At 33.1% G+C, this 72,089-nt stretch overlaps 4 protein-coding genes, 1 long non-coding RNA gene and 1 pseudogene across 7 annotated transcripts; 3 read left to right on the forward strand and 3 right to left on the reverse strand.

Annotated features, from left to right (window-relative positions):
* The first annotated feature begins 8,412 nt into the window (after positions 1-8,412).
* On the forward strand, positions 8,413-29,204 carry LOC150036744 (uncharacterized). 2 transcript variants are annotated; one of them, XR_016529138.1, is made up of 6 exons: positions 8,413-8,841; positions 13,952-14,107; positions 27,442-27,639; positions 28,090-28,159; positions 28,788-28,864; positions 28,957-29,204. It is a non-coding gene; the product is annotated as an uncharacterized LOC150036744 (long non-coding RNA). The 2 variants fall into 2 exon arrangements; XR_016529139.1 differs by lacking the exon at positions 13,952-14,107.
* On the reverse strand, positions 9,087-10,467 carry LOC150036745 (DEAD-box ATP-dependent RNA helicase 35 pseudogene; annotated as a pseudogene). The gene has a single exon (XR_016529137.1). The product of XR_016529137.1 is annotated as a DEAD-box ATP-dependent RNA helicase 35 pseudogene (transcript).
* A 9,918-nt stretch (positions 29,205-39,122) lies between the features above and the next one.
* On the forward strand, positions 39,123-42,042 carry MFL1 (Mitochondrial substrate carrier family protein). The gene is made up of 2 exons (XM_039029467.2): positions 39,123-40,516; positions 41,655-42,042. Exon 1 carries the CDS (start codon positions 39,315-39,317, stop codon positions 40,497-40,499), a length of 1,185 nt encoding a protein of 394 aa, XP_038885395.1. The 5' UTR covers positions 39,123-39,314; the 3' UTR covers positions 40,500-40,516; positions 41,655-42,042.
* Positions 42,043-43,264: 1,222 nt separating this feature from the next.
* Positions 43,265-45,860, forward strand: LOC120075792 (Concanavalin A-like lectin protein kinase family protein). The gene has a single exon (XM_039029466.2). The coding sequence runs from the start codon at positions 43,456-43,458 to the stop codon at positions 45,538-45,540; it is 2,085 nt and encodes a 694-aa protein (XP_038885394.1). The 5' UTR covers positions 43,265-43,455; the 3' UTR covers positions 45,541-45,860.
* Positions 45,861-56,204: 10,344 nt separating this feature from the next.
* LOC120076216 (uncharacterized) lies at positions 56,205-57,795 on the reverse strand. The gene has a single exon (XM_039029981.2). It carries the CDS (start codon positions 56,948-56,950, stop codon positions 56,297-56,299), a length of 654 nt encoding a protein of 217 aa, XP_038885909.1. The 5' UTR covers positions 56,951-57,795; the 3' UTR covers positions 56,205-56,296.
* Positions 57,796-58,883: 1,088 nt separating this feature from the next.
* On the reverse strand, positions 58,884-59,833 carry LOC120076217 (protein MKS1-like). Its single transcript, XM_039029982.2, has one exon. The coding sequence runs from the start codon at positions 59,752-59,754 to the stop codon at positions 59,248-59,250; it is 507 nt and encodes a 168-aa protein (XP_038885910.1). The 5' UTR covers positions 59,755-59,833; the 3' UTR covers positions 58,884-59,247.
* Between the last annotated feature and the right edge of the window lie 12,256 nt (positions 59,834-72,089).

The raw sequence follows: 72,089 nt of genomic DNA on the forward strand, positions 1-72,089 counted from the left end.
AAGGTTGAATGAATTCGCAACGGGGACTATAACCCAAGAGACTGGTGCATTTCTCAAGAGAGAGATTCATAAGAAAATGAAGGATCCTAGAAGCTTCACAATCCCTCGTTATATAGGAAGAATTGATCTGGGTCATGCTCTATGTGACCTAGGAGCCAGTATCAAACTGATGCCACTCTCAATCTTCAAGAAATTGGGGATTAGGGTAGCTAGACCTACCACTGTGATGCTCTAAATCACTGACAGATCCATTGTATATCTAGAGGGGAAAATCGAGGATATTCTCGTAAAAGTGGATAAGTTTATTTTCCCAGCCGATTTCATAATTTTAAACTAAGAGGCGGACAATGATGTACCTATCATTCTAGGTAGGACATTTCTACCAACAGGGAAAGCCCTTATAGATGTTCATCAATGACAACTAACTATGAGGATGAACGACCAAGAAGTAAAGTTCAATGTATTCGACGCATTGAAATACTCTGATGAAATGGGAAGTTGTCAACTTATTGACGTGTTAGAGTGGGAATTGGAAGAAGATAGAATTGAAACTAAGTTGTTTTGTGAGGAAGAATGCAAAGAAGAATTCCAAGAGGAATATGAAGAAGAAGTCATCAATGCAATGACGCAAATGAAAATGAAGATTGAATCCCTAGACCTAAGCGATAGGGATCTAAAAAGGACAAAACCATCGCTTGAAGAACCACCTATTTTGTAGAAAACTTTGCCTGCAAATTTGAAATATACATACATGGGAGAAGATAACACATTTCTAGTTATAATTTCTTTCCAACTAAATGCCTCTGATGAAGAATCCTTAATGGACATGCTCAAACGCCACAATAAGGCCATTGGATGGACCTTAGCTGACATCAGAGGCATAAGTCCATCATATTATATGCATAAGATTAGATTGGAAGAGGGACGTACAGGGACAATCCAATGTCAACACAGGTTAAACCCAGCGATGAAGGAAGTTGTGAGAAAGAAGATCATTAAGTGGCTTGATGTTGAAGTCATTTATCCTATTTCAGACAGCCAGTGGGTTGGTCTAGTTCAGTGTGTGCTCAAGTAAAGGGGTATGGCGATTGTCACTAATAGTGAAAATGAATTAATACTTACTAGAATAGTGACAGGGCCGCGAATATGCATGGACTATCGAAAACTCAATGCGGCCACCAAGAAAGATCATTTCCCCTTACCTTTCATAGATCAGATGTTAGACAGATTGACAAACAACGATTTTGTTTGCTTCTTGGATGGTTACTCAGGCCATAATCAGATCATGATAGCACCTGAGGATTAGGAGAAGATCACATTCACTTGCCCTTATGGAACGTTTGCATTTTGTCGCATGCTGTTTAGCTTGTGCAACACACTTGATACGTTCTAGAGGTGTATGATAACAATCTTTTCAAACTTCCTTGAACAATTTGTTGAGATTCTTATGGACAAATTCTCTGTATTCAGGCATTCTTTTGACGAGTGTTTAATCAACTTGGAAATTAAAGAGATGCGAGGGGACTAACCTCATGTTGAACTGGGAAAAATGTCACTTTATGGTGATAGAAGGAATTGTGCTTGGGCACAAGGTCTCCTAGAACGATTTGGAAGTGGACCGTGCCAAGGTTGATGTAGTGGCAAAACTACCACTGTCTTATGATATTAAGACATTATGAAGCTTTCTGGGACACACTGGTTTCTATCAATGCTTTATCAAAGGTTTTTCCTAGATTGCTAAGCCTTTTAGTAACTTACTCGGACTCAATTAACCCTACAACTTTACTAATTCATGTAACCACACATTTCAGACTCTCAAGTTAGCTTTGACTTCAACACCTATTCTCATAACACAAGATTGGTCGCGTCCATTCGAATTAATGTGCGATGCAAGCGATGTGGCAGTAGGCGCCATGCTAGGTCAAAGGAAAGAAAAGATGATTCATTCAATTTACTACGCGAGCAAAACTTTGAACGAAACATAAGATAACTATACAACCACAGAAAATGAGTTTTTATAGTACTATTCACTATAGAGAAGTTCCGTGTGTATCTTGTTAGATCAAAATTGATCGTTCACACTCATCACTCGACGATCAAGTATCTAATGGCAAAAAAGGATGCTAAACTGCGATCGATCAGATGGATTTTATTGTTCTAAGAATTTGACTTGGAGATTGTAGATCGCAAGGGCACAAAAAATCAGGTTGCCGAACATTTTTCAAGGCTCGAGAATGAACCTTTTCAGCAAACTAACAAGAGATCAGGGACTATTTTCTTGATGAACAATTACTGAGTTGAGAGTAGAAGAAAATGAGTTATGGTCCGCAAATATTGTGATTTGCTTAGTCTGTAGGATGTGGCCAGATGATTTTAACCACCACCAGCACAAAAAGCTATTCCATGAATGTAAATTCTACAAATGGGATAAGCCCTTCCTATACAAGTTAGGGCTTGATCACATTTTGAGGAGATGCGTTCCAGAATTTGAAGTGCAAAAGATTCTGTCAAAATGCCATGAGGCCACTTAGGGCAGGCACTTTGGAGGACAAAGAACAACAACAAAGGTGTTGCAAAGTGGTTATTACTGATTCACGTTGTTCAAGGATGCTCGCGCCTATGTGGTCAATTGTGACCGCTGTCAAAGAAGGGAAACATATCTCAGAAGAGTGAGATGCCACTCACATCGATCTTGGAGGTTGAATTATTCGATGTATAAGGCATTGACTTCATGAGACCGTTTCCATCATCAGGCGACTACCAGTACATCCTCCTGGCTATGGACTATGTATCAAAATGGGGTGAAGCTATCGCCTGTACAAAGAACGATGTGGCAACCGTATGTAAATTCTTGAAGAAGAATATCTTCATCCACTTTGGTACGCCTTATGCTCTCATAAGCGACGAAGGTATGCACTTCATAAATCACATTATTTCTAAACTACTAACCAAATTCAATGTTAATCACAGAGTAGCCACCGCCTACCACCCATAAACAAACGGTTAGGCAGAAGTATCCAACAGAGATATCAAATCTATTTTTGAAAAAGTAGTGAGCACTTCAAGGAAAGACTGGGCAGAACACTTGGATGAGGCCCTGTGACTATCGTATCGCGTATAAAACTCCCATTGGGATGTCCCCTTACGTGTTAGTGTTCGCCAAGGCATTCCACTTACCCTTAGAGTTGGAGCACAAGGCACTCTGGGTGCGGAAAAAGATTACAAGGAGAAAACGAAGGTGTGGCATGACTTTTATGTTGGACAAGAGGTTTTACTTTTTAATTCTCGTTTACGTCTTTTCCCAGAGAAATTAAAGTCAAGATGGTCTGACCCATTTGTCATCAAAGAAATTTTCCCACATGGTGCCGTAGAATTGACGTGAGACGATGGGACAAACACATTCAAGGTTAATGGCCAACGCGTTAAAGCATACTATGGAGGTGACATCGATAGAGACAAGTCCTCTATAGACCTGGCTGGCCTTGAGTAATGGTGAACGCATGGATGGTCCCTACGATGGACTCGACCACACTACTTCAGGGACGCATCCAATATTTTTGTCTTAATATTTTGGCTTAGTTGCTCTACTTTATTTTAATTTTTCATTCAAAATTTAGTGAATTGTTGTCTGCAATAGATATGATTGTTTGGAATGCAGTTTGTGAAGTTGTGTTTTTAAGTGAAGCGAAAAATGAAAGTGGATGAGGCGATGAGTCATTGTGGCGGCGAATAATTGTATTGTTCCCACCCAATTCAGATCATCGCCTGGAGAGGAATTCCAAGGGTTTTCTATTCGTTAGGAGTGGAAGTGTGCCACGTCAGTGTCAAATAAGCATTTAATGCGTAATGATTATACTGTGACATCAGTCCCATATGCATGATATCTCATTTTAAAACCCTAACGTGTTTCTTCTTCCCCTTCGCTTTCCGATTTCCCGAATCCTCAAGCTTCCAAATTCTCTCAACTTTCTAGTGATCTTTCAACCTTCCAACGATCATTCCGAACTCAAAACTCCTTTTTCCTCCCATATTCCTTATGCTACACCTATGGCCGATCAAAAGAACAACACTTTTTCACCCTCAAGAGTCGACATTGGCCCTAAAACCAAAAACCCTTCACCTTCTATCCCTCAGCCGTGCCAAAATCGTCCTATGACTTCGATCGCTCATTTTCGAGCCTCCCTAAGCACTCGACGAATTTACTCTGCTATTAAAACCAGACATCAGAGTTCCTCTTTCCAAGCTGTTCCGAATTCCCAATTGCTCCTTCATCTGCCTGAAACCCTAATCAAACTTTGAACCTTGAACCCTTGGCAGATATTTACCCGCTTAGACCTGCCCTTTCACGCTTCTCTTCACCGCATAAGAGCAAAAGCAAAGCCAAATCTCCAACTACCAAGCAAGGCGAGGAGAGGGTTCGCCTCGATGGTCCTGACTCGGGGATCGCCCAACGACCACTTCCATTAGCTGTTAATGAAATGGTGGGAATAAGTAATAACTAGTAGAAATACAAGTTATTAAAGCTCAAATTATTAAAACAATGGGAGAAAGCGATGGTAAAATAGGTAATACTATGATTGAATATGCCAAACTAAAAGAAAATTGCGATCGTTAACGCTCATTGCATAAAAGTAGTTAAATTGCGTTATTCTGTGCAGGTACAATGCGATGGTGCATTTGAGTTTGCGATCCAAGGGCATAATGCGATGGCTCGTTTGAGCTTGCGATCTAAGGGTACCTCAAAGATGATCGCATGATGACTTTACATAAAGGCGGTAGCCTAATGTAATGAAAACATGATAGCACGTAAAGCTGATAATGGTCAAATCGGAAATGCAATTGACGGTCGTTGAAGACCATACTGTTGCAAATAAATTGAACTTCCGGTGATTATCAGACGGCACAACAGGGTATGGAAATTAATACTGCCCATCCATGCAATCATTAGTGAGAAGAACTACTTCGCCTAGAAGTATATAAATACCCAATGTTACCAAATGTGCGCGAGGAAGCGAGCCAAAGCCGAGGGAAGGGAATTCTTGAGAAGAAATTAATTTTCGGAGAGGTCGAGAGACTGCCAGAAACAGCACGAAGGAGAGACACCCAACCCTTGCGAGAGCAAGATTCTACAATTCGAGAAAGAGTTGAAGTGATAAGAGCAGTGTAAAAAGCTAGAGGAAGCAAGACATTGTTTACATGGTTTGATACTTCTTACACCATTTATTGTTTTGTACTCAAACACGTATTTGCAAAAATGGAAACTTTATTTCAATTTATGTTCAGTCTCTCCACACCATGCATGAGTAACAAAATCTGTGAATGGGTTGAGAAGTCCTTAGTTGACATGACTTAATTTATGCACTTTATGCGATCATCTTATCTTAGTATGCTTCATTCATCATTTGGAGTACTTGTAAGAGTAGTCTGAAGATAGAATTTAGACTTGAGAGAGTCAGATTAGATCGCATAAGCAAGAGTAGAGACTTAGAAATAAATTCAATCTGCTACATTTCATACACATTGCATGCATCCTAGAAATAGGAAATGTGGCATTATGCATTGAGAAATGTAGTGCTTAATATTTGTGTATTGCATGATCGCATGACTTGTACAAAATCTTAAGAAATGCTAACTAAATCTCTTCTCAATCCCTTCATCACATACTTGTTATAACACCACCCTTTCATCGTTGCGCATTCAATTCCATCGCTTTAGAAAATCTATATTAATTTACCATCTACTTCTTAATCACCATCGCAATAGGATCAGGGAGTCCGTCGCATATCTATTTAATAATCCCTGCGTTTGACCTTGGACTTACTAGGACCCCAAGAAGGCTTATACTTGGGCTTTGTTAGGAAAACTTGCATGATCATCACATCCACACATCCTTTCATCGTATGATAAATCAATGCATCAATAATCGAAGCAAGGTGGCGGGATGAAAAACATGTCTTTGGAGACATTCCGAAGTATTGAGAGAAATAAGAGAGGCGATGAAGAAGAGGAGGTGAACCAGACACAAAGAGAAGAGGTTGGGAAGAAGAATGCTGAGAAAAGAAGAGTGGAAGTCTTGCCGCATGGGTTACTCCCTGCAATATGTAGCCCTGAAGAGCTCGCAGCCAATCGTCCAAGTCCACTCAGCTCTAATGATGGGCCCTCGAAAAGGTTATTTGTCGGCTTCGAAAAGAAGAAAGTAGAGGAGGAAAAGAATAACACCGAGCCAAAAGGTGAAAGCTCAGTAGCTAAGTTGCTGAAGAAGAGAATCGCTGAAGAGAAAGTTGGGGAGGCGGCAACTAATTCTGAGGTCAACATTTTTTTGTTTGTTGAAAAAGAGGAAGGGTGGTGCCACTTCAGAAGAAAACAAAGTGCACCCGGAAAGATGATAAGGTCGAAGAGATTATTCTCCTCACGTCGTTTTTTGGGGAAGTGGCTAAAAAGTTTGCTGAAAAAAATGGAGAAATTCAAACAAGGGCTTAAGAAGGCACAAGAGGAAGTCCAAATCCTCGACGCTACAATCGATCTCTAAAAGGAATTGCAGATGAGACTTTGGAGGAAGTTAGTTTTGCGGCCAGAATTAGGCGTTATGTTCCCAATGATAGTGTAAAGACGCATAAAGCGGAAGCTAAAGAACCATTAAGCACTCTAATTATACTTAATTTGAGAACAAAACATGTTGAAAAATAAATTTTAACAAAAAGAGGGTTTCATCATGTATACCTTTAAAGATTCACCTAATCCTTGCTATATCCATGAAATTGGATCTCCAAATCTCTACTAGATCACCAAGAGGATTTTCTCTACTATTCTCAGCCTTGAATTGAGTGGTGGAAACTCAAAATTGAGAGGGTTTAAGAAGGATTGAGAGGGTTTGAGAGAGCTTGAGAGCAAAATCTGTTTCTGCTGAAAAATTCTCAAAATTCAGAATGCATAAGCCTTCAATATCAGATAATTGAAGCTTTTATTAAGCTCTAGCATGCAAGCACTCAACATTTAGCAATTTGACACTTCAAATTACACTTAGTGAGTGGTCTAGGTGTTGAATTATGGAGAACTCCACTAAGAAATTGAAATCTTGGACAATTCCACCAAATTCAATTTTCAAATTTAATTTAATTCAAATTTTCAACTTAATTAAATTAAATTTCACAAATTTAAAATTGATTTAATTTAAATAATTAAATAAATAAATTTAATTAATTAATTAATAATTTAATATCAAATATTAAATTAATAAAACATCTAATTTAAACATGAATCCTATTCATGTAATCAATATTTAAATATTTTAAACTCTTCAATTACGTTTAATTTTGATAAATGTAAATGTTAATTATATCAAATATAATTATCCAAACCATTCAAACCCTAAATTGAAATTTGAACACTTCAATTTCACTCAATTTTCTAATCCAAGGTTTAATCTTTTACGATCTAATAGAGGGACTTTATGGACCTACAGATCATGAGCTCCAACGATTTGAGATTAATCAGTTAAACTCTTTATCCCAAATTAATCAATATTCATTAACCATCGAGACATACCACTATAGCTTGATGGTTGCGTAGATATATTTATGTCCGCTTGAGTTAACCATGGTCTGTAAGTCGATTTTTCACAGGTTGTTCGTATTTACAGCTAGGTCAAAATTACCATTTTATTCCTATAAATACATCTTGCTCCTTAAGTCACCACTGAGCCTCTATTGAACAATTGGTTTATAGTCCAACTAATAAACCATGTCCCTCTCGGCCATGAGAGGGTGAGATTCCTTTGTTCAAGACTAGGAATTAGTACTTAAGAGAACAACTAATCTGCCTAAATGGGTAGGAGTAAATGGACTATGTCCCCAACTATCTATCCAGTCTTATCCCAAAATGGGAGGCTTGTTGAGCAATTTTGTTAAATTTTCCTCACCTATGCAAATCAAAGGATAATCCCGAATAAACATGAGTTTATAGTTGACTCAGGATTAAGATTGAGTTACCCTAGGTCACTGAAGTGAAATAGTTAGTTTTAATAGTAAATGATCGTTATAAAGAAAAGTGATTATTTCGTGGTCCGGTCTTATGCAAACGTCTTTTGCATAGGATGCCTCCACTCTCATGTCTCCACATGAACGATTTCGGGATCACATCGTTTGTATTAATATACAAAGTAGACCACATCCATAGTGTCTCTAGAATGAGGTACTCAATCTCATCCATATATTTATAGACCCTTTTGGTTATATACTATAACTTGATCTTCTTTTAAATCTCTACATAAAGTTTAAGTATTCATACTATAGCCACAGATTCGTTTATTGGATTTTGTAATGCAATTTCAATAATACTTTTATTGAATAAATTCTTCAACAATACTTTTATTGATAAATAAAATATATTTCCAAAATTATGAACCGTGAGTATTAGGACATTCCCAACACCCAAACTGCGAAAAAAAGGGGGATACAAGGGTGGTGATAGTTGAAGGAGAAGATGAAGAAACAAGGCTGGCGATGGAGTTAACAAATGAACTCAAAGCTGAAAGTGATGCGCAGAAAAGCGGGCCATCTAAGGCTGAATGCATCAAGAAAAAACTAAAATTGATCAAAGAGGAGAAGAAGAGAGATGACAGTTGAAGAGAAAAAGAAGAAAGAAAAGCTGCCTGCAAAGGAGAAGAACTGAATCTTTTGCTTTGTTCTCATATTATTATTTTCACCTTCATAAACGAACTACCCTATTCGATTGGTCAGGAGTATAATAGTTTCTCTTTTCCCTTGCAACAAGTCGTGTGCCAATTATTACAAGAAGTAGGCTATACGAGAAACTTAGTTGACACTCGATGACTTCATTAAGGTACTTGATAAACTCTTTTGCATAAATGAAAGTTCTTAATTTATCTAGTTTAATGTTCTTCATTTTTTGTAATTCTTTTGCATGTTCTTGGTAATTTAGGCATAAAAATGGATGTAGAAATTTCAGTCGATTGATTAGTTGTTGATTTATTAATTCACTTTCAGGAAAAAAGTTAAAACACAAGTTGTCAAAACTATAATGAAGTTTGTGATGTTCCATTTAGAACTTAGACCAGAGTGTACACATCTGCTTCAGTTCATCTCTATTACAAAAAGTTGTAATGGAAGACAACTTGTAACTGAGATCAAATCAATGTCAACGCAGACAAAACAAAAAACTACATGATTTCATTGGAATATCTAACCACACTAATTTATCAGTTTATACAATTACAACCTGCGGAGAGGGAAGGGGAAATCAAACAAAAATATCCTTACTATGTTCTGGGCTTTCTCAAATTTCTCCTCTATAACCGCCTGATCCAAAATAATCTCTTCTTGAACTTGCAATTGCCATGCTTTTCTGGTGCTCTAACTTGGGGCAGTCACGGATACGGTGACCAAGTCCACCACAATAAGCACAACCTTTGACACCACTTGCATTGGTGATCGCTTCCACGTCCTCCATAGGGTCATTCAGCTCGGCCAACACCGGTGGAATTCTCTGTTTTGCTTCTTGCAGAAGGTGTTTTAAATCAAGGAGAGTTGTTTCACTTTGATTCTTGTTTATGAATGTTGTTGCAATTCCTGTCTTACCACATCGTCCTGTCCGTCCAATCCTATGGACATAGTTCTCAATTTCAGCTGGCATATCGTAGTTGATAACATGTTGAATGTCTGGAAAATCTAAACCCTTTGATGCAACATCAGTAGCAACCAATACATCTTTCTTGCTCGCCTTGAAGGAAGATATAGCATACTCTCTCTCTTCCTGATCTTTTCCTCCATGAATTGCCACTGCTTCAACACCTTTCAAGAGTAAATACTCGTGAATGTCGTCTACATCAGCTTTATTCTCACAGAAGATGAACATATCCTTCAACCTCCCAGGGGTTGCAACAACAATATGAACATTCTTCTTCACAACCTCTATCTGTGATCTCGTATCCACTCCACCTATGCAAAGTAAAGGCTTTAGTTCTGGATATCCAGCCTCCTTCATGGGAATTAAAAACTGTTCCACCACTTCATAAGTCTGTCTAGCAAGCTCCCTTGAAGGACAAATAGTTAAACCAAAAGGTCCTTCTGAAACAATGGGCATCATGACCTCTTCTTGTAATGCAATCATTATCAAAGGAAGAACAAAAACTAGGGTCTTTCCTGAACCCGTAAATGCAATTCCAATCATATCTCTGCCAGATAAAATCACTGGTAGACCTTGGACTTGAATGGGAGTAGGTTGCACGATTCCTTTTTCTTTCAGTTTTAAAAACTGGTTCAGGGAGTCTCATGTCCTTAAAATTTTTAATAGGCGGAGGAATCTCGTCGCCACAACTATTATGTTCCTCTGTTTTCTAATCAAATCACATGCCTTTTTCGGCATCCTCCTGATAGGCAATGGTGGCTTCCATCCAGTTAATAATGGCTCTGTGTAAGTAATGCCTTTTGCTAGTTCACGAACTCACATTAGAGTTTTACAATGAGATAGATGCTCGATCTGTTGGGATTGACGTTCTAAATCTTGTAGGGTTCTATAGTTTGTAATTGTAATGTACAAACATCTTATTTATTTAATAAAATATATGATGTTTTATTTCAATTTTAATTGCATTAATCACAAACCAAAAACTAAGATCAAAAGTTATCTTGTAGCTTAAACATGTATGTAGAGACATACGGGTGGATCATGTTTAAGTGATAACCTAAAAGACCGGTAGTAGATGGATAAAGCTAGATACCTTATCCTAGTGATACTACGAGTATAATCCGCTTTGTTGATGTTATAATTGTTGTAAAGTGCTATAAATGATTTGATCCTGATCATCCATGTGGAAACATGTGAGCGGGGATATTCTATACAAAGGAGTTTGTATAAGACCGGACCACAAAATGTTTAGTCTCATTATATAACGCCGTTCATAGTAGAGACTTACATTTCAGTAGGATAACTATAGGTAACATGACCTGAGTCTTAATTTAGTTGTGAACTCCTGTCTATGAAGGCAGTCATTTGATTTGTATGGGTGAGAGTGGTCAAATCGCCGACTCAATAAGCCTACCATTCTAGGGATTCGTCTGATTGGGGAGCTGGAAACACAGCTACACAAGAAGGAATTAACTCCTTCCCCAACGTCGGTCTAAGTAGATAAATTGCTCCCTTAAGGACTGATTTCAGGGCTTGAACAATATGGCGCAACACCCTCTCCTGGCTCGAGAGGAGTTCGATCATAGTTGGACTATGATTTATTGTTCATTAGACGGATCAGTGGTACTTAAGAAGTTAGATGTAATTACAAGAGCAAAACGGTAATTTTGGCCAAAGTGTACTTACGAGCAATTTGTGAAGGGTCATCGTACTGTTGATTGGTTATATTCAATAGACACAGAAATATATCTGTAGTGCAAAGAGTGCAGTTGTCGGTCTTTAGTGGAGTGCCCGATAGTTAATGGATGGTGAATAATTTAATTAAAGAGTTTAATTAATTATTCATGTATTGTTGGAACTTCAAACTATAGGTCCATAAGGTCCCTCGGTAGCTCAATGAGAATCCGTTTTTGGATTAATTTGAATTATTCAAATTAATTGAGGGAATTAATTATATATGATATAATCAATTTAATTTTAATTATATATGATATAATTACTATAATGTATTTGATACATTATAATATAAAGTTTATTTGAGAGGAAATAAATATTTGAATGTAATTCAAATATTAATTATATAAATTTGATTCAATTTAATATAAATCGGATGTATCGTAAAAACCATTGGTGAGAGAGAATTGAAACTATAGGTTATATTGTATTTGATACAATAAAGATCTATAGGTTATATGTTATATTTGATATAACATATTGTTTAATATATATTATATAATAAATTAGTTATCATATATTTTTTATATTAAATGATTTATTAAATAAATAAATTATTTAATTTATTTATTTTTTCAGTTTTGGGAGAGAGTTGTAACTCCCTCCCCCTCTTTCTCTCAATTACGTGATAATGAATGGTTAGTTTTTTGTTTCTTCTTCCTCTGATGTGAAGACACAGAGAAGAAAAAATACATAAAAGTTCTGTGAGATTCCCTTCCTTCTCTCTCTAAAAATCTCTCACATCCAAAATGGTCAGAGTTTACAACTCCTGGGATCTCATCCTAGAAAATACCGAGGTAATTGTGGTAGTGCCCATTCTCCGAGGGATTTCTATTGAAGATTCGTCTTCAAAGGTAAGGGTTTCAAACCCTAATTTATTCTTCTATTTTTATTTTTTTTCCGCATTTTATAAATTCCGTTTTTTAAATGCATAATTTCTATTATTCTCTGTAAAATCTAAATTCTGTAAATTTTGGAAATTGGGATGATTCGCTTCTGCTTAAGAACCTTTAACCAGGTTTCTTCAATTGGTATTGGAGTCGGGTTTTGGTCCAAAATTTTTCAAAAATTTCAGAATGATTTTACAGTTTAATGGTGGGATCGAATGTTCTGTGATAGTTGTCTATGAATGTTGTTTGCAATAATGGATGTTTCGAGATTGGACTTTTAGATTTAATTATTTTTCTTTTACAGAATTGTTTTGTAAGGGCCCATGTTTTGGGGCATTAAATCGTTATCGAATCTGTAATTTTATGTTGTGGAGTCGTTCGTGATGTTCCTAGTCGAGTTCTGGAGAAAACAATGCGAATTTAAGTGGTGTTTCGAAGGAGTTCGAAGCAATACAGTGGACGACTATATTGTAGCATCGTGATGCTACGATGCTGCGGACCTTGATCTTCTTCGTAGCGTCACGACGCTAGGGCACGACGTTGCAACGCTCCGAGATGGAAAAGATGCGTGGTCTAGCTTCGGTTTACGTGTGGTTTGTGTTCTATTTGTGTGGTTCGGTTCGTTCTCCGATTCGAGTAGTTTGGGTTTCTCTGGACCGGCTTGTGGTTTGGTTTGAGCGGTTCAAGGCTTGGTTTACCTGTTTTGAACCGGATGACTATTATATTGTAATATTTAGATTTAATTTCTTTTAAGTGTCCAATCCCAGTCCATTAATTGTTTTTAAATTATGCATGTGATATATGATTTATTTTTTTCTCATATGCCATAATGTATGTCATATAGTATAAAATCTCACCATAGATTATGCATTTAATTTCAAGTATTATGTTATATTATAAATGTTATAGTATATTTAGTTGCATGATTTATTTTATAGCATGCTCATGCATCATATAATATAAATGTTATAATATATGCATTCATGCATCAATAACATATCCATGCATCATTTATATTATAAGTATTATAATATATGGTTGAATGTATGGATGGATGATTGTTATAGCCTATGTCATTACCTTATTATATAATTGTTATATAAGTTAGTAATGAAATAAATTTGCATGAAGTATGACACTACCTTAGGTACCTTACAAATGTTATAATTTACTAAGTAGGTCAATTACATACATTACATTAGGTACCTCGTGGCACCCTATGAATGAAATGTTTACATGATGCTTTATTCAAACTTCAACAATGGATAGAGTTAATTTAGTTTCATGTCCAATCAGTTTTTTCCTATGGTTGGCTCATTGTAGTAGAACTCTAGAATCTAAAATGAGGGGTTACACTTACAAGAAATGTTAAGCGAGTTTAACAATTTCTGGACCGAACAATCGTGACTGATAGTTACAGTAACAAGGAGTTGTTCGTATTGGTTGAGATTGTCTCATTCTAGTGAAGAGGCACTTGATCACCCTACGGTGGTTTTTGTCCTACCCCACTGAAACATCATTGCAATTAGATGTCACTTAGGGTATATTATATTATTTTACTAAAAATGATTGGTTTTTCTAAGCGGTTTAATGTAAATAGACTAATATAAATAATTTGTATGGTTTTAGTAGACTTATTCATAATGAATTTTGTAACTCTTACGCCGCTGACAAATTAACAGGTGAAAGTTACACGTCTTGGAAAACTACGAGCAATACAATCCTAATCATCGATGACCTACATTTTTGTCCTAATGGATGACTGTCCTCCTGTTCCAACTCCAAATGCTACTCGAAATGTTCGAGAAGCATACGAGCGATGATTATTCAAGATATGAGTAAGTTTATTTAATACAACATAAGTTTGAATCCTTTGAAAATTAAAAGAATTTAAAGGCCGAAGTTAAAAATGTTGGGATTAGTGTCCTAATTCTCCTAGAGTCTCGTTGTTTTGTAAAGATACACATTGTTCAATGAATAAAATAAATGTTATTTATTTCTGGCATTTACTCAGATCCAATAAACAAAGCTCCTTGGTTATCTTATGTGAACTTAAGCATGTATATGTGATATACAAGTAGATCATGCCTTAAGTGATAACCTAAATCGGTCTGTAGTATAAGGATTAAGGTGGGATACCTGATCCTGGTGACACTATGGATACGATCCACTTTGTAGAGATTTGTAAGTGTTGTAAACTACTACAGATGGTTGATCCCAACCATTCATATGGAGACGTAGAATGGGGGTGTCCTATACAAAGAGTTTATATAAAACCTGGACCACAAGATGACTAGACTCTGTATATAACGCCGTTGATACTAGAGACTTGCATCTCACCTAAACGACCATAGGTGACACGACTTCAATCCTGAGTGTTTTGTGAACGCCTGCCTTTGAGGGCGTTCCTTTGATTAATATGGGTGAGAATGGCCAGATTTTCAACTCAACATGCTTACCTTTTTAGGGACTTGTCTGATCTGGGAACTGGGAACTCAATCCACAATATGGAATTCACTCCTTTCCCGAAGCAGGAATAAGTAAAGAGATTGCTCCCTTAAGGGCTAATTCCGGGGCTTGAACATAGTGGTCACAACTTCTCTTTGGAAGAGAAGACTTGGTCATAGTAGGACTATGATTTACGTTCATTAGAGGGATCAGTGGTACTTAAGGAGACATATGTAACTACAGGGGCATAACGGTTATTGGCCCAGTTGTACTTACGAGCGATCTGTGAAGGGTTATCGCACTGCTAATTGGTTAAGATGGACACATAATATATCTTTAGTGAGGAGAGTTCAGCTATCTGTCTTTATTGGAGTGCCTGCCAGTTAACGGATGGTGGATTTCGTGACTAAAGAGTTTAGTCAGTTATTCACGTACCGTTGGAGCTTTGGATCTACAGGTCCATAAGGTCCCCTTAGTAGCTTGGATTCATGTTGAAGGATCAAGTTCTTAGTGTTGATTTAAAAGTTTCAAATTGACAAGAGGTATTTTGATTATATATGATATAATCGGTATGATGTATAAGATACATCTAGTGGAGGATTGATGTAAATGAGATTTACATTAAGTACCATGGAATAGAAAAAGAACTATGGTTTATATGTTTCATGAGATGAAATATTAAAACTATAGCTTATAATATAGTATGATAAGTTGGTTATCATATGTTTATAATAATATTAATTATTAGATAATTAATACTTTTTCTTTTAAATAACCAAAGTAGTGTGTGATTATTGATCATGGTAACCGTGAGTATAAAGGAAAGTGGTTTCCTATTTTGAAAAAGAAGTTTCAAAAAAGTTTGAAAAGAATTTGAGTTTTCTCTCCGGTGAAAAGAAACTCACAGAAGTCGTCAAGTAAATATAGATTTACTAAACGACGGATGGGCTAGGTAAACGATCGTGCAGGTGCTAGCTAAACGATCGTGCAGTGTTTACTAAACGATCGCATAGTTTTGCTAAACGATTGCTGGCCCAAGGTAAACGATCGTGTAGAATCGACCAAGCTAAACGATCGCATAACTTTTGCTAGACGATCACATAGCTTTATCTAAACGATTGGGCATCGATGTATATGATAGGTCTCCGACTTCTCCCACTTGCCCAGCTGTGTACACGATCTGTCTTTCCTCTGTTCGTCTGCCTCACACCAAGTCCGAACAGAGCCCACCCTCTGGATTCTCACACCGAGAATACCAAGGTCGCCTTGTTGGTGGTGTCAGACTCAACTCGACATCGTCGAGGTTTTCTGGAGGCCATTCGTGGTGCTTTGGAGGAGTCCGTTCATGGTGTTGCGAAGGAGTTCGTGAATGAGGAGATCGTTGAGGACGAGCGCGAAGTGTTCATACTGTGTTGCGGTCGTGTAGATCGAGCGCTCGTGGTTGATGTTGTTCGATCAGAGTCGCGCATCGGAGCGTGGAAACGCTTCCGCTGTTGTTAGTACAGTTTTTCCCTCTGTACATTTGATGTTCATGCTGTAATTTCTCTGTAATATTTGCATAACTGCTTGTATGGAAGTCGACTATAAATATATGTTGATTCATGATTGTAATTTGGAATAGTCTTGCTTCAGCTGCTCACAAAAATCTCGAGTGTCGATTTCCTTCAGAAAATGCAACAATTAAGACATTTCGATCTGATTGAGGTGGAGAGTTCTTGGATCTTACATTCCAGAACTGTTTGATAGAGCATGAAATTATATCCCAACTCTTAGCACTTGGTACACCTTAGCATAATGGTGTATCAGAAAGGAGAAATCGAACCCTATTGGACATGGTTCAGTTTATGATGAGTTACGCTTCCATACCTAATTCGTTTTGGGGTTTTGCAATCGTGTTCCATCCAAGAGTGTTACGGGAACACCTTTAGAGTTATGGAATGGTCGTAAAGCTAGTTTACATCATATTAGAATATAGGGTTGCCCAGTGTCACAATCGCTCTTTCGGAAGCTTCTCTTAGCGATTGTGCGGCACTTGTTCCTGCTCACGAACAAGTCAGCCAACTCGAATACGGACTGCCGATGGCACACCGAGTGCCTCTCGCAACCTCCACCCCCATTTTAGGGAAAACAGTTTTAGAAAACGGGTTTGGAGAAAAAGGTTTTCGTAAGAAGTTTTTGTGAGTGTGAATAAAGAAAGAAAGATTGTAGTAGACTAGAAAGCAATAAGCAACAACAACAACTTTATAGAGTACTACTCCGGGTATGAGGAAGTGATGGTTAGTCTTATCCCCATATAGTGCATTCTGAACAAAAAGCCAACTGGCGCCTTTGCATATGTAAAAGGGCGAGTGGTCACTTACAATGAAAATGTAAAGAAAGCAAGCTAACTAAGCTAATACAATACAAGATATGAAAGTATGCTAGAAGGGGGTTGGATCGGGCATGCGGCCATGGGCAACAGGCCCTGGATAAGCATGACCATGACATTCTCCCCCACTAAATTGGTTGACGTCCCCGTCAACTGGCCTTGTTCAAAATCTGCGATGGCTGGAGCTGCATTCTTCAAATCTTCGGCCCGCTCCCAACTGATCTCTTCGTCGGGGAGATCCTTCCATTTCACTAAGAACTCTGTCAGTTCTCGTCTGGGTCTTCCAATACGGTGCGTACGTTTATCCAGGATTTGTGCAACTTCTTTCTCAGCAGAACTCTTCATCGTGACCGGTGGGCGCTTTAGCATGTTTCGTTGTTCATCCTCGGGATCGGGATGATAGGGCTTCAGGATACTCACATGGATGACAGGATGAATCTTCATCCATGAGGGTAACTGAACCTTATATGAGGTTCTTCTGACCTTCTCAATTACCTCCACTGGACCTTCAAATTTCCTTACTAGCCGTTGGTCTCTCTGGCCTCGGAAACGAAACTGTTCCGGTCGTAGCTTGATCAGGACCTTGTCCCCGGCTTGAAACTTGAGGGCCCTCCGCTTCTTATCAGCCCACTTCTTCATCCTTCTTGATGCCCTTTCTAGGTAGGCGCGAGCTATCTCAAAGGTTTTGCTCCACTCTTTAGTGAAGTTATGTGCCTGAGGACTTTTGCCTGCATAAGGGTGGTCCATCAAGTGTGGCATGAGTGGCTGTCTGCCGCACACCACTTCGAAGGGCATTTTTCTGGTCGTGGAATTCTGCTGGCTATTGAAGTTGAACTGAGCCACATCTAACAACTGGACCCAGTTCTTCTGCCTAGCGTCGATAAAGTGACGTAGATATTCCTCGAGCATACTGTTGAAGCGTTTCGTCTGGCCGTCAGTTTGGGGATGATAGCTAGAGGAGATATTTAGTGTTGACCCCAATATTTTGAACAATTCTGTCCAGAATGTCCAGTGAATCTTCCGTCCCGATCGCTAACAATGCTCGCGGGGACGCCTCATAATTTCACGATGTGTTTGAAGAACAGCTGGGCAGTCATCACGGCTGTGCACATTTTCGGCGTTGGGACGAAAGTGGCATATTTTGAGAACCGGTCGATGATAACAAGGATCGATTCGAACTCTCCCACCTTGGGCAAATGGGTGATGAAGTCGAGAGACACGCTCTCCCATGATCTAGAGGGCACAGGTAGGGGTTCCAACAGACCCGCTAATTTCGCCCTTTCGACCTTATCTTGTTGGCAGACAAGGCAAGTCTTGGTAAATTGCATGACATCGTCTCGAAGGCTTGGCCAATAGTAGCCTTGTTTCAGAAGGGCATAAGTCCTCTGCCAACCATTATATCCTGCCCATGGTGTGTCGTGACACTTCTTCATCAGCGACCTTCGTAACTCCCCGGATCTGGGGATGTAGAGGCGATTGCCCTTGGTGTATAGTAGATCGTCTTCCACCCAGAACTGGCGTGTCTTCCCCTCTTTGGCCGACTGTAGGATGGCCTGCGCCGTTGTGTCGTTTGTCAAGTGAGTTTTGACAGTTTCTCGTACTATTGCACTCAACGTACTTGCTTGTAGGCGGGCGAACATGCACAGGGCCGCATGTTCGCTCTTTCGGCTAAGAGCATCGGCCGCTTGGTTACTTTTCCCCGGTCTATGTTCGAATTGGAAGTCGAACTCTGCTAGACACTCCTGCCACCGTGCCTGTTTCGACGACAACTTCGGTTGGTTGAAGAAGTGACAAATGGAGTTGTTGTCGGTCTTGACCACGAACTTGGCCCCCAAGAGATACTGTCTCCAGGCCCTCAAGCAGTGAACTACTGTTAACATCTCTTTCTCGGAGGCGGCATACCTCCGTTCGACATCATTTGGTTTCCTACTCTCATACGCGATGGGGTGTCCATCTTGGAGGAGGACACCGCCCAACGCAAAGTCAGAAGCATCAGTCTCTACTTCAAATGGCTTGGTCACGTCGGCAATTTCGAGGATCGGCCCCTCAATCATCACTTTCTTCAAGCCCTCAAAGGCAGCTTGACATTCAGGAGTCCAGCTCCATTGGCTATCATTCTTCAACAGTTCGGTTAATGGCCCTATTCTTCTCGAGAATCCTTCTACGAACCGCCTATAATAGTTGGCTAGTCCGAGGAAGGATCATAGTTCGGTCACAGATGATGGTACCCTCCAGTCTCTAATCGTGGCCACCTTGCCCTTTTCCATACCAATCCGACCACACTCAATCGCGTGGCCGAGGAAATTTATGCGCTCTTGGGCAAAGGAGCAATTCTCTCTCTTTACATACAATTGATTTTTCCTCAGCTTTTCGAAGACTAGTTGGAGGTGATGTCGATGGTCCTCCAGCGAGGCACTATAGACCACAATGTCATCAAGATACACTACGACGAATTTGTCGAGGTATTCATGAAACACTTGGTTCATTAAAGTACAGAAAGTTGCTGGAGCATTGGTGAGGCCAAAGGGCATCACGAGGAATTCGAAGGCTCCATATCTCGTGACACAGGTCGTCTTAGGTTCGTCTCCTTCAGCAATTCGGACCTGATAATATCCAGACCGTAGGTTCAGCTTCGAGAAATACTTAGCACCGTGAAGCTGATCAAATAAGTCAGTAATGATAGGAAGGGGATATTTGTTGCGAACTGTGAGCTTATTCAAGGCCTGATAGTCGATGCACAACCGGAGGCTCCCATCTTTCTTCTTCTGGAACAGTACTGGGGCTCCGTAAGGGGCCTTCGTCGGTCTGATAAATCCTGCATCTAACAACTCGTCTAACTGTTTCTGAAGTTTGGCCAATTCTAGCAGGGCCATCCGATATGCATTCTTGGCAAGCGGCTTTGCCTCTGGTAACAACTCAATCTCATGGTCAATCCCCCTTCATGGGGGTAAGGACTTGGGCAAGCTTTTCGGCATGACATCCCGATACTCTTCCAAGACAAATAGAACGTCTTGGGGGATATCCTCTTCAGTGGACTCAACTGATTCTATCGGGATGGCCATGAACGTGGGTTCGTCGTGGGCCAGGCCTCTCTTCAATTGGAGGGCTGAGATCATTCTCACCCCATTTGGCTGCTTGATACTGGCTTGGACTACGGTGGGTGTAGATCCGGTAATGACTAAACATTTGGCGAGGGGCATTGGTATGACTTTATGTTCAAGTAGGAATTCCATCCCCAATACCACGTCGAAATCATCCATCTTGACAATCACGAAGTCAACGAAGCCCATCCAGTCTCCAAACTTCACCGGAGTTCTCTTTGTTATCTCCGTAATCGGTAGGGCTGCTGAATTCACAGCTTTCATCTTCCCTGCATCTCTTTCCCAAGTCAAGTTCAGGCGGCGAGCTTCCGTTTCAGCCATGAAGTTATGGGTGGCCCCAAGTCAACCATAGTGTTCTTGGCCGATCTTTGGTTGACCCAAGCGTCCACATACATGAGTCCTTTCTCTAGTGGCTCCATCGCCTTTTCCATTTTCTTCTGGAGCGCAGATAAGAATTTCAATGCCCCCATCCTGGGATTCTCAATTTCTGCAGCTGGCACGATTACTGTCTCCTCCAGTTCAGCCTTGTGTTCCGAGGTAGAGGCTAACGTGGCTTGAAAAGCATTGAACGCGGTTCGATTTGGACATTCGCCCGCCCTGTGTGGCCCTCTACATATGAAACAAGACAGGGGGCGATTGTAATTGTTATGCTGTTGCGGCGGCCCTCGCCAGTTGTTTCCTGATCTCGGTTGGGATGATTTACGGTCCCCCCCTGTGTTCTTGTCTCCTCCCCCAGGTCTGGGAGGACTGTAACGGCTGTTTCTGTTTCCTCCATTTGAGGAAGTTGACTGCTTCCTCACATCTTGTGAGTCAGTGCTAAGGTCGTATAGCCGTTCAGCTACCGCATAGGCAGAGGGGAGATCCTGTACTCTCTGTTCATATAGTTTTGATTTCGCCCACGGTTTCAGCTCTTCAACAAAGAAAAAGACCTTGTCTTTTTCAGACATATCTCGTATGTCCAACATGAGTCTTGCAAACTGTTTTACGTAGTCCCTGATGTTACCTGTTTGCTTCAACTCTCGAAGTTTTCTTCGAGCCAAGATCTCGACATTTTCAGGGAAGAACTGCGAGCGAAGTTCTTGTTTCAATCTATCCCAAGTATCAATAATGCATCGTCCTTCCTGTATGTCTGTAAATCATGATCTCCACCACAGTTTTGCATCTTCAGCTAGATGCATCGTTGTTAATGTGACTTTCGACTCTTTAGTCACTATGTTCGTCGCCTTGAAGTATTGCTCAAGGTCGAAGATAAAATTTTCCAGGGCTTTCGCTTCTCGCACCCCACAGAAGGGTTTCGATTCTTGGATTTTTATTCTACTTACTGCCATTGCTCCCCAGATGGGGCTTGGTTCCCTACCGCTCGGATGGTGAGATTCACCCTAGCACTCACATTCGCTATCTCGGCTCTGACGACGTCAAGGGTCGACCGAAAGTCTTCAGACAAATCGGTTACCATCTGAAGTATTACTTTTTGGGAGCCGTCCAGCTCTTCGACACGCTCCTCTATGTGGGCAATAGAGCCCGATGAGCTATCACCTCGTTCAAAGCTGTCGGACCGTGTTGTTTTGGTCTCGAGGGTCTCTACCTTCATCATCAATTCTCTGACAGGTAATCCGTCTAGGCGGCCTACTACCGCATCAATTCCATCGGCTTTCTCAGCAACTTCTTGTAGCCGAGTCTCTAGGAAACGGACATTATCTGGGACCTCTCTCAGGTAGAGCATTTGCTCTTCCATCTCTACCAACCTGTCCACATGGGACTTGTTCAGGTTCTTTGTCGCCGACATGATCACTGATCTTCCCTCTGTGAGCCGACTTGGCTCTGATACCAACTGTCACAATCGCTCTTTCGGAAGCTTCTCTTAGCGATTGTGCGGCACTTGTTCCCGCTCACGAACAAGTCAGCCAACTCGAATACGGACTGCCGATGGCACACCGAGTGCCTCTCGCAACCTCCACCCTCGTTTTAGGGAAAACGGTTTTAGAAAATGGGTTTGGAGAAAAAGGTTTTCATAAGAAGTTTTTGTGAGTGTGAATAAAGAAAGAAAGATTGTAGTAGACTAGAAAGCAATAAGCAACAACAACAGCTTTATAGAGTACTACTCCGGGTATGAGGAAGTGATGGTTAGTCTTATCCTCATATAGTGCATTCTGAACAAAAAGCCAACTGGCGCCTTTGCATATGCAAAAGGGCGAGTGGTCACTTACAATGAAAATGTAAAGAAAGCAAGCTAACTAAGCTAATACAATACAAGATATGAAAGTATACTAGAAGGGGGTTGGATCGGGCATGCGGCCATGGGCAACAGGCCTTGGACAAGCATGACCGTGACACCCAACACATGTGCTTGAGGCAAATCCCAAGAAACTAGAACCTCGTTCAAAACTTTGCCTATTTGTAGGCTACCCAAAAGGAACGAGAGGTGGTTACTTCTTCAATCCTAAGGAAAATAAAATATTTGTGTTGACAAATGCTACTTTTCTCGAAGAAGACCACATAAGGAAGCACAAGCACCGTAGTAAGATTGTGTTAAATGAACTTTCCAAGGAATTTACTGAATCTTCAACAAGAATTGTTGAAGAACCTGATACCTCAACAAGAGTTGTTGAAGTTGGATCATCTAGTAGGTCAAATCCACCTCAAGTGTTGAGGGAGCCTCAATGCAGTGGGTGAGTCGCAAACCACCATGTCCGTTACATGGGTTTAACAGAAATCCTAGCTATGATAGCTGACGTAGATGTTGAGGATCCATTGTCTTAAAAGAAGGAAATGGAAGAAGTTGACAAAGATGAGTTGATCAAAGCTATGGATCTCGAATTGGAGTCGATGTACTTCAATTCGGTTTAGGATCTTATAGATAAACTTGATGGGGGTTAAACCTATAGGTTGCAAATGGATCTACAAGAGAAAATGGGGTGCTGATGGGAAGGTTCAAACCTTCAAGGCTAAACTAGTGGCAAAAAGTTATACCCAAGTTGAGGAAGTTGACTATGAGAAGACTTTCTCTGCCATGTTAAATTCTATTTGGATCCTCCTGCCCCATTGCCTCATATTATGACTATGAGATTTGGAAAATGGATGTCAAGATTGCCTTTCTGAATGACAATCTTAAGGAGACTATTTATATGGAGCAGCCCGAGGGATTCATAACCCAAGGTCAAGAGCAAAAGACTTGCAGGCTTAATCAATCCATTTATGGGCTGAAGTAGGTTTCTCGATCTTGGAACATAAGGTCTGATATTGCGATCAAATCTTATGGCTTTGATCATAATGTTGATGAGTCTTGTGTATACAAGAAAATCATCAATAGTTCAATAACTTTTCTAGTGTTGTATGTAGACGACATCCTACTCATTAGGAATGATGTAGGTATATAGACTCAAGTTAAGAACTGGCTAGCGACCCAATTCCAAATGAAAGATTTGAGAGAGGCTCAGTTTTTTCTGAAAATTCAGATCTTTAGAGACCGAAAGAATAAAATGCTAGCTCTGTTTCAAGCATCGTAAATTGACAAAATGCTTGTCAAATACTCAATGCAGAACTCCAAGAGAAGCTTACTACCTTTCAGACATGAAGTTATATTGTCTAAAGAACAATGTCCTAAGACAGCTCAAGAGGTTGAGGAAATGAGATGGATCCTCTATGCATCGGCTGTTGGAAGCTTGATGTATGTGATGTTATGTACTAGACCTGACATCTGCTATGCGGTGGAGATAGTTAGTAAATATTAGTTTAATCCAGGATATCATCACTGGACTGTCGTTAAGATATCCTTAAGTGTCTAAGGAGAACGAGGGACTACATGCTCGTATATGGTTCTAAGGATCTGATCCTTATAGCACACAGACTCTAATTTCCAGATTGATAAGGATTCTAGGAAATTCATGTTAGGATCAGTGTTCACTCTTAATGGAGGGGTAGTAGTCTGGAGAAGCACCAAGCAAGGGTGCATTGTTGACTCCACCATGGAGGCTGAGTATGTAACGGCTTGTGAAGCTGCTAAGAAAGCTGTTTGGCTCAGGAAATTTTTTACTAATTTGGAATTCATTCCAGACATGTCAAAGCCCATCACACTTTATTATGATAATAGTGGTGTTATGGTTCATTCCTGAAAGCCCAGAAGTCACAAGCGCGGGAAGCACATAGAGCGAAAGTATCATCTCATCCGAGAGATTGTGCATCAAGGGGACGTGATCGTCATGCAGATAGCTTTGGAGTACAACATTGCTGATCCATTTACAAAGGCCCTCATGACTAAGGTGTTTGAGGGTCACTTGCAGAGTATGAGTCTATGGGACAGGCCACATTTAGACTAGGGCAAGTGGAAGATTTGTACTAGGCGTGTTATGCCCTAGTTTATTGTTTGTGTACTTTGTATATTAGGTTAATTTATATACTGTACACTCCACTAGCTTCAAGTTAAGTGAGAGATTTGTTGGGGTTGATTTCCTAAATCTCGTAGGATCCTATAGTTTGTAATTGTAATGTACAAACATCTTATTTATTTAATAAAATATATGATATTTTAATTCAATTTTAGTTGCATTAACCACAAACCAATAAATTAAGATCCAAGATTATCTTGTAGCTTAAACATATATGTAGAGACATACAGGTGGATCATGTTTAAGTGATAATCCAAAAGGTCTGTAGTAGATGGATAATACTGGATACTTTATCCTACTGATGCTACGAGTATGACCCACTTTGTAGATGTTACAATTGTTGTAAATGTTGGGATTTATGTCTTAAAACTCATGGTTTATAAACATTAAACTTATTCTGTAAATCGATAAAGTTGTTATTGAAGTTTTGATTCAATAAAGTTGTTATTGAATATATGAATTGCTTATTTCATTTTAGAAATAAATCCAATAAACTAAAAGATCCATGACAATTACATGTGTACTTGAATTATATGTGGAGACATAAGAGTGGATCAGGTTCGAGTAAATAGTCAAAATGATCTATAGTATACGAATAAGGTTGGGTGCCTTATTTTGGTAACACTATCAGATGTGGCCCACTTAGTAGTTGTTACAATGAGTTGTAAAATGCTACAAACGAAGTGATCCTGTTTCATTCATATGGTGACATGAGAAGTGGGGGTGTCTTGTGCAATGATTTTGCGTAAGATCGGACCAAGAAATAAGTCACTCTTATTTTATAACATTGTTTACTGTTTAAGACTGACTATTTCATAACGATGACCTAGGTAACTTAACCTTAATCCTGAGCTAACTATAAACTTCTGTTTATTCGAGATTATCCTTAGATTTTCATAGGTGAGGGTTAATTCAACAATGTCGACTCAATAAACCTCCAATTTCATGGGTAAGACCAGGTAGATAGCTGGGGACATAGGGTGTAAGATGGAATTTACTCCTACCCGCTTTCAGAGATAGTAGAGAGGTTGTTCCCTTAAGTACTGATTCTGGGTCTTGAACAAGAGGCCTCACCCTTTCATTGGCCCGAAAGGAATTTTGTTTGTTGATTGATTAAAAAACAAATTGTTCATTAGAGGAACAGTGGAACTTAAGGAACAAGAGGTAATCTTGAGGGTAAAACAGTCTTTTAACCCAACTGTTGTTACGAACAACTTGTAAAGGCTTAACTTATTAATAATGGTTATATCAAGTGGACACAATATATCTACAGTGAGGGGAGTGCAACTACTGGACTTTAGTGGAGTGACCCGATAGTTAACAAATGAGAGTTAATTCGATGTAAAGAGTTCAGCCAATTGATCTCGGATCGTTGAAGCCCATGATCTATAGGTCCATTAGGTCCCCCTACTAGCTCACAAACGGACACTACAAGAATTTTAACCTTTAATGTCGGTTGGAAAAAGTGAAATCAGATATATAATATCGGTTTTTTTTTAAAAAAAAAAAACGGATTTTTAATGTCGGTTTTAAATCGACATTGTAGGTACACCTTTAATGTCGGTTTAAAATTGACACTAAAGATCTGATTTTTTTTTTAAAAAAAAAAAAAAAAAAAAAAAAAACAAAATCGATATTCTTCCCCCCATCCCCCATTTTTTCATTTCCCTCTTCACTCTCCCTACCATTTTCTTTTTCCTTTAATTCTCAGTCTTTCACTCACCCACAACCCACATGAAACCCCCAAGGTCTCCGTCGTCGACTCTTTATCTACGGCGTCCTCTCGTCCTCTCTATCTCCGTCGTCGACTCCTTCCAATGTGAAGCCCCAGGTCTCTATCGCCGACTCTCTATCTCCGACGTCCTCTCTATCTTTAAATCTGGATTCTGTTCGCGATCCGTCACCTTTGAGATCTTAGGGGTCTAAGAAGGTTGTTTGGGGGAGTGTTGTATGAAATCTTACTCAGCTCTATCCTGGAAGTCAGTTGCCGAAAAAGCTCGTTTCCAACATTTGTAAGGCATTACGGTTCATTGCCTCTCAAGTTTAGACTCTGATTATTAATGTGTTATTGTTAGTTTAGAGTTGTGTGAACTGAAGATGCTCAGGTTGCACAGGAGCATTTTGGATATATAAATAGAAAGAAAGAGCGCCAAGAGAAAATGTTCAAGTTGCACAGGAACCGGTAAGTAAAATCAGGGGAGAAATTTGATTTCAAGTTCTCCAACTTCAAAGTAACCCAGATATTTAATTTTAATTTTAGTTTTAATTTTAACGTTCTTTGTTCCGTTCTGGAGTGTGAATCATGAATATATATTTTCGTTCTTTGTTCTACTACTAATATTATATTTAGTAAAGGGTCTAAGTTTATTTGACTTCCCCTAATTTTTTGGGATTATCAATATACTTCGTGTGATATCTAGAGATGCCCCCTAGTTTTATGAAGTAAAATGGAAGAAAAGAGGAAAAAGTTGGAGGAAGAAGGAATGAGATTAAATGAAGATTCAATGAAATGTTTTATGGGTTGTGAATTTAGGGGTTGCAATTTTGTTATTAAATTTAGATATTTTGATTGAATTAATGGATTGAGAATTAGGATGAAGAGGAATGAAAGTTACTGATTTAGTCAACACAATTTATTTGTCTTTATTGTTGCCTTGGATTGGAACTTAGCCTTGAAATTGCGTTATTATTATGGTGATAACTCATAAGTGGACTTGGTCAGGGAGTTACCAGTTAGTCACTATTGATTGTTGTTTACTATAATATTCAATCCTGTCCCTCCATCTTTTTCCTGATTTATATGGAGATGTATATTTGTTTTACTTGATTTCACCATAAAGATTTTCTTTTTGGTACTTGTATGAAAACAGGTACCTAAAGGTTGGGACAAACTATTTGTATCTATCATCTCAGAACAAATTGGGAAGAGGATCGTCAGGTCAAGCAAAATATCAGTTCGTAATGGAAGTTGCCAGTGGACTGAGTCTCCATCAGAATCCATTTGGGTTTCACAAGATGAAGTTTCTAAGGAGTTTGAAGATAGTAGTTTCAAGCTTGTTGTGGCCATGGTACTGTTGTTTGTCCTTATTAGAGTCTATTTGAGTTTCACAAACATAATTCCTCATGTCAGACCTATGTTGTTTTCATGATTATCCTTTGTTTAGGAGTTGCTACTCTGTAAGTTGGCTTTTTACATTTCTGACCAACACTTTGCTATCACATTCTTTTTTAGATTTGTGTCTATTTTATCCCTAATTTTTCAAAAGTATATAATAGGTCATTGAAATTTTAATCTTGTATTTAATAGGTCCCTAAACTTTAAAAATGTCTAATAGATTCTTGAATATTCAATTTTGTATCTAATGAGTTCATGACATATTTGAAACTTTTGTAATAATTGATCCACATATATAATATTGAACTTTTATGTCTACCCTAGACTTTTAATGGTGTATCTAGTAGGCCTATGATTTTTTCTACCCTAAACTTTTAATGATGTTGTTTGTGTATTTTTTTAGGTGTTTGGAAGAGGTGGGAAGGAGATGGATTTCTTGCAACAACAAGGGATTCACGTAAAAATTGTTCTTGGTAAGTGCATTTTTGAATGCTTGCAGTTTTAAGCACAGTTTCTAAGTGTTTTCAAGTGACTAATGATATGGAAATTCCTGTTTGAGAAGATATAGTGTGCTTATTTCTCTTTAGACCATATTGGATTAGAATGGAACACCCGTTTATGACTCATGGGTATTATTTATTTGTAGTTTAGATTTGATTCAAGGTGATTGAGTTTGTAGGTTACACTATGGTAGTTTATGGGTTATTCATATACTATAATAGTTTTTGTGACAACTTTTGAGATTTGAAGTACATTGTGAGCTAAATTTTCTTATTGATTTATGTGTTCTTGAATATTCATTTTTTGGGAATTCTAATAGTTCTGTTGAGAACAAGTGGTTGTGAAATATTTTTGGGAGTACGTTTCTTTGAACAGGTTCAAGGTAAATTTTTGGTTTTGTTGTGGTAGCATCGTTATGCTGTCGAAAATTTTCCATCGTCTTTGTATCTCATATCTAGGTAACCAAGCTTCTCTTCTTCAAGATCTTGAAAAAGAAGATTCTCTCATTCATTCAACTATTGAGTTTTCTTGTTTTGTAGGTGCAACAAATGAGTAAAGATTTGGTATCACAACCTCTTTATGTTTTTTTTTTTCTTTTAGGGAACTTTAGATCCAACACATTCACTACAAGAATTTTGCCTTGAATGTACCATTTATGCACATTCCCAATAAACACGGTTAGTTGAATATGAATTCTGATCACATTTTCACTTTCAATCCTTTGTCTTAAACCTTTTTTGTTTGTGATCCTTTGAACAACAATGGTCAGACAAAGATGCCTATAACCAGACACTGCTGAAGCTGGGGGAGGGGGGTTTGTTCAAGAAGAATTATGAAGAGATCCATACTTACCAAGTGGAGAGAAACAGTAAACTCATAATGTTTTTATTACTTGTAATTTGTGTTTTTAAGGCCTAAATTATTGTACGGCCTTTTAAATTATAATTTTATAGTAGAATTTACGGATTAAATGTAATAGATTTATAATCCATACATGAATAATATGTCATAGCCACAACGTTCGATGATGATGTGTCATGTTATACTTTTTGATCGAAAAAATGGATTCGACAATAGAATTTTAAAAAAATGACAATAATTGATAAAATGGACAGATTTTGGGCTTCAATGTTGGTTTAAAGGGCTTCATTTGATTCTTGGGCTTCAATTGCAACCGACATTAAAGGGCTTTAATGTCGGTTGCAAATCTCATTAAAGGGCTTTAATGTTGGTTTCAACCGACATTAAAAACAATGTTATTAAAGCCCTTTAATATCGGTTTAAAACTGACACTAAAGACAACCGACATTAAAGAGATTTAATAACACTATTTAATGTCGGTTTAAAACTGACATTATAGCCCAAAATTCTTCTAGTGGAAATTAGTCTTAGAATAGCGTGATAAGTTAATTTGAATCGTTCAAATTTGAGTTAAGGGAATTAATAATTATATGTGAAATAATTACACGTTTAATTATGGAACTAAACGAAATCAGATAATCAATTAATATTTAAATATTAATTTCATGAATAAGGATTCATGGTGGTAGAATTGGTATTAAATTAATTTAATATTTGATATTAAATTAATAGAATTAATTAAATTATTTAATTAGTTATTAATTATTAATTTTATTAGAACAATTAGTTATTGTATTAATTTTTGTAAAATTAATAAAATTTTAGTTTTAGTTAAAAATCTAAAATTGAAAATCAGGTTTATTTTGAAAACTAGTTTTAAAATGAAAAAAAGAAAAAAGAAATTGAAAATTGAAAAAAATCTCAAATGTGAGCTTTTCCCACTTTCAAGCACATATCTTATTCACCAAATCCCACTACAAATTCGAAGGTGGAGCTGGCCATTGTAGGTACAATATGATTGCATGTTTTCATGGTACAAAAACTGAAGCTTCAAGGCTAAGAAAAGCTCATGTAAAACTATTGAATTCTCTAAAATTCTCAGGTCGAAGAAGATGTCTTCAACAGTGTGAAAACCAGTGACTTTTCTCCTTAATTCCCTTAATTCCAGCTTATTTTGAGTCCCACAACTTAATATAAGGCTCCTAGATGATAGTAGGGAAGCTCTAGTGGTGGTTCACGTCCAGAAGAAGGGAGAATTGCAGCTGAATTTTGAGTTTGAAGTAGATCTTCAAAGGTATGTTTGAAACCTTATTGTTATTTGATGAACATGCTTAATTTAAAGCTAAAATTAATGAGTTAGAACATTTTTTTATCCTGTTTTCTTTTGCTGTGTATTTCTCTAAACCAACAGTAAAGTGCTACAAATGATCTGATCTTGATCATTCATGTAGAGATATGTGAGCGGGGATATTCTATACAAAGGAGTTTTTATAATATTGGTCCACGAAATGTTTAGTCTCATTATATAACACCATTCATAATAGAGACTTATATTTCACCGAGATGACCATAGGTAACATGACCCGAGTCTTGAGTGAGTTGTGAACTCCTGCCTATGAAGGTTGTCATTTGATTTGTATAGATGAGAGTGGACAGATCACCGAGTCAATAAGCCTACCATTTTGGGAATTCGTCTGATTGGAGAGCTAAGAACACAACTATACAAGAAGAAATTCACTCCTTCCCCAACGTCGGTGTAAGTAGATAAATTGCTCCTTTAAGGTCTGATTTCAGGGCTTGAACAATGTGACACCACAACCTCTCCTGGCCCGAGAGGGGTTCGATCATAGTTTGACTATGATTTTTTATTCATTAGAGGGATCAGTGGTACTTAAGGAGTTAAATGTAACTATAGGAGTAAAATGGTAATTTTGGCCCAACTGTACTTATGAGCAATTTGTGAAGGGTCATCGTACTAGTGACTGATTATATCCAATGGACACGTAGTGCGAAGAGTGCAGCTGTTGGTCTTTAGTGAAGTGCCTAACGGATGGTGAATAATTTAATTAAAAATTTTAATTAATTAATCATGTATCGTTGGAGCTTCAAGTTACAGGTCCATGAAGTCCCCTCAGTAGCTCAACGGGAATTAATGAGAATCAGTTTTTGGATTAATTTGAATTGTTCAAATTAATTGAGGAAATTAATTATATATGATATAATCAATTTAATTTTGATTATATATGATATAATTACTATAATGTATTTGATACATTATAATATTAAGTTATATTTGAATATGATTCAAATATTAATCATATGAATTTGATTCATACAAATAAATTTAACATAAATAGGATTTATATTAAAAATCATTGGCGAGAGAGAATTGAAACTATAGATTATATTGTATTTGATACAATATAGAAACTATATGTTATATGTTATATTAAATATAACATATAGTTTAATATATATTATATGATAAAGTAATTATCATATATTTTATATATTAAATGATTTATTAAATAAATAATTTTTTTTTTCAATTTTGAGAGTTAATTGTAACTCCATCCCCTCTTTCTCTCAATTACGTGATAATGAGTGGTTAGTTTTTTATTTCTTTTTCCTTTTATGTGAAGACACATGAATGACAGTGAAGAAAAAATACAAAATATATATATATATATATATGTGAGATCCCCTTCTTCCTCCTCTCTTCTACTCTCTCTAAAAATCCCTCTCATCCAAAATAGTTAGAGCCTACGACTCATGGATTCTCATCCCAGAAAATACAGAGGTAACCATTGTGATAGTGCCAGGAATTTTTATCGAAGATTAGTCTTCAAAGGTAAGGGTTTCAAACCTTAATTTATTCTTCTATTTGTGTTTTTTTTTGCATGCTACAGATTCCGTTTTTTAAATGCATAATTTTTGTTCTTCTCTGAATTTTGTAAATTTTGAAAATTGGGATGATCTAAGTCTGCTCAAGGACCTTTAACCGGATTCTTTCACGATCATTTCCTTCTCTTGCTGAACAATGTACTCTGTTGGACTAACTTCTGGTTGGTCACGTTTCATCTGGAGATGCTTTTATAAGGAGACTAGGCTTGGCTTCAGCAGGTCGTGGTTTCTCCGACTTTTCCTCAAGGGCAGAAGCCTTACCCTTGCGCATAAGAATATTTTGAGCTTCCATTGCTCTACGCTTTGCAACAGGAACATATTCAACATAATTATCTTCTTCTTCCAAGCTCTTTTCGTCCTTCATTTGTACATCCATCATAGAATCGTCTCTCTGCGCCCAAAAATTATCAAAACACAATCTGAAATCCAATCCAACTTCGAAACTAACCCTACAAACCATCAGATTTCATGTTACATGCATATAATAACTTCAATTAACCAAACGTCAAAGCCCAAATGTAGAAACCAATTACAAACAAGAAAAAGCCTCTTAAATTAGATTCATCAATGATGTATTCCAATTAGGGACTCCGAAATATAACCCCATTTCAGTTCGAACCACCCGGAGACGGATTTAGAGACAAATAGACGAAGAGCTTCATTGACAGATAAATCAATAATAAGAATCCACGAAGATTATCAAAAGGGAAAATAAGCTAAAACTTAACGAATGTTTTACACGGGGAGAAGATCAGTTCTCTTGTTCTTCGTTGTCAGGATTCGAAAAAGAACCAAATGGAGAAAGTGATATGGATGATCAAGACCAAAGAAAAGTATCGAGACACAGAAGGAACTTGATCGGGAAGGGTCTCCGTCGAGAAAACCGGTGGCCGCCCTAGTCGAAGGAAACAAGCTACACAATTTTGGGGGGTCTTCAGAAGTTCTGACTATCACACTGTCCACCAGGAGGCGGTGGGCTATTCGTATAGATTTTTTTTTTTCTTTTTCTTTATAAAATAAAAATAAAGTTAAAATAACATTTTTTTTATCCTAAATTTTGAATTTTATTTCATTCTCTCACTTTTAATTGTTGAATTTCGGCATATATACTTTTAATAAATCTGTTACTTTTTTATTACTTTTATTATTAAAAAAAGACGTGTTTGGTTGGTTATTCCAATTATGTTTTGTGTTTCAAGCAAGTATGTATTTAATTAACAATTAAAATTATGTTTTTAAAAATTCTTTTCAAATTCTGTTAGCAAAACGGTGTAAATTTTGAAAACAACAATTTTTATGTTATATATATATATATATATATATATATATATATATTAAATAAAGATACAAATGTTTAGAAATATTGTGTGTCAATATTATAAACTCAAATCAGTTTTTTAAAATTAAAAATAAGTATAAATTATAACACTAAAATAAAAATTATACAAAAAAATTACTTAAAACCTATTTATAAATAAAATAATAATAATTTTTTGTCAATTAATAATTAGGATAATTACAAAGGAGTTTTATTATTTATAAATATAATATTAAATACATTTTAAATAATTATTTAAAGTATAATATAATTTTTGAAAATAACTATCAATATTTAATAAAAATCGATTAAAAAATTAACTTAAAGAAACTATACTTTAGATTTATTGAAAGTAAAACAAACTAAAGTTTAAGAATTACAAATACATGAATCAATGATATTTTAATATGGCTTATTTTTGTATATAGCAAATGATAAACTCATTTACAAATATAGTGAAATGAAAAAAAAAATCCTCAACCCATTGAAATGGGCAAAATGGTCAACTTATATATATAACATACATTAAAAGATTTAAAAAATAATAATAATAACTTGTTGAAAACAAAAGATAAAGAAAAATAATAAAACAATTATATTATCAAATATAAATAATTCTCAATATAAAATTAAGAACAACAATAAAATTGTTTTTACCTTTCTAATGTTGCTCAAATTTTATATGTAATACTATTTTTTACTCGAACCATTTCATATAAAATGATGTCAATTCAAATCGATCTCAATTGTATTATTATGTAAATATTGTGTTGTTGTAAAATACTATTGTGAAAAAAGTTATATAATAGAAAATTCTATTAAATTTCAAATATAGTAAAAATAAACATTCAAAATTAAAATATTATAGAAAACATGCATATTGCAAAATTTAAAATTTACAACTTTAAAATATGCCTAATTAAATTTAAAAATTAAAATAATATATAATTTATTAGTGAGAGAGCGAGATTAGTGAGAGCGACGCTAAGAGTGAGCGAGACAGAAATAACGTGAAGTTGAGTTCATTTTTCATGAAGTTCATCTCGTAAAGTTACTTCATGAGACGAACTTCACAAGATGAAAGACAAATGATGTGAAGTTAACATGTTTATACCTCGTTATGACTCGTTGTGGAATTTTCTTGCTCACTCTTAGTGTCACTCTCATGAATCTCGCTCTCAAGGGTAAAATTGTAACATTTAGAAATTTATGGACTAAATTAAAACAAAACTCAAAACCTAAGAACTAAATGTATAAAATTTTGAAATTTAAAAACCTAATAGAAACTATAGTCAAAACCTATCGACCAAAAAGGTATTATTTTTTTAAAAAAATAACGGAAAAAAACAGCACTCATTTTATTTGAATGAAATTTGTATTTTGAATGGCTTTGAGAATTGATTTTACACCTCAATTTTTTCTTCTTTTTTTTAAAAAAAGGGAAAATATTGAGGGGTGGAAGGGGGATAAGTTTACCTCAATTTTTGGGTTCATGTGTTACTAAGGACATATTCGAGTGTGACTTTAAAATTGTCAAAATCACTTCTAATTTTGATAATTTTAAAATCACTCGAAAAGATAATTTTAATCATCATAATTAATTTAGTTTTCAATTTTAAACTTTTAAATACAATTTTCATATAATCAAAATTAATTTTAAATAATTAAAAACATGTTTCTGGGTGATTTTGAAAATGACAAAAGTCATTTTAGCCATTTTGAAATCACTCTCAAACATGTCCTAAGAAAAATAGGCCCAATTCAACAAAAATATTAAATATTTTAAAAATAAGAGAAACTATTTATATAAAATATCAAAATTTAATCAAGTCTATCATTGATATTATGTGATAGTTGTTAATAGAAGTTTATCCGTGTCTATCGATATTTCTTCTGTTATTTCCGTAAATAATTTGATTTTTTTTTTTTTATGTGTGAAAATTTTTCTAAAATAAGGCTACAACTAAATTTTAATTACCACTTACCAACTTTTCATTTAATATTTAACATGCCTACTTTTTTTTCCTTCCTTTTTCCTTTTCCTTCTTTAAATTTTTTTTTGGAAAAAGTCCAGCAAAGATTTATCTCTTTGCTAAAGATAAGGTTTTATGCTTAAATGTCTTTATTTTGAAACCACTGATTATGATTCTAATGTAAAATCTAGTTGTCATTGATTATTGTTATTATTATTTTTTACTTTAATAAAAGAGACAAATAAATATGAAATATTTAAACTTATATCTAATATCATTATAGGACATTTTATACTCATTTAGTTTTTCGTTTTTGTTTTTGAAAATTAAACTTATTTCTTTCTCATTTCTTACAATGATTTGCATTTTTCTTAATATAAATGTTGAAATGCCTTGAATCTGTTTGTTGACGCTTCGAACAATAAGTACAGGGGTCTCGCTGAAAACATTCTCCCTAATAATATTGTTCTCCCTCTGCCCGTGGACGTAGCTAACACACCGTTAGTGAACCACGCATATCTGTGTGTTGATCTTCTCTATCTCTACGTTCCTTTCTGTGTTCTTTAATTGTTGATTGCGTAACAATAATGGTTGAATTTTTAGTTAAATTTCAAAAGCAAATATAAGCTTTTAACAATTTATTTTTTTTTAGTTTTCAAATTTTGATTTAGTTTTTTAAACCATTGATAAAAATTTAGATAACAAATAAAGAAATTTGAAGCTAGTGTCTGTAGGCTTAACTTTAAAAAACTAAAACTCAAAACCAAATCGTTATCAAATAGGACAGTTTTTTTTTTTTTTTTTCAGTTTTTATATTTTAATTTGTATAGTCATATCATTAATAATGCATAATAGTATTTTATAGGTAGGGTTGTGCCCTTGAATTGATAGGTTCTTTCCTAACAAACCTACTAATATTGATTTTATGTTTATTTTGTAGGTGTGGTTGTGCCCTTGGCATTGACAGTTATTTCCTAACAAACCTTCTAAGCTTACCTAAATGTGAATTAGGTTCATTAATCAATGAAATATTTATAAAAAAAAGTTCTACCTTGTTAATGAAAATAATATTTAAATTTAATTAATAACTTGGCATTGTAAATTTTGATCAATTTGACATCACAATGCATTAAAAAAAAAAAAGGAAAATATCAATTTGTACAACTAAATTTTTGGTTTGTATCAATTAAATCTCTCAACTAATAATTATATTAATTTATTCTTAAAATTTCACGAGTTTATCAATTTATACTATCAATTATTTGGGAAAATAATGTGTGAGACTTATAATTTTATCGATAAAATAAATCAATTTTAACTCTCAATTAAGATTTCATTTGAAATCGTGTATGCACCAATTCAAACCGTCCATATTATTAACTAACATTTGAAAAAAAAAATCTTAATAAGAGATAAATTGATTCACTATGATCATTTAGGAGTTTAACTAAAACAATTACAAGTCTTACACAATATCTTTTTTAACGGTACTTGAAGGATGGTATAACTTGATGAAAGTTTAAAGTTTAAATTGATAAAATTATTAGTTGCCATTTTTTATCAATATAATCTCAAAATTTAGCGATAGAAATCGATAAGGGCCTTTTATGCATGAAGAAGGAAAATTTTATATTTCATTAAATTTCATTAATAATGGGAGTGTTCATATTGGAGGTCGATCGAGGTCGGTGTCTATTCTGGTTCACCTTATGGTCTCTACGGTTCGTGCTTGTGCTACTTCTCGGCGGATTGACCTTCTTGGTCTTATCTAGTGTGTGTACGGATGTTTTTTCTTTTTGAACTTCACGGTGTTCTCTGTTTTGTTGTAGCCTCTAGTTTGTGGGGTTTGGGTTATTTTCTCTGTCTTTCACCTTGGGTTCTTATCATGTTGGCTTTGTTTTGGTCCCAGTGAATCCCTTTGTTATATAATAATATCTCCAATTCTAAAAAAAAAAATATTGAATATTAAAGTATTGAGTTAGATTTCCATATTTTCATACTTTTTCTTCTTAATTAGTCATTAGAGTTTCAATCTCTCATACTTTAAGCATTATCAAATTTAGTGCCTACTTCATTATACCACTATAAATATGAGGTGTGTAAATTTTTATAAACTCACCATTCACAATTGAGAATAAAACTGCTCTCTCTTTTACTCTTTCCATTTCTTTTGTGTTTTTATTGTTCTTTTTAATATTTTAATTTCATAACACATTAGTTTTTAATCATCTATACTATATTAAAGGTCCATATAAAGTAAGGGTATTAAAAAAATTCGATGACCCAAAAAACCGATCAACCCAACCCAATCCTACCATTTGGGTTGGGTTGGATTCAAATAAATGAAAACTTTATGAATTAGATTGGTTCATAGATTCACCTAAAATAACCTAAACTAATTTGGACTTATTATTGACTTTAATATATATATAAACGACAATTATATATATCTATTTTAGTTTGATTTAATCTCATTATTTTTTGGATAATTTATTCTCCTAAAAATAATTTTTTTAATACTTTGGCATTCAATTTTTCATTATATAAATTGGAATTGAAATATTAATCTTAATTCAATATATGAAATAATTAAATTAAATTTTTACGTATTAACGTTTTCGATTAACCTAAACCAACCCAATCCAACCCAAATGTTTCATAGTTGGATTGGGTTGATTTCATTTTTTAATAAATAGTTATTTGAGTTGAAGAAATATATAACCCAAACAATTGAGTTGAGTTTAAAAAGTTTTTAATCTAAACCTAACTCACGAACACCCTTAGTATATCAGGAGAACTTTACCCTTCTCATTATAAAAGGCTAAATTATATAAAATACCCATAAACTTTGTACTATGTGTCAAAAATATCTTAAACTTTCAAAAGTTTTAAAAATATCTTTAAACTTTCAAAATGAGTTAAAAAAATAGCCTTACCATTAGTTTTGGAACGCTTTAGTGTTTTGTATAAAAAAAATATCATTAAATTTTCAAAAATTAACAAAAACTCTTAAACTTAAAAAAGAAAAAAAAAGTTTTAAAAAATATCAATATCACTGTTAAGGAACAGAAAATGTTAATACTACACTTCTCTATCTTCCATCTTTTTTTTCTCCCCTTCCTTTTTCAATACTCTCTTACTCCACTTTTTGTTAACCCTTTGACATTTATTTATTAAAACAAACAAATAAATAAAACTACACATTTTAGTTAAGTTACGTGAACTATAACAAGAAGAAAGAGAGTAAAGAAAATACCAAGGGATTGTAGAATTTAAATATTTTAAAAAGTTGTACTTTAGTAATCGAGTGCATGTTAATAGTCAATTACATTTTTTTTATTTGACTATTTATAGTTTTGATATGTTGGGAGATTTTGGTTTTGGAATTTCGGGAGATTTTATGTTTTATTTTAAATTTGGAATTTTTATTTTGGTTGTGGAACAAATTGGTATAAGTTAAAAATTAAAAAATTAAGAAAAAAACGAGACAATTTATATGGAAAAAAAATTGAAAATATCTATTTAATTTGTTTTTCCATAATGAAAATATCAATATAATTTGTTTTAAAATTAGTTATACTCTTTTCGTACTTAAAAAATGGTTGTTTTTGAACTTAACAAAACTTCAAATAAATTAATCATCATATTAATATAAGATATTAATAGTTTCTATTAACATAGGAATATATTTTTGAATTTTGTAAGGTAAAAGAATATTTTTAAAACTTTTGAAAGTTTTACAATATTAAGATTCTATCTAAAGTAATGTCAAAATATTTTTGAAAAATTTAAAAATATTTTTTGAAAATTTTGAAAATTTAAAGATATTTTTGACACAACAATTTTTATGATTTAATCTTCAGAAAATTACAATATAATGATTAATGAAGGCATGATCCTCAAGGTCAAAGTGTCGCGAGGTTGTCACTCGGCCACCGCGGCATGGTTATTGACTCTCCTTCAAGAAAATGAAATTAATTAGTCCATACTTTATATATTCACCGATCTCCATTTTCCGATAAACCTCGATTCCCGGCGGCAGCAGAGTCAAAATCCGAGAGATTTACAGTGATGGAAACCAGGCTCTCCGCCGCTCTCGGCCTTCCCTCGCCGGATGCCGTTTGTTATCCTTCTCTTTTCGAATTCCCCACTCTTTTCTCCAACTTCGATTCACTTCTCGCCGGAAATAGAGCCCCCAAAGATCGGAGTCACTTCCACTGCCCTCCTCTTCCGTTTTCTTCATTATCCTTATCCACCGAGGAGCAAGTTCTCACTCCCAAATCCCCAAATTGGGTCAAACCCACCTCTAAAAGTTCCCCCAAAATCCAATCCCTTATGAAGAATTTGTCTGTCCTCGAACGAGCAGTCGTCGGCGCCGCTGGCGGCGCCATGGCCGGCGCCTTCACTTACGTGTGTCTTCTTCCACTTGACACCATTAAAACCAGGCTCCAGACAAAAGGGGCTTCGGAGATTTACAAGAACACATTCGACGCAGTCGTCAAAACCTTTCAATCCAGAGGGATTCTCGGGTTTTACAGAGGCGTTTCGGCAGTAATCGTCGGCTCGGCAGCTTCTTCAGCAGTTTATTTTGGAACCTGTGAGTTTGGTAAGTCGATTTTGTCGAAATTTGATTACCCTTCTCTGCTTATACCTCCAACTGCTGGGGCTATGGGAAATATCATCTCCTCCGCTGTAATGGTGCCGAAGGAGTTAATTACTCAGAGAATGCAGGTTGGGGCTAAAGGGAGGTCTTGGGAAGTTTTGATTCGGATTTTGGAGAAAGATGGTATAATGGGTCTTTATGCTGGTTATTTTGCTACATTGCTTAGGAACTTACCAGCTGGGGTTTTGAGTTACTCTTCGTTTGAGTATTTGAAAGCTGCTGTTCTAAGCAAGACGAAGAGTGACAAACTAGAACCCTTTCAAAGTGTTTGTTGTGGAGCATTGGCAGGTGCTATATCAGCTACTCTTACAACGCCTCTTGATGTGGTGAAGACACGGTTGATGACTCAGGTTCATGGGGAGGCTGCAAACAAAGTTTCAGCTGCAATGTACAGTGGTGTATCGGCTACAATTAAGCAAATACTGAAGGAAGAGGGGTGGATTGGATTAACCCGTGGGATGGGTCCTAGAGTTCTTCACAGTGCCTGCTTTGCAGCAATTGGCTACTTCGCTTTCGAGACTGCAAAACTTGTCATTTTGGATCATTATCTTAGACAGAAGGAGGCTTCGGAATTGGCTTCTGCTTCAACTTGATTGGCATTGTATCTCAGGTGACAACAAAAACGTCTTTACCCTTTTGGAGTGTCTACTATTTTATGTGTAGTTTGTAATGTTTTCATTTAGGATTAGAGGAACTGAAGATTGCTTATCTATGCTTGAAAACCTGATTTGACTAAGCATAGATAATATAATGACAGTCAATCAAGCTTCCATCTTTTATCATCTCTCTAAGCACTTGGAGCGGTTGTAGAAAGGATGATCCAATCCTTCATTTCTCCATCTTAAATGGGTCTTTAATGGCTTTAACTCAATCCCCTTGAAGACCAGCATTCCAGCATTTAGCAGTAAGCCACCACTTAGATTCAATAGGGTATACATCCTGATCCGGTTAGGAAACCTCCAGCTGAAACTTCTGCTTCTCACACTGTAATATCCTAAGACAAATGTGGTTGCTGTTTCTTAAACTAAAACCAGTTTTTGTGCTTTAAGATATGTTGCTAAGGCTCTGATTAGGCTCCAAAGGAACTGTTCCTTGTGAACCACCTGCCAATATGTATATATCTGATACTTTCTTGATATGATTTTGTGCCATAATCTTCTCTCGGATATCACTTATTTAGAATGACCTTTTTGCATTCCATACATGAATTAGAAATCCATAAGCTCTATGAAGTCAAACGTACACTCTAGGTTGAAATATCTTTAGTTATGTTAAGGGAAAAGGAAGGGAAACCTATTTGAAATCTCATGTGAAAGTAGTGGGGTAGAGAATTATATGGATTGACTATCTTCATGTTCTGAGTAAGAATCTTAGTGGTAGGTGTTATTTTCTTCATTTTAACTGTCTCTGATAGCCTGGATTTCTGGAGGAGTTTAAGTCACAAATATAAACTATTTCGGATAATGTCATAACAAAGTGTCTTATTTTACTTTCTGAGTCAACGAGCATAAAAGTAATTTACAATAACTTTGCTGCAGTAGACATAGAACTATACTAGAAGGATAGCGTTTTACAAGTGTAATGTTCCCAGGCAAGAAAACCATTGTATTGTGAGTAATGTTACTTGGTCATCAACATATTTGGACTCCAAATTTTCTGTTCTGCACAATGGAAGAATAGGTCATACTTGGTTCCATGTGTGCCAATTCACAATAGAAATGTAATCATTTACGTTCTTACAAGTGCAGGAACGAACATTTGAAGCCCTTCAGGAGAGTTGTGACTGCTAAGAAAGCTTTGAATTGACTTTCCGTAGGCAGTTACGTGAGGTAGGCGATAGATGTTTTTACAAGGTTTACTACCTACAGTGATGACTTTTTCCTCCCATGTATATGTTAAGTTAATTTTCCTTTTTCTACGTCGGCTTAATTCTACTTATATAATTGGTCGAGAGTTTCAACTTTGAATCTTGGCGGATAATAAATATTTTTGTGTATTCATTTGCTAGGAAGTTGCATTGATACAGAGAACAGTTTGGTTTACGGCAGAATGTGATTTATGTTGAATAATAGTATATTGTTCTCTCCCATGGAGTTCCAAGTTTAATAAACGTTTCTATGATTTGACCTTTTAAAATAATCTGATCAGATCTCAGATTGTGACTTTGTCTTGCAGTCACCCTTGCAGTTTTATATAACTATGATAAATAAATAAACGAAGAAAAACATGGTCTCTTTTCCTTGTATTTGACAGTGACTGAATGGCTTTAAGTTGATATATTACAATATATATTTGAGCTGAACTTTTAATATGAAAAATAGTTAGTGTATCTCGAACAACACGTATTTTCGTGAATTCCATCAAATTATTCAATTATAATTTGCTACATAATCAATTCTTCTTATTTCTTTTCAAAATATTTTAATTGAGTGGTAAGAAGAGGATACAGATTGATGGGACATTAGAAGCTTATTGCTTAGATTGATTAAGGTTTATTCAATTTATATTTTGGTTGTAAGAGTTATTTTAGGCTTTTTTTGATAATTGTCATATTTTTTGCTTTCCGTTTTTTAAATTATTTTTGTTTATTCAATTTTTTTTGGGTAAAATTTTAAGATTTCTTAAAAACACATTTGAATTTTAAGTTAAAAAGAAGGTTCTAAAACGGGTTAATTGGAACAATAGGGTAATTTTAAAAATAATTTAGATAAAAAGGGTACTTTTGAAAGAAATCAAGAAAAATGTGTAATTTTTTTGTTTTCAAGATTTGATATGGTTTTTTAAAAAGTTTTTAAAAAGTAGTAGATAAAGAAAAAGAATAAGTTTTAATTGTAAAAAATTTCGAAAAGGCCTTCATAATTCATTTAGTTTACATTTTTTTTTAAAAAAAAATTGTATAATAGTGTAATAATTTTTTAAACTATTTTTAAATATAAGAAAATGAACGAAAATATTTATAAATAATAACAAAATTTCTCTGTCGATCTATTTTTCTATTAATTATAAATATTTTCAATAGGTTTATGATGTAAAATTTTTAATGTCTAATGTTCAACGAAGTAACAAAGAATCAAGTACTTGAATTTTCTTTATAGTTAAACATGATTAAAAATCATGGTACCTCCATGATCATGGTATCACATAGTTGGAGAGATGTGATAGTAACCGTGACAAGTATCGTCTGATTGGTTACTATTTCATTTTTTAATATTTGAGAGTATTTTTAAAACAAGTGAAGTGTAGAATTAAAACTACAAAACTAAAAACAAAATGAAAAAAAGAAGAAATTTTGGAAAGTTAAAGAGGTATTTTGGATCATTAGCTTAAAATTAAAGGAAATAAAAGTTGTGTTGCTGAAAAATGTCTTGGTGAAGCTAACTACCATGCGATTTCCCGCTCTCTGTTTCTCTCTCACAGCCAAACGGCCAAACAGAGGAAGCTCAGCGGCGGCCGGCGGCCAGTTGTGGATTTCCACTCACTTCTTTCTATTCATCAAACCTTTACGTAAGCTTCGAATTCCAAACCCAATTCCTCTTTTCCCATTTTAGAATGTTGATGAACTTATCTTCTTCTCCGATCACCATCTTCTTCTTCTTCTTGATTCTCTCCCATTTCCCCTTTCTTTCTCTTTCTTTCTCCCCCAATCAAAACATTACCCTCTCCGGTGATGCCCATCTCAGAAACAACGCCATTTTTCTCACTCAAGAACTCAATTGCCTTCCCTTTTCTCCAAATTCCTCTTCCTCTTCTGGCTTCGGCACCGCCTTCTACATAAACCCAATTCGCTTTCTTGATTTCTCCTCCAATTCCACCGCTTCTTTCTCTTCTAGTTTCTCCCTCTCCATCCTCCCCACCCCACTCTGCCCTTTTGCCGACGGTATCGCTTTCCTCATCACCTCCGATCCCAAATCTTTCAGCCGCTCTAGTGGCTACATGGGCCTTCCCGAGTCCCCTCTTAATTCCCATTACTCGTTTGTCGCCATCGAATTCGATACCAATTTCAATCCGAATCTCGGTGACATTAATGACAACCATCTAGGTCTTGATGTCAATTCAGCTACCTCTTTGACCTCTGTGGATTTGGGATCCAGTGGCATTGTTCTCAAAAATGGCAGACAGATTACTGCTTGGATTGAGTATAGAGATGACTCGAAAACGATTCAGGTTTGGGTTGGTTATTCACAGACAAGGCCTGTAAATCCTCTTCTAGTTGCGCAGATTGATCTCTCTAAGAAATTTAAAGAATTTATGTATGTGGGATTCTCTGCTTCTAATGGACAGGGCTCTGCTCTTTATATTGTTGATCGATGGCGATTTCGAAGTTTTGGGTTGATTCCTTCTTTGAGTCCTGTTGATACCATTAATGAAGGAGATTGTTTTATGTGTTCGTCGGAGGATTCAAATTCTAATAGTAGTAGTTTTGTTGATGCTCGTAAACAAAGGAAGAAGACTGGAGAGCTGACTCTTGGATTGGGAGGTTTGGCTGCATTTATTTCTTCTATTACTGTAATTTTTGGTTTGGTTAGTTTTGTTTTGATAAAGAAGTTGAGAGGTAGAATTTGTAGAGGCAGAGCAATTCATAGAACTTGTCAAGTTGAGATGAACAAAGTTCCAACAAGATTGTCTCTTGGGGAAATAAAGTTAGCTACAATGGGGTTTAATCAAAATAGAGTTGTTGGGGAAGGTGGTTCTGCAACTGTTTACAAAGGATCTCTTGCATCAGGTGGAGAAGTTGCTGTTAAACGTTTCGAGCAAGGTACAGCGAACAACCGTTTGTGCAATCCTTTTACGACGGAGTTTGCAACGATGGCGGGATGCTTACGACACAAGAATTTGGTTCAGCTTCATGGATGGTGTTGTGAAGCAAATGAGTTGGTGCTTGTTTATGAGTATTTGGCTAATGGAAGCCTTGCCAAACTTCTTCACAAAACCTCCCCCAATTCACAATTTGTACTTCCTTGGAAGAAGAGGTTTTCCATAGTTCTTGGGGTTGCTTCTGCATTGACATATCTCCATGAAGAATGTGAGAGCCAAATTATCCATAGAGATGTCAAGACTTGCAACATTATGCTCGATGCAGATTTCAATGCGAAACTTGGGGATTTCGGTCTAGCAGAGGTGTATGAACACAGTTCAATCACAAGAGAAGCAACCATACCAGCAGGAACAATGGGATATCTTGCACCTGAATACGTTTATTCCGGTGTTCCCACCGTCAAAACCGATGTTTACAGCTTTGGTGTGGTGATGCTCGAAGTTGCATCGGGAATGAGACCTGTAAATGAAGAGGGGACCGTGCTAGTCGATTGGATTTGGGATCTATGGGAAGTGGGGAAGCTGATTGAAGCATCTGATTCAAGGTTGATGGGAAAGTACAATATAGTAGAAATGGAGAGAATGTTAATGGTAGGACTTTTTTGTGTACATCCAAATCATGAAAAGAGGCCAACTGTGAAAGAAGCAGCAAGAATTCTAAAAGGGGAAGCACCACTTCCTGTACTGCCATCAAGGAAACCAAGGGTCAGCATTAGGCCTGTTTTTCCTGATGAATCTGATGACATAGAAAATCCTTGTGCCGATTATCTCGCCTTCGACGAATTGGCTTGGATGACTCCCAAGAGTCAGTTTAGTTAGCTGAACCATAAACCGATTTTGTTCTCCTTTTCGATCAACGGCACGGGGCCATGGAGATTGCAAAGAATGACTTCAAATGTTGCAAATGAAGAAGCAGTCAGGTAAAAGGAATTGAAATCACAGAGGTTTGTTGTATAAGGTTTTTGTTTCTGTGGTCAAAGTTTAAGGATAATGTCTTAAAAAGGGAATTTGTTTGGTATTAGAATGTGTTACATTAAACAAGGCAATGATAGTTTCATGAATAAGAATTCAAAGGAGAATATGATGTTAGATTGCTGTTGTAGGCCCCAAAACTGAATTTATTGCTGAAATATTCTAACTGGTTGAGACTCTCCTAAAAACCACACCATTATAAATGGTCAAACTAAAGTACACATATGCCCTTCTCTTTCCTTCTCTCAATTGTGTCTTTCCATTATTTATTTATTTTCACATAAATAAAATTCATTTTATGAAAAATATATACATTCAAATTTATTTAAGTTTAGTTTCTATTTGGTTCATAGGTCTCAAAATATTATACACTTAATTCTTAGATTTTGAGTTTGGTTTTAATTTACACCAAATTTTAAAATGTTACAATTTTTTTTTTGTTTCAATTTGTTTTCTAAGTTTCAAGATTATGATTTTTTACTGAATACTCGCTTTCTATTTTCAATGTTAATGCTTATCGATTAATTTAAAATTTTTATAATTAATTATATTTCACTATTTTTTTCATCACTATTTAAATTAAGTTAATTTTACTTCCCAATTTTTTTTAACTAATTAATAAACATTAAGAGTAAATGATTGAAATTGAAGTGAGTATCTAATGGTCAAACTCAAGTACACCAATATCCTTCTCTCTCTTCCCTTTATTCTGTCTCCCTTTAGGAAAAAAAAAACTGACCATTTTTAAATATAAAAATATAAAACAAAATATGTACAAAATATAATAAAATTTTAAAACTATCAATGATAAACGTCTATCAGTATCTATTAGTGGGATTGTTAGACACTAATAGAAATCTATCGGGGTTTATTATTGGTAGTTATAAAATTTTGTTATATCTTGTAAATATTTTCAACAGTTTTACCATTGGAAATAATTTCCCTATTCAGGATTTCTTACAATGATTTGCATATTTTTTTTTAAGTACAATGGTTGAATTTTTAGTCAAATTCTAAAAATAAAAACAAAATTTTAAAAGCTATAGCCCGTTTGGTAACCATTTTGTTTTTTGTTTTTGTTTTTGAATATTAAGCCTTGTGGGCACTACATTCACCTCTAAATTTTCTTTGTCATTTATTTTTCACCGATTGTTTAAAAAACTCAGTCAAATTTTGAGAACTAAAAAAAGTAACTTTCAAAAAGTTGTTTTTGTTTTTAGAATTTGACTAAGAATTCAACCACTGTACTTGAGAAAAATGCAAATCAATGTAAAAAATGTGAATGAAATCCTACTTTTTTTTAGTTTTCAAAATTTGACTTTTTTAAATTATTGGTAAAAATTAGGTAATAAAGTAAAAAAATTTAGAGGTGGAAGTAGTGTTTATAGATTTAATTTTCAAAACCAAAAACCAAATGATTACCAAACGAGACCTTAGTCTTTAGATTTGGTTTTAATTTACTTTCCCGCTCTCAAAATGTTAGAATTTTATTATTGAGATTTGAGTTTTATTTCAATTTGTTTTTTAAGTTTTAATATTTATATTTTGAACTTCGATTTTTCACTAAATACTTCATCTTTAGTGGTAATGTTTATGAATTAATTTAAAATAATTATAATTAATCAAGTTTCACTATTTTTCATCACCATTAAAATTAAATTAAGAAGTTCACTTCATAATTCTCGCAAATTAATTAATAGACCTCAATGGTCAATGATTGAGACTAAGGTGATTATTTAATGAAAAATTTAGATTAAAAATGTAAATCTTGAAATTTAGGGGAACAAATTGAAACAAAACTCAAATCTCAATGGTAAAATTGCAACATTTTGAAACCTATGGACTAAAAACTAGGAACTAAATTGAAAATTAAACTCAAAACTTAGGGGCGTTTGAGGCAAGAAGTTGGTTATTATAATCATAGGTTATTATAGTTGATGCTATTTTAATTTGAGAAAAAAATATTAAACACTACAGTAAAGAATAAATAAAATGATGAATATAAAATAGTAAAAACTATAGCAAAAAGTAAACACGGTAGTAAATAAGGTTTTGAAATAGTGTTGATTGTAGCTAATTGGGAACTACAAAATAGTATTTACTATAGAACAGATAAAAACCTGGTGGTCGAAAATATGTTTTTTCATTTTTTTTTAAAAAAAATATTTTTAAATTTAAATAATTTTGGGTAACCTTATGAAGGCGTCATGACTACGTCTCCATGACTTAGTTCTACAACTTGGGATTAAAAGTTAGAATTATTTTCTTGAAAAGTCATGGTTGTGTTTCAAGTCAACCATTGTTGCAATTTGGATGGAGACATCTTTTTTTCTTTCACCATTTTTTTGGGTTTTCTTATAATATAATATACAAAAAAAAAAAAAAAAAGGTTTTGAAAATATTTAACTACTCCCACTTTAAACCATACAAAAAAAAAAGGAAAAAAAAAAAAGAAAAAGGAGAGGCAAATCTAATTGTATCATTATGCTTAACTTTATAGACTTTGCATCATATAAACAAATATTAGAAATGTTTATGGTCTTATGGCTGTCTTTTTCAATTGCAATACTTTTCACCTTTTCACCTAAAATGGTTTTCCATTTTCTAGAAATAAAAACTTTGGATGTTTTTTAATCTTCCATGATGGTTGGTTGAAAACTTGACAAATTTAATTGAAGAACTAAGTACAAGTTTGAGAGTGATGGTTGAAATATTGATTTTATGAAAAGAGATTTAAGTACAATTAATTTTGTAATAATGAGTTTTCATATAAGTATATTGATGTTTGGTTTTTCAAGCTTTTAAAAATGATTTTCATACATTTAGATGCGATTTTGAATTATTATGTTTGGTCAAATTACTAAAAATGATATTTTATATTTGAAATATTATTTGAAAATGGCAAAAGGTTGTTAAGGACAAATTCGATATTTCAATAAAGGAATAAAATGAGGACAAGATGATCCCCACTAAAAACCACCTCTCAATTCATTCTTGAAAATAAAATTTAAATGATTTTAGATTTTATAAAATCAATTTCAATATTTGCCAAACACCAATATTCTTAAGAAAAGTGATTTTGGTCCTATCATCCAAACATAGCCTAATTAACTGTATGTTTGAGAGTGGTTTTGAAATGGTTAAAATGAATTTTGTCATGCTCAAAATTACTCAAAACCACACAGTTAACCACTCAAATTTAATTTAATATTTAACCACTTTTAAATGTAATTTTTAATTAATCAAAATTAGTTTTGAATGATTAAAAATATGTTTCATGGTGAAAATGACAAAAGTGATTTGTGAAAATTCATTTCCTTAATAAAATAACATGTAATTTTTTAAATTTGATATTGGTGGGTTATTTATTATTATTATTATTATTATTATGTAATTTTCAGTTTATATATATTTTTAAATGCTTGTGGATAAATTAAAATGTTTTTTTTTTGTATTCAAAGACTACTTTTGAAAACAAACCATAGTTTATGACATAAAGATGGCGCTCTTTTGACTTTTTTTTTTTTTTTTTTTTAATTTGTTTGGCCCTCTTTTTACAAATTTTTTTTCTGTTTCTATGTTATTTTTTTTAAAAAAAAATATTTTTTAAGGACATTATTATTTTTTCTTATCTAAACCCAATTTATTTATTTAACAAAAATAAAAATGATAAAGCATCGAATCAATTTTTTTTTTCTTTAGAATAAATCGAAATGAATCTAAAAATATTGATAATGACATTCTTTTGAAATCGCTTGAATTTGAAATTGTTCTATTCATAGTGTTTATTTACACAAATAATAATTTAATTAAACAATTACAGTTACCTCATACTCTTTTCATATCTCTAACCAACTAAAAACACTATCATTTAATAAAATATGAGTGCATAATGAACCCTTTTTTTAAAAAAATGAAAACAATTAAATTTTATCTTAAAAACCATTTAAATAGATCAAATAACAACCCATTAAAAACTAATAAGAAAAGTGAATCAATATTTTTAATTCAATGACAATATAAATAGTCAAATTAAACTTATTTCAATCAATATATATAAAGTATGTATTGTCAAGAAGATCGTTAAGTTCAAATCTCTCATTCTCTTATTATACTAAAAAGGTAGAAAATAATAATCAATATTACGACAAGGAAAAATGTAAAATTCTTTAAAATATCTCGTGAGACAATCATACACCTCATAAAAAAAAGAAATCAAGATCGAATACATTACGAAAGAATAAGATTACTCATCTATAATAGTTGTATTATTATTAGAACAACATTTGAGTACATCTTAATCGAGCTTTTACCCATCTATTCACAGTCTACTCAACCGAACCTTTACTACAAGAATTTCACACTTTAAAAAAAAAAAAGAATTGAGTAAGAAAATTAGTAGTAAAGAAAGAAAGAAAGAAAATTAAAGATGGGGATTAATTGTGAGGATTAGGAAATTTGGGTTTGTAGTAAAGAGGGGGCAGAGGATTCTTGAAAATGGGAGGAAGAGGATAAATTAAATCGGAATACAAAAAAGGATTAAAATTAGAACTTGGATTTGATGATAATGGAGTTGAGAGATTTGATAATAATGGAGTTGGAGGATTATTATTATTCATTCTGAAATTATTATAATTGGGAACAGAGGATTTAAGAACAGGGTCTGTTGCCGGTGCCGGCTCTTCCCAACCGCCGTAATCGTAAATACTCAGTTCTTCTTCTTCCGACGACGGTGTCACCGGCGGCAACGTAAAAGCGTTTGGAGAAACCGGCGGCAGAGAAATGGGGCTGGGTGACAGTATCCCCACAGGCACACATTCTTCCTGGCGATCGGAAAATGTAGAACTACAAGGGTGGTAGGAGATGGATCCGTCGCCGTCGCCGCCGGTGAGGAATTGTTGGACCATGTATCCAAAATCTGAGGAATCATCAACTTCTTCCACTTCAATCGTCTCTGTTGGCGGCGGCCGGGCTTTGGGGGCCCTCGGCGGCTGTGGCGGCTTCTTCATCTTTCGCTTTCGGGACTTTGGTGAACTCATCGTGTTCATATTTCTTTCTTTCAACATTTAACTTCTTCTATCTTTCAAATTGTTTATATATATATATATACACACATTGTACATTCTCCATAACTCCTTAGGGGCTATTTTGGGCCTAACATGAGATATATATCCTTACATCCTATACTATTTCAGTGTTTGAAGGCTCATTATCGATTTTTAATTGTTTGTAGGCCAATTTTCGGGAGTGTTTCGTATCATCAACATTTTTCTTCCGTGTATCGTATATCATATTATATCAGTATTTAAACATACTTATCATACTCGATAATACTCGATCAGAACTCTCTAAACATCAGAACTCGCATTCCTATATCATGTCACATATCAAACAGCCTCTTAGTAATAATAATTAGGAGTGCAACAAAAAATCTAAAGATCGAAAAACCAAATCAATTCAAATCGATCCACTGGTTTGATTTTGTTTTTAATATAAAATTGGACATGTTAATTTATATTTAGATAAAACAAAAAAGTATTAATTCGTATTGGATTTTAGTTAAAAAAAAACAATCAAAACTGAACAAAACCAATGATATATATACTCTTAAAAATAAACTCTAACATTAGATTTCTTTTAATGTTTTAATTATTATATTGCATATATATTTATTATTTAGGAAAAATAGATAAATTATTATAAAGTGTTTATGTTCTTTTTTTTTTTATTTAGCAAGTGCCGATAAAAAAAAAAGGTCAAATTCAATATATGGAGAAAACAATGAACCCAATTTTAAGTTTAAATTAACAAATCGAACCAATTCAAAATAAAATTGGAAATAAAAATTAAATTTTAGAAGAAAAGAAGAAAATGTATAAAATTGAGAACCAAACCAAACCAAATAAAAACTAATTCGTTGGTTTTTTCTTTATTGGACATCGGTTTGAATTTCTTTAAATTTACAAAATCGAACCGACTATCACCTTTGATAATATATTTTTTTTTTTGGAAAAAATACATTTTTTTTATTTAAGTTTTGAATTTAGATTTTATTTGGTGTTTTAAAAATGTTAAATACGCATTTAAGAAGACAAGATAATAATAACTTATTTGGAGAAGCAGGTAAATTAACTCAAAAAACTATTTTAAGGTTTTTCTAAAAATTGATGGTTAGCAAATTTTATTAATTTTTTCTCATACGACAATAATAATTTAAATTATGCGAAAGGTTACATTTTATGGATGTTAAAAACCAATTAATTTGAATCAAGATCGGTATCTAATCAATTCCTTTTTTGTTTTGTTTTTTAGCATTTAAGAAGACATGATTGTTTATTAATTAGTACTTATTTGAGAACATTTATAAATATAATTAAAAAAAGAACTATTTGGAGTTTTTTCTTCCAAAAAAAAAGAAGTAGATAACTAATTTGATAATAGCTTATGTACATTTAATTTTTTCAAACATGAACAAGATTATACATATGAATAATTCATTGTTTTGTTTTTAATTAAATAATTATTTACTACTATCTTATTTAAAAGTACATAAAAACATAATTTAACAATTCATTTTAATGAATATTTATATTATTTTAAAATTATATTTCACTATTATTGTACTCATTTCAGTTGAATTTACTGTTTACTGTTAATATTTTGAAGAAGTAAAAAAAATATCATTCAAAGTAAATTTAAAAGAATTGAATATTGGTTCATTTGCTTCAAATTGTTAAAACTTTTTATTGGAAAAACTAAAAACAAAAAATAATAAATGAATCTATAAAATTTTCCTATGACATGTTTCATATTAAAAAAAAAATTCAAGATACATTGTTATTAAAGTTATTGATAATTTAGTTTTACTCAAAACCATTTAAAATTATAAATAAAGATATCTTACTTCAATTTGATATCATGTCTAATATTTACAAAAGTTATATTCGTTCAACCTTTTATATTTCATTTTATGAAATAATTATGCTTCAAATATTTTTAGCTGTATTCAACACAATTCATATTCATTATAAATTAGTTAAATAAAAAATATATATAATTCCAATTATCATATATTTTACTACTAAAGATTTTAAATCACGTACATCGCACGTATCTCCGAGTAATAAATAACTAAAAGTGAGCATAGGAATGAAAATCTTAAAGCTTATGATTAAATTACGTAGAAATCGTGGTTGGTGGAAATTTGATTCTTCCAACCATATATTTGTCAAAACAAACAAATAATTCAGTAACATAAGTGATAGAAATTTAGACTCGTAAAAGATTAGGGTGAATATCAAGAAGATATATATCTATTTTTTTTTTGTATCGTAATATATATATATATATATATATGCTTTTACCTTTATGGATTAAATAATACTTAAAACATTTATCGATCCCAATTTATTTTTCAAATAGAAAAATTTTCGAGTATTATGATAGTATGAAAAAATTTTCATACTACATCTATTGTACTGATGATAAGTATATAGAGAAGACTTAACTTTCCCTTTAAAATGGAAAAAAAAAAATATTTACTACTACTATAGTATATACTCCTTCTATTCATTATTTGATATGTCGTTAAATGATTTATTAATTTATTAATTATTTATTCGGTGTATTCCATACAATTCTTAAATATTACTATTGTACCAAAGAATAGTATATTTTTGCCATATCAGATATGATACTCTCTCATGTTGACCTGCATGAATATTTTCAAATAATTTTGGAAAAATTACCTTTTTGGTCATCAAGTTTGAAAAATATGTGTTTGGTCTCTTAGTTAAAAAAAAAAAGTACCTTTTTAGTCTCTATGCATACTCATTCGGATTTTGAGTTTTCAAAATGTACCTTTTTAATCTTTGAGTTTTTAAAAATAGGTTTAAAAAGTCCCTCAAATGACTTTATACTATTGTTTTTGAATAATTATATTACATGTTAAATTAGAAGAATAATTTTTAAAAACCACATCCTCTCTAAAATTATTTTTTTTCTAATTTCAAATATTATATAATTTTTTTAAAAAAATCAAACAAAAAATACTTCAGGATATTTTAAACTTATTTATTTATTTTTTATAAATTTGGAGACTAAAAAGATACACTTTAAAAATTCAGGACCAAATACACATATAATTTTCTATATAATTTTCTCTATAATTTTTTTTAGCAAAAAGGTTAAGAAGAATAGGTATTATTGTTGGGGTTTCTTTTCACCATTTTTTTTTTTTTTTTTTGGGTTTATCTCTTCATAAGATAAACAAAAAGAGGGTTTGAATACATTAACTACTCCCACTTGAGACCATGTACCAAAAAGGGGGGCAAGTCTCATTGAATCATTCTACTTTTTATTTTATTTTTATTTTTATTTTATTTATTCTATTATATTATATGGTACATTGTATCCTTATACTTGACATTATAGACTTTGTATCATAAAGAAATATTAAAAACATGGATATGATTTTATGGGTGTAATTTTCAAGTGAAATATTCTTCAATATGATTTTCATATAAACTTTTCAAAAATCATCTTCTAGAATAACACTTGGTTGTTTAATAATCTTCCAATAAAGGGTTGGTGAAACCTTGAGGACTAATGATTTGTGGAATTCATTTCTTTTTTAATAAATTAATTGAGGCTGTTCCACATATACCTAGCTAAGAAATTATTAATATATTTTTAAAAAAATATATTTTCAGGAAATTAATATATTTTTTTTCTTAAGTAAGACCTATTGTTTATTTAACAAGAACAAAAAAAAAAAAAGGAACAAAAATGAATAGAATTGTAATATATAGAAATCAGTATAAATCAATGATGATGACATTTTATTTTGAAATAAATACTTGCATAAAAAATTTAGCCAAAGAAAAAAAGGAAAAGAAATAATAACTAGACGCATTTACATTTACCCCACGGAGATAGAACCATTATAGACAATCAATTTTAATATATTTTATTCAAGTACTATATTAACTTATTTGAAAATATCAAATAGCAACTCATCAAAATTATAAGCAATAATGAACCAATTAACTACAATAATAACTCGAAAGTTTGCTCTTTTTTTAGTAGGTTGGTTTGCAGCTCAAAATATTTGATTGAAGTATGTCGGGAGGACTTGGGCGATTTGGGGTGACAAGAATAAATCTATTATTTCAAAACTGATTCTTTCTATTCATCATCGATGTGATTAGATTTTAGACTATTTGATTCGTATTAAAACTAAACACTTTGACCATAATAGTTTTCAATTCATTGTCATTCCATCAGACAACTTTGGCAATAGGTCAATCCACATACTTCTTGTTGATGTTGCTTGCTCCTCTAATACGAATGTAATTAGGTTTGGTGGGGTCATTGCTACGATGCAGGGAACTATTCTGCCACTCTAAGTGGGCATCATGCATCGTTTTCAAGTGTTAGCTATTTACAAAGGCCTCAGGTTGGTTTTTAGAATGGAGCTTAATGATATTATAGTCCTTTCTGACTCTTTGTCTATCATTCAAATCCATACCTGAAAGTGGCTAATCAGGTTGCAGATATATTCAGGGCATCCTTCCTTCCTATTCGTCGTTGATGCTCATTGGTTGGCTCGTGAGGGCCTATCGGGGTTAAGTCTATTACGACTTAATTCTTTCTCATCTAATATATCAATTTTGTATTCTAGTGATGTGTCTTTTGTTAGTTAATTTTCTCATATAAAAAACTATTCCAATTTTTTTTTTTTTTTCAAAAGAGTTGTAACATTTATTTTTTCAATCAAAGGAGCCATTGTTATTGAAAATATTACACAATAATAAATTATATATGATAGAAAAAGAAAGAACAAAAATCTAAAATTCTTTCGAATAGCTTGTGATAAGTCAAACACAAACATAATAATAATGGAAGAAAATAAGATTGAATACAAATTTTCCAAGAAAATGAGATTTAAAAAGAGTTGTTAAAGTCCTATTTATTAGATTTAGTTTAGATTTATTTAAGATTTACTATAGATTTTATTCTTTTGTCGTATCTTCTAAAATAAGGAAATGTTTGTTGTATGCACTTCACATTTTGATAGAATTATCAAAATTCGAAAATTAAGTTAAAGATAATCATTTCGTTTTTCTTTTTTAAATTAAGCTTCCTACTTCCAAATTTCTTTCCTTATCTACTTTTTATCAATGATTTAAAAAATCAAATAAAAATTCTTTTTGAAATTTAGAATTTGATTAAGAATTCAACCAGCTGATAATCAAAAACCTTATTAATTTAGGTCTAAATTTAGAATTAAGCTTATAGAAACTCTTTTCACATCCAAAGTTAAAGAAAAACATAATTTTTTAAAAAAATTTAAATTTGAAATAAATTTAATTTAAAAAAATCTAAAACCAGTGAAATAATTACCAAACAAAACTTAAATTTTAATTTTGATACAACTCTCTCCAAATTTAAGGGTATATAGGAATATATATTTTTTGGTATTATTATCTTATATGAAAAATGGTGAAATGTAACAACAAAAGAATATCGTCAAAGAATCTTTTCTACAAATTTCCAAATTTCACAGTAACAGAAAAGGAAAAAAAAGAAAGAAAAAATGGAATTAATTGTTGTGGGGAAAATGATTGGGTGGGAAGAACAAAGGAGGCAGAGGGGTGTTGAAACTGGGCGGAATTTCCGTATTCAACGTACGAAATGGAGACGGAGGAACTCTGAAATTGGGAGCGGGTGGCACCGGCGCCGGCAGAAGCGGAGGCGGAGGCAGAAGTGGCGGTGAATCAACAACAGGGTAGGACGATAATGCCGCCGGCTCTGCCCATTCTTCTAGTAAATCAAAAATGCAGAGTTCTTGGTCGGACGAGGATGGTGGCAGCGGCAGCGGCAGCGGCGGCGGAGGAGACGGTGACGGAGTAAAGGCATCGGGATAAACGAGGAGGGGAAGAGAAGTGGGGGTTGGGGAGAGAATTCCCTGTGGGCGGTCGTCCGGGGGCTGAGGATCGTGGTCGTTAGAAGTACAAGGGTATTGGGGTGGCGGACGATTGGGGTCGCCGGTGAGGAGTTGGACGATGTACTTGAAGTCTTGGGGGGTTTCTACTTTGATGATCTTCGGCTCATTTTCGTACCTTACGACAGGCGACGGCGCCGCCGTCTTCGCCGTCTTCGGCGGCCGTGGCGGCTTCTTGATCTTTCGAGAATTGTTGGAGATTTGGCGTAGTTCTTTTCGTCCCTCCCCCGGAGGGGAACCCGAAGAACTCATTATTAATGTTTTGCCCCTTCTATTGATTTCTTTCACAAATTTAGCCCCCTTTTCTTTTTTATAACCTCTTTAATTTCACAAAACCTTTATTTTCTTCTTAATTATTATATCATCATATAACTTTCAATAACTACAATTTTCAACTTGAACATACTTCAACTATTACCGCTATATTTTTCTTGGTTCGATTTTTTTACCTCTATTCTACTAAAACTCTCATGGTTCAAAAAGCTCTTGATCACAGAATCATTGTACCCGTACAAATAAAATGTTAAAATACCATGTTCGTCAATGGGAGTACTTAAGACTCATATAGCCGTAGTGACTAATGATACCAAAATTATTTTACAATGGAAAGGTTGATACATAATGAAAGCTTTTTTTCTTTAAAAAAAGATTTATTGGACATTTGAAAGTATAATTAAAGATTAAAATTGAAGTCCTAATTTATAGAGACCATAATGGTATTTTAACTAAAAAAACCTCCAAACTACATATTCGGATTTCATAAAATGGCCATAAAACCTTACTAATTTTTAGTACATATGAGTTCTTTTTCACATGAAAATAAAATAACTCAACGGTAATTGATATGTATTTTTTTCATGAAGTCAAGATTCAAATCTCTCCTACTTCTTCGTTGTATCTATCTATCTATATTGAATCACACATACGTATTAAAATGTTGGTATGCTAATGATTTACCAAATTCATCAAATTTAATGTATTTAACTTTATATATTTTGTTATTCTTTTAATATTTAAAGATGGTAAGAATTTAATTGCTACATACTAAAAAACAGGTTGTTGCTAAATTGAAAATATAAAGACCAATTTGTTATAAAAAAAATGTTTGAAGACTAAATTATTTCTCTAATCAAAATTCGAAGAAAGAAGAATAACGGTAGAATAGAATATACAATATACATTTTTTTTTTTTAATAAAAACAGAAAAAAGTACATTTAAATGTAGTTATTTTGAATTTGGCACATGTTATGTGTGCAGGTTCAACTAATTTGTTATTTTTAAGATTTTTAAAACGATTGCTCTAAATAATATATTCAAGATGTTAAGCAAGCATCCATTAAATTGACTCTTAAAATTTAATCATGGTTTCGAAAAGTTTATTATTAGATCTAGATATTAATTAACACGCATAAAGCTAAGCTGGGCTTTATATAGATAAAACTAATCAATGGCAAAAATAATTAATAAGCATAAATTTATAAATAAAAAGGAATAATTAATAAATAAATAAATTATAACTTTTATGAGCTATTTGGCAAAATGTTTTTTCCTTTCTGTTTCATAATTTAAGGTGAAATTTAAATATAAATAATATGAACCCTTTTTAAGATTTGGATTACAAATAAGAGTTGATACGTTTTTTTTATCTTTAAAAAACTACAAGTGGTAGGAATGCTTTCCAAATAAAATAAAAATAATTTCCCAAAGGCCAAAAGTAGATAATCTTCATTAATTCTTACAACTCATCTAATTCATAAAAAGAAAACCAATTGGTTCATAGAATATTTATAAGAAAAAAAAAAGAAAAGAAAAAAGAGGCTTTTTATTACAAATAAATGTAATAAAATGTTTAGTCCCGTTTAATAATTATTTGATTTTTTTTTTGTTTTTAAAAATTAAGCATATTTCATCCACATATGTGTATCTTTCCTAAATATAATGATTGAATTATTAGTTAAATTCAAAAAACAAAAACATTTTTTTGAAAGTACTTTTTTTAGTTCTCAAAATTTGGTTTAGTTTTTTAATTTTTTATAATAAAAATAAAAGACAAAATGATTACGAGACATTAATATTTTAGATTGGTTGGGTAATGTCTCAAACAAAAAATAAAACAGAGAGAGAAGAAATAAAAGTCAAATATTGTCCCTCTCTCTCTAAAACACAAATCAAATGGTCAAATACTTAAAAGAAAAGATGTTAAAAGGCATTATTATTAGAATCTATATAGAATAACTGGAAAATTTCAATGAAGAAAATTTTCATTAATGTGACAAAAAATGGGCACCAAAAAAAATGAAACTCCCAAGTATATAATAATGTCCCATCTAAAAGTAGCCACCGAATAAGAAAAAGAGGAAGAAAAAATAAAATAAAATAAAATACGAGGACTTACACAGGATAGCAGAGGGGAAGATCATGATGAAGCCATTAAAGAAGGATCCAATTCCAAGTTGTAGATTGAAGAATCCAACAGATGGGTAATTTTTTTTTCATTTAATGTCAGCCCAATAATAATAATGATGATGATGAAATGATTGACAAAAAGTTAATGGAAATCAGGGAAGTTTTGTTGGAAGAAATCTAGAGATGAAGAAAAATGATTGGTAGCTATAGGGCTAAAGTCTTGGAAAAATTGTGTAAAAGGACTAGGATCAGTCGCGGCCGCTGCCATGGCGGCCTGTGGCGGTGGAGTGAAAATATTCGACGAAATCGGCGGCAGCAACCCCGGCGTTGGTGATAATATCCCATGACCGACTCTCTCAACTCCTTGATCTATACTATTCGTATTCATCGACATCGACATCGACGTAGGATGATCAAGGGCATCATTAGACGAGGAGGGTCGGAGGCCGGTGAGGCGTTGAACCAAGTCCTTGAACTCGGTAGGTTCGGTGTGGATGATCTTGGGAGAGACGGTGTAAATGATGACAGGCCGATGCGGTGGCGGGTGCGGCGGGGGGAGCGGTGGCTTTTTGATCTTGTGGGAGTCTTTGGTGATCTTGAGGGCGGCGGGGCGGGGGCCTTGGAGGTGAACTTCTTTTCTTTCAGGCATAATTGGTAATTAGATTATTAGTTGTTGAAGAAAGAAAAAAAAGAGACATGAGAGTTGAAAGCTATATTAAGGTAGAAAATTAAATTATGAGAAGTTGAGTATATAATATATATACCCATATATATATATGTGTGTGTGTGTGTTAAGGGTTTCTTGGTGGTTTAGAAGTTTGAAATTGTCTATATAAAAGAACCCATTCTTTCAGTGTTGAAAGTGTCCAACCTAAGTCTTCAAAACCGTATATAATTATTACGTGGATGTTCTTTCCATGCTGACCTGGTATATATGTTTTCCAAATTATTCAATAATCTATATATTTATTTATCTCTTCCCTTCATGTATTTTTTTTAAGAGTGTTCATGAATTCAATCGAGTTTGGTTGAATTTTTTTTTAGATCCAGTGGATTTGTAAATTTCTTTTAACTTAAATAATACTTATTATATAGAACCAAACTCAACCCAACATTCAGATTACTTGATTCAATCATTTAAATTGATTTTCTAAAAATAAATAAAAAGTTATTTAATTATTTTCATTTGTTTATTAAAATTTGTCACTCAATTTCAATTTATCAAGAAAATTTTCTTGTAAAATAAATAATCCAAAAAATCAGGAAATTAAATAAAATTAAAATAAATATAGGTATATTTCCTATAAGTTTTTTTCTTGCTTTTATCATTTGTCAATTGAAATATAGTTTAAGTGTCTAAGTATTTTGTATCCACGTTTTTAAGATTATTATGGATGAAGTAGTGGTCTAATAAATAAAGAAATTTTACTATACCTGTAAATATTTTGATTTATTTTTCTATATTATAAGTAATCTACTTTTTATTTATTTTTTTATTTTTTTGAGAAAGTAAGTAGTCTTTTTTTTTCAAACGCCACAAATAGTATTGATTATGGTCAATTTTGGGCATAGGTTAATTATTGTTGATGGAATGATCTTTGCTATATATACAAATATACTGATATTGAGTTTTTGTACGTTGGATTCAAATAAATTCGTATGATTTTGTGACTTTTCTTCTACTTTCTTAATTAAAAAAAAAAAAAAAATCCACGGAATAACATCTTCCTTTTTAATTTTTTTGATTAAGTAAGAAATTTAATGTCTATTTCCTTTTTCCCCTAAAAAAAAACTTGATATTTCTATTGATATTGATATTGATAGTTAACTCCTGACAAAAGAAAAAGGAAAAAGGGCAAAAACCATCCTTAAAATATGGTGGTAGTTGCATTAATACCTTTAAACTTTCAATAGCAACAATTAGCCTCTAAACTTCTAAAAGTGTTAAAATTGGACCTTCAAGCTTACAATAATTATAAAATTGGACTCTCAAACTTATACAATTATATAAGTTTAAGGATTCAATTTTAACATTTTGATAAAGTTGAGGGTTCAATTTTTAAATTTGAAAATTTAAGAGTATAATTGTAATTACTTTCCTACTTTATAGGTGATTTTTGCAATTTGTCTAAGAAAAAAAAGAAAAGACTAAAGCAAATTATTCACAAAAATGTTAGTGAATAATAAAGTAAAGTAAACATTGTGGATTTTATTGCTTAATATATATTTTTTGAATTGCTTTGAATTTGTCACATGAGTGTATGTAAGTTTCAACAACGCCAATTTGTTGTTTTTGTGGTGTTATAAATATAAGGATATATACTAATTCATGATTTGGTATCCCTAATTGAAGGTTAATTAAGTTACAAGTTTAACTTTTAAATTTAATTTGTTTAAGATTCTAATATATTTTAAAATCTTGTGCTTAATAAATGTCTAAATGTTAATGAATCTGTTTGAGTTCTTAAATTTTTAAGTTTGTGTTTTTATGATTTATTAGATATTTTTTATATTTTACGAATTTATTGGATATAAAATTGAAAATCCATGGTCTTATTTGGATACTAATTTTAATGTCTAATAATATATCAATTAATTTTTTGATTTTCTTAATATATTGGAGATATATTAATCACAAAATAAAAAATTTATAGACCTATTAAACGCTTTTAAAGTTTAAAATTTAGCCATAGACATTAATCTCATACAAAACTTATAACTAAATTTGAATTGGCTAAGCGAGTAAAGCTTAACTGACATACAATATGTGTTAATGATAAAAAGATTTGTTCGAATTTTACAACTAAAAGAAATAATTATTAAATAGGAATTTAATCATAATTATCAGGTTAAGATATTCAATTTTGTAGCCCATTGGGCTTTGACTTTTCTAATTTAGCTTCGTTTTTTATGTTAAAAATGTCCATTATTAGACTAAAGCGAAAGTTGGGTCTAATACATATAAGCAAATAAATGACAATGATCATTGATAATAAAAAATAAATTATATATATCAACCGTCAAATAATTTTTTTTTCCATTAAAACTAAATTTCAATAGAATTAATACAAACACTTCTACAGGTTGGAATTATAAATAAAAGTTGATACTGTCTTTCTCCTTTAAAAAGTTTACAAGCTGTAACTACTTTCCAAAAATAAACAAATAAAATTAAAATTAGAACAATGACCTAAAACTAATCTTCAATTTAAAAATTCAATATAGGAAACACTCTCTTTCAATTAGGAGTGAGCATTGGTCGGTCAGAATCAATTTTTTGATCAAATTGCTATCGAACCAACTATAATTGCTTTAGTAAATGTTCAAACTGACCTCGTCCGTCGATGAGTAAAAGTTGATCAGTAGTTTGACTGATTTTATTCTTTAATTTTTTTTGGAATTTTCCGATTTCGAATTTTTCAAAATCAACATCGATTTGATCAATCAGTTCAGTTTGTTGATTTATCATGCTCACCCTATTTTCAATAAATAAAAAGTGGTCAACTTAAATAATCTCTCAATTTTTTTTAAAAATAAAATACTTAATATCGATGAATTTGTAAAATTTATCGAACGAAATAGAAAAAGAGGAAATATAAAAGTCAAACGTCTCTCTCTTAACACATGGAATTGTCAAATACTAAAAAAAAAATAAAAAAAATAAAAAAAGAGGATAAAAGTTAATTGTCAAAATGGATGAATTTAATATAGTAAGTAACACGTTCAGACATTATTTGTCCACTTTATTAATTTCGACTAATTTATTTTATTACACGGTTTATTGGGAATTCCATTAGAAGTTGTCAAACAAGTTCTCGACTTAATTTCAATTTTAATCATTTTTGACATGGTTTAGAAAATGGTCATTAAGAAATTCAAATGAATCTATATGAATTTATATATTTAATTTTAGTATTTTGTTCATTTTATTTTTCTACATGAAATTTAAAAGATTATTAATTCCGATTACTTATAAAATATAGATGTCTTCAATATGCTTTAAGATTGAATAGAGGTCACAAAAATATTTTCGATCTATCATGTTCATCTCTAAATTGAACGTTAAATAGATGTTATTAAATTAGGTTTCATTAGATAATATATTTATTTGATTTTTGAAAATATAAAAACTTATAAATATTTCTGTTATTTTTATTAAAATTTTGTTTTGGTTTTTGAAAACAGTACAATTTTCAAAAAAACAAAATACAAGATATTGCTACGAAAGATTTCCTTTCCCTCCGTTATATTTCAAAAGAAAATCAACCAACTAAACGGAAGACGTACAAAGTTTGCAATATTTAATTAATTTAATTAATTGTTAATAAAGTAACGGGCATATATTTAATTAATAAAAATCTAATAATATTACATTCCTCACGTTTTTTTTCCAAGTGTCTTCTCAAGAAAAAAAAATGTCTAAATTGCAATCTTCCATGTTCTCTTCTAGTATAGCTTTAAACCGACCTTTTTTTAATCTCTCATTTATGTTTCTTCCTAAAATATTTTCTAAAAAAACTTTTTTCTTTTTATATCAATAAGTATTTGGATTAATTTACACATACCTCGATCTTGATTATATTATAAATTAATGGTCATTTTATTAATATATAATGAAAATAGGATCGAGTTTGAAGATATTTATGCTAAATAATGTAAATACTTGAAAGTTTTAATTATCAAGCATGATAGCGAGAAAGAGATTTAAAATTGTATTACATTCTAAATTACTTATATAATTTCATTAGTTAAATATATAGATTTTATGATTGAGCACTTATATTATAAAAGTAAAAAATCGAACCATCAACTTTTGAGACGATAATATGTCTTTTATATACCAAATATATGGATTCATCGCTATTAATCAAATATTTTAATTTCAAGTCTTTTAAAATCCTTATCATAGATATACTCTCCAGGCACCATTTTCTACTGCCACATATCTCAACTAAAAGAAAATTTGAAATTTCTTATTGGTTAATGTTAGAGTTTGGGGTTGGTGATATTTTTAAGGTTGTTATGAAAGATGTCCTTTGGAATGTTATTTGATCTGTCGTTTGAATTGTCCTTTAGATTATCCCTCAATTTCCTAATCATGCATAATATATTTTCCTTATTTGAAAAATACTTTATCTTCAAGGATTCTTTCCTTTTGAGTAATGAAAGTGTATATTCTATTTTGCTCTTTCTTTATATGTTATGCATATGTATGGTTGTTTTGCTGAATTTTTAGGGTTAAACATTTGAAGAAGATTGCGCCGCTTTGTGAGGTTATTCAGAATGAAGTCTTTCATGTATGTCAATCATGAAGTAATTGCCATCGTTGTCGATTTTGAGGTGGTCTCTTGATCTCTTCAAATCATTCTACTGCATCTTGACAAGGGATTCTCATAGAGAAAGCCTAAGTTATTCAAGTGAAGGAGACTTCATTTGAAGGTAGAAAGATAAACATTCTTGTTAAGAGGGAGTCCCATAGTTAGGGGAGCTTAAGTGATCATTCACAAACATTCTCACACTTAGGGGAGTCTAAGTAGTGATCATTCACTATGTTAGGCTATTTGTGTGTCACTGTAATTGCCGTCTTTTTATAGATAAGTACCATGTTTTAATAACTTGACTTTATAATAGTGAACTTATCTTTCTTGAGCATACTGCCGCTTGGACGTAGATGATATTGCACTGAATTGGATTACCAAACTCTACATTCTATTCGTGTTTTAATTTTTCTATGTTGATCTTTGATAGGGGTGTTTGTGGGTTGGGTTGGGTTGGATTGAAGAACTTTAGACCCAACCCAATTGTTCGGGTTGTAAATTTCTTCAACCTAAATAACTCTCATTAAAAGATGAAACCAATCCAACCCAATCATGAAATATTTGGGTTGGGTTGGTTTGGGTTACTCGGGTCATTTATTAATTTTTTTTTTATAACAGAAAGTAAAATGTTAATACGTAAAAATTTAATTTAATATTTTACATATGAATTAAGATTAACAACTCAATTTCAATTTCTATAATGTATAATTCTTTTTCTAAGTGCAAATATATATATATATATATGTGTGTGTGTATGTATATATATATATTTTAAGAGTTGTTGAAGAATAAATTATACAAAAAACTGACAAAATTAAAGAAAACTAAAATAAATATATGTATCTAATTGTACATAAGCAATATATATATATATATTATATTTTAAAGTTAGTAATAAGTTCGGGTTGGTTTGAGTTATTTTAGGTGACCTATAAACCAACTCAACCTATAAAATTTTCATTTATTTGAACCCAACCCAACCCAAAAGAGTTCATAACCTAACCCAAACCGAGGTTTGGGTTAGGTTGATTGGTTTTTTTGGGTCATCGGGTTTTTTTGAACACCCCTAATGTTTGATGTTCTTGAAATTGTTATAACATCGTGTTTAACAAATTTATTGTGTGTTAGATATCATTTATTTCGGTTAACATGAGTATAAATCAACTTACATAAAGTTTGTACTATTGACTTTAATATTAAAGATTCGATATTCTACCTTACATACTACTTAAAAAAAATAATAATTAAGCTTCTCTCTCCCTCATGGTCTCATTTAATATCTTTAGAGATAGGGAGATGAAATCAACTTAGATGAGTTTAATATAATTATAGAGGGAGAGTGAAATCGAAGCTTGTTGATGGTGATGATAAAGCTAAGTTGAAATTAGAAGCAATAAATAGAAAATGTGTTGAATAAAATAAAGATAAGAGAGGAAAAGGGAAAAATTCAAAGGTGGGGATTATGAAGACCTTTATGTAATAAGATTGAGTCTTTGCGCGTGACCAGACTTTGACAATTTTTAGAAACCCTTGGGGCCACCATGCAAATGCAATAACTTATAATAAATATTCCTATTTAATGTTCCAAATCAAAACACCATTAAAAACATCTTCCCTTTTGGAAAAGCTGTATATCAATAACTTGCTGTCTCTATAAACATTTTTAGTTTAGTACAAAATTTATAATATGCTGTGTGACCTAGTCGTTTTGACCGCTTTGAGCTTAGGGAATATTTGGGATTCACAAAGTAAGGAATTAATCCTATAAATTTGAGTCAAATTAGAGTACTTAACTCCACCCATGTCCTTATTAATTTTCAAAAATTTTAATTTAGGCTCTCTTTGTCATTTAGTTGCCATCATAAAAATAATACTAAAATTATTGAGTATACTATAAATCTATTAATTTGAATTTTGGCCCAGTACTAGTTTAATATGTGTTAAATGATAAGTTTGTATAGAGTTAGTATCTATTTAATATTTGTATTTTAAAAATGGTTTTAATGAGTTATATTTTTTAATAGACCGAAGACATTAAAAAGTAAGACAACTAAAATAAAAACTATCTATAAAATGGAATAAAAACGATTTTTTTTTTTAGTACAAATAAAAACGGTTGATATATATAAAGAAAAAAACAATAAGGGCATAAGAACTTTTCTGTAATCAACATAACATTTCTTTTTTCCCCTTTTCTCGATAATAAAAAGCAATGTTAGTTTGAAATTATGGGAATTTCCTGGCTTGGTCAACAATTTTTAATTATTTATTTATAACTTACCTAAAAAGAGTTCCTTTCCAACTTTTAGGTTATATTCTTTTAGGTGAAGTAATTTGAAAAGTTTTGTTTTAGTTCTAACAAACATGTTGGAGATAGATTTGATTAAAGTTATAATTAACTTTATTCAACTATGCTATATTTGAATTGACTTGAGACTTATTCCTGGGTAGAAATACACAAAAACAAAATATGTATTCTTATTATTGAATAACAAAAGGTAACATTGTAACTTGGTTGAGTCAGCTTAGTTTTACCAATTTACAAATATACTGTTCACACGAAGTCTTGGAGAAACGTATTTTATAGAGTTAAACTTGTATTTATTTTGACTTGTGTGGATGTGGTTCAATCTCTAGTATTTAATGAAAAATACTCCTAAAGAGTTTTCTTAGACTTAGAATTTTGTTGGTTTTATTGTTAATTTATGTTCGTTGATGCTCTTTTATGTTTAATTTGTAGGCACTGTGCATTTAACCGGAATGGGCTACTTTGAGTGTGAAATGATAAAATATCCCTAAGGAAGGTCAAAGTTTGACCTAGGGCAAGTAAAGGTGTTAAAATTGGTGAATTAGGGCAAAAGTAGACGTGGGAAGCATCATCCACGGCGCTCAATAAGGTAGCACTACGACACTACGTTAATTTTTTGCATGATAGACATTTTTCTAGTCAGCGCTACAATGCTACTTAGGGTGTCATAGCACCACTGCCATTTTCTAAAATATTTCATTTTGACATCGAATTTTTTAGAGGCTGTTTTGAGAGGTTTGCTTAGGATTTTTTTAGGGCCTTTATCGGGAGCCAAACTCTGGGCAGAGACGACGAATTCGAGCTTTAGAGAAGTTAAAGAACGAGAAGATCGTTGGAGAGTGATTATGAGTTTGAGTACAACAGTAAAGAGCCCAACTTGCTTCTCTTTCCCTCTTCTCTCTTTTATTTTCTCTGTATTTGGAACGTTATGAACTTTCCTTAGATGTATTGCAGCCATGAGTGACTGAGTTCGTAGTCCTTGGGGTTTTTGAGGTAATTTTAGATTGTCGCAAACTTTGTTAATTGCTTCTTAGATTTGATGAATGCATAAACTATTCTTTTCATGCTTGTGTTTAAAGCTTTTAAACAATTGACCACTGTTTGAATGTCTTGCTTGAGAGAGAGAGGGTGTTAAGTTAGATCTAGCATGATAAACTGCTAATCAATTTTGTATGAAAGTGATAGGAGATCATTAATAGAGATAAAAAAAATGAAGGATTTTATTGGTGCTTCTAATTACATAATTGCATGATAATGAATTAATGGTTAGGAGTTAAAAAGGGTTGAGCTCGAGAGAGGATATCTGGATATAAGACTTTTAGGTCTATAATTGGCATTTAATCAATCTAAGGGATAAATAATTAATTTAGTTAATCCATAACCAAGTCATGTCCCTAAGACATGTTTTTATTTGGCTTTACCCAGTCATTATCATTTATTTGCTTTCTAGGATTAAATTAGATTAGTTCCATCGCAGTTCGGTTCTTTAGATAAAAATAGAACGATCTCGCGAATAGCTAAAAGAATTGAAAACTAATTTTCTAAATAACGGTACTCGGCCAAGGCTGTTTTAAACTATATTATTATTTGACGCGTGCACTTGTATATAACTTAACCATTTGATTATCTCTGTTGAATGCAAAAGTTTGATTTGAGGAAGTGAAAAACATGAATGTTCTTGAAGCTGATGTCTTAGAATGTTTGTATCTTCCAATAACTTTTATCTTCAAGTGTGAATATGTTGGGTTTTATGTCTTAAACTCGCAGTTTGTAAAAGCTAAACATATTCTATAGTCAATAAACTTATTATTGATTCTATAAATTGCATACGTTAAAGTTTAAATCCAATAAACTAAGATCTATGGCTATTACACGAATACTTGAACTTTATGTAGAGACATAAAGATGGATCAAGTTCGAGTAAATAGTCAAACGATCAATAGTACATGACTAAGGTTGGGTACCTTATTCTGGTAATACTATTGGATGTGGCCTACTCTGTAGCAGTTACAATTGTGGGGGCGTCCTATGCAATGAATTTGCATAAGATCGAATCAAGAAATAAGTCACTTTTACTTTATAACGCTGTTTACTATTTAAGACTGACTATTTCACTTAGATGATCTAGGTAACTCGATCTTAATCCTGAGCTAACTATGAACTCCTGTTTATTTGGGATTATCCTTAGATTTGCATATGTGAGGGTTGGCTCAACAGCGCCGGCTCAATAAGCCTCCCATTTCAGGGTAAGATCGGGTAGATAATTGGGGACATAGAGTGCAAGACGGAATTCATGCCTACTCGATTTCTTAAGTACTGAATCCAGGTCTTGAATGAGGGGTCCCACCCTCTCATTGGTTTGAAAGGGATACGATTTAGTGATTGGATCATAAACCAATTGTTCATTAGAAGATCAGTTGGAACTTAAGGACCAAGACATAATATCGAGGATAAAACAACACATTGACCCAGTCGGTAAACAACTTGTGAAGGGTTGACTTGCTAGTTATGGTTATATCGTGTGGACACAAATATATCTACAGTGAGGAGAGTGTAACTATCGAGCTATAGTGGTATGACTTGATAGTTAACGAATACTGATTAAGTCAATTAATCTTAATCGTTGGAGCTCATGATCCGTAGATCCATAAGGTCTCTCTATTAGCTCATAAAAACATGAACACCTTGAATTATTAAATTGAATGAATTTGAAATAATTTCAATTTGAAATTGTTCAAATTAAAATTAGGGTTTTGAGTTTGAATTAGTTCAAAATCAAATTAAGATTTGTTTAATTATATTCGATATAATTAACGTTTAATTTATTGAAATTAAACGAAATTAGAGAGTGTATAATATTTAAATATTGATTTAAATATTAATTACATGAATTAGAATCATGTTTTAAATTAAATGTGTGATTAATTTGATATTTGATATTAAATTAATTAATTAACTAACTATGTTTAATTAATTCAAAAACAAATTAAATTTCAATTTTAAAATTCAATTTAAGAGATCGGATTTTTAATTTTAGATTTGATTAATTGAGAATTAATTAAATAAAAATTAGAATAATTTTAGAATTAATTAAAAGGAAAAGAAATTGGAAATTGGAAAAACATGAAAATGGGTTTTCTCACTTTCATCTTGAAGCATGAGGTGCAACTCATACATCTTCACACAAATCCACTCATCAATTGAAGTAACTGCTGGCCAATTCCATTATTGAGGTTACCTGCATGTAGCTGAGTAATGAAAACATATCAAATTGACTGAGATGAGGTTAATGAATTGAAAATTCAAGGCAGAAACTGAGTTTCTGCTTTAACTTCTTCTTCCTCTTCAAACCCACAAAAAACTTCACCAAATTCACTCAAATCTGAATTCCGCCACTCAAATTCAAGGTTCAGAATAGTAGAGAAGATCTAATGATGGTTTACAGACTTATTTGGAGTAAAGAGCAGCTTGGATTTGGAGATTTCATCACAAAAGGTATATAACTTGAAACCCACTTGAATATGCATGCTTTAGAACTCAAATTAAATGTAATTAGAGTGCTTATTGATTTTGTTTGCTTCCCTTGCATGTTTGTGTATTCCATCAATTGATATCAGAGTGTGATTTAAGCACTCAATTAGTGTGAATTTGAGTTTTGGTGGGTGAATTTCTGAAAAATGCATGTTTGGACTGATATGGCTGGTTTTATCAATTTTGGCATTAGATTCCTCTTTGATTTCCATGTTAAATTTGTAATTGGCTCTTGTTTGATGAACTTATATGTGTGCCCTAGAGTCTTTAATTTATTTGGAGTCATTAGAGTCCGAATTAGGGTGTAATTTGGAGATTGAAGCAAGCAAGGTCGAGGAAGATTTTCTGGAAACGAAGCTACTGTCTCGTAGCGTCGCGACACCACGAGGAGAGCATTGCAACGTTGGGATGAAGCATTGTGATGCTATTCATCCCAGCCCAAAAACGCGTGTGCTCTTTAGACCGATTCGTGCGAGATGGTTTCGGTTTGACCGGTTCACTCCTCCTCTGGTCCGGTTCAACCCTATTTGGACCAGTTCAACATATTTTGATGCTCTAGAGGTCCGGTTCAAACATTCTGGTTGATTCGAGTTTTTCTACACCAATTTCAAGAGTTTTTAATCCAATGTTGTAATAAATTAATTTTTATGCTTGCTTAGGATGCCAAAGTTGAACCATATAAGTATTTTTTAAAATAATTATGCATGTGATGTATATTGCATTTAAATTAACATGTTTGTGCATATCGTATGCCATTTAGATTTAAAATCCCACCATAGGAAGCATGTTACATGCATTGAGTATATGTTATAAATTATTATAATGTATAGAATGCATGTTTGGGGTTTTGTTTTTAATATAATTGTTATATTAAATTTGAATGCCTTTGATGCATGTTGTGGATGTATAAGCATGTCTAAGTTTTATAAGTTGTTATCAAATTGGATTAGACATTAAAATCTATAACAAATATAAGCTGCATGCTCACGTAGGTTAAACACTTGTTTTAATAGTTAAAATAAGTCGCTATCTTATAGATCACGGTTACAAACTCAACCGGTATATAATTGTCACACCCCCTCTCAGACTACTCTCTTAACCTAGGAAAGGACATGACTGCAACAGTTATCAATCCTTTTATGACACTTACTGCCTACTAATTCTAGTGGAAATAATCTGATACCAACATGCAATCTCATACACAGCGGCTGCCTCTATGGCCAAAATAAACATTAACTATTAAACACCAAACATTTACAGCGATTACATTACAAGTCTCATAAGTCCCGACACCCAATATCTTAGTCCCTACATGAGCAACTATAACATGTGTACACCTATTTACAGTAACCATTTAGCTGACGGGTTACAACTCTTGTCTTTTAGTGGCAGAGCAGATGCAGAGCTACCTTTTGAGGATTTGACTGTTACCTGGGGAAAAGAAAAACATTTGAAAAATGGGGTGAGCTTGCTAGCCCATTGAGTGACTTAAGAAAGAAAACTGATTCTCATGCATAAGTCTCAATAAAGAGATCATACTAATTCAACTTGACAATGGGTATTTTGATTATATATGATATAATCGGTATGATGTATGAGATACATCTAGTAGAGGATTGATGTAAATGAGATTTACATTAAGTACCATGGAATAGAAAAAGAACTATGGTTTATATGTTTCATGAGATGAAATATTAAAACTATAGGTTATCAATATAGTATGATAAGTTGGTTATCATTTATATTTATAATAATATTAATTATTGGATAATTAATTCTTTTTCTTTAATAACCAAATTAGTGGGTGGTTATTGAATTCATGGTAAT

Source organism: Benincasa hispida, chromosome 4 (assembly GCF_027475165.1).
Source record: "Benincasa hispida cultivar pf3 chromosome 4, pf3_genome.v1.1, whole genome shotgun sequence".
Lineage (NCBI taxonomy): Eukaryota > Viridiplantae > Streptophyta > Magnoliopsida > Cucurbitales > Cucurbitaceae > Benincasa > Benincasa hispida.

Bases quoted from the DNA above. Each gene is read 5' to 3' on its own strand.
- LOC120076216 (XM_039029981.2), bottom strand. From the start codon at position 56,950: ATGAGTTCTTCGGGTTCCCCTCCGGGGGAGGGACGAAAAGAACTACGC.
- LOC120076217 (XM_039029982.2), bottom strand. From the start codon at position 59,754: ATGCCTGAAAGAAAAGAAGTTCACCTCCAAGGCCCCCGCCCCGCCGCC.
- MFL1 (XM_039029467.2), top strand. From the start codon at position 39,315: ATGGAAACCAGGCTCTCCGCCGCTCTCGGCCTTCCCTCGCCGGATGCC.
- LOC120075792 (XM_039029466.2), top strand. From the start codon at position 43,456: ATGTTGATGAACTTATCTTCTTCTCCGATCACCATCTTCTTCTTCTTC.